At 53.4% G+C, this 70,163-nt stretch overlaps 1 protein-coding gene across 4 annotated transcripts; it reads left to right on the top strand.

Annotated features, from left to right (window-relative positions):
• Nucleotides 1–6,815: 6,815 nt before the first annotated feature.
• Nucleotides 6,816–57,190, top strand: PCDH1 (protocadherin 1). 4 transcript variants are annotated; one of them, XM_090150662.1, is made up of 6 exons: nucleotides 6,851–6,980; nucleotides 12,803–13,617; nucleotides 14,952–17,144; nucleotides 30,987–31,206; nucleotides 51,975–52,016; nucleotides 53,346–53,477. In XM_090150662.1, the coding sequence occupies exons 2-5, from the start codon at nucleotides 12,820–12,822 to the stop codon at nucleotides 51,998–52,000; spliced, it is 3,237 nt and encodes a 1,078-aa protein (XP_090006788.1). In that variant the 5' UTR covers nucleotides 6,851–6,980; nucleotides 12,803–12,819; the 3' UTR covers nucleotides 52,001–52,016; nucleotides 53,346–53,477. The 4 variants fall into 4 exon arrangements, with proteins under 4 accessions (XP_090006787.1, XP_090006788.1, XP_031453826.2 ...); XM_090150661.1 differs by lacking the exon at nucleotides 51,975–52,016 and having other exon boundaries at nucleotides 6,816–6,980; nucleotides 53,346–57,190; XM_031597966.2 differs by lacking the exons at nucleotides 6,851–6,980; nucleotides 51,975–52,016 and adding an exon at nucleotides 8,013–8,164 and having other exon boundaries at nucleotides 53,346–57,189.
• Nucleotides 57,191–70,163: the final 12,973 nt, after the last annotated feature.

The raw sequence follows: 70,163 nt of genomic DNA on the forward strand, positions 1-70,163 counted from the left end.
GTAGGGCAGGTCTCCCAGGCACTGCTGCCATCGCTCCCAGCTTTTCTCCAGTTCACTCCCTCCTAACTCTGCCCGCTCTGGCTCCAGCAATGTAATCCTCAGACTCAGCAGCATCCCTGATTTATCAGTGCCACTCAGCTCTGGTGCTGGGCTCCCTGCAGGCTGACGTGGTGAGGAATGGGGTCACAACCCCTTTGCACGTGGCCCTTCAACCTGCTCCAAGTCCGAGTGACTGCTGTAATCAAGCCAAGAGATTTAATTTGGTGAGTAAAACCTAATGAGATCAGATTCCCTAAAAAAGCCTTGCTGCAAGCCAGGCCAATGCTCTCCAGTGATTTCCCTTTCTCTGCTAATCTGGCCATTTGCTTGACAACACATACCTGGCACACACGGCCCTCCATCACCCTAGCAGCATTTCTTGCTCTTGCCCCCATTTGCTTTGCCCTCATTTCTCCTGCACTGAGTGGTTGTTTTGGTGAAGCTGGGTTTGCTGGCTGGGAGCAACCATCTCTCACCATGCAGAAATGAGTTCTCTTCCCGCCAGCTCTTACAGCTTCCTGCAGTGTTCCTCACAGCCATCTCCAAACCTCAAGGCTTCAGTGCCTTGCTTTCCAAGAGAGTTTCCTTGCTCCCTGCTGGCCAGCTTTTGGTGCTTTCTCCAGGAGCCTCAGTTGGGCAGATACATTTTGTTATTCAAACCACTCCTCTCATTTGTCTAAGGAAATGAATCGTACTTCTTGCTGCAAAGAGCTCCCAGACACCAAGAAGGCTTTTTCTTCTTATGACAAAGTCCTTGATTGCTGTGGGCCAGGATAAGGGAGCAAGGGTTACATCAGGAGCAGTAACAGGAAGATTGTGTCCTTGTGGTGATACCTGTCCCCAGCAACTCCTACAGAGAGAGGCACCCAGGGCCTTCCCCTCATCACCTGTAGTTCCTGCTCCTCCTGGCTCTCAGCCCATCCCTGCCATCCATCCCAGATCTCAGCAAAGGGAAAAATCCCCAACAATTCTTGAGTGCTTGGAAGCAGACACTCAATTTACCCAGGGCCAGGGCAGCCCATTTCCCATGCCAGGCCACCAGTGACATGCTGCAAGAAGTGACATGGAGCCTTGGTGGCTGCCCCACTCTCCCACCACCTTGCTGATGCCCACGTGGGCTGTGGTGCCTCTCGGGGACCTTTGCACCACACCAGGGGAGCTTTTCTTCTCTTCAGAGGAATGAAAACCTTTCCAAAATCAAAGCATTCGGGTGGCTTTGAAGTGTTTCCTCTGGAGATGAAACAAAGCTGTTTGCCAGCCTGAGCCTTTGCCACTGGAGCTGGAGCTCCTGGTACGTCAATGGGGCTGCTGGACTGGGTCAGCACCCACTCCCACACCCAGGTCCTGGAGATCCCCAGGCTGGGTGCTTTCGTGTGCTCAGCAGGCTTCCAGCATCTCCTCCTGAGGACTGAAATCTCCCCCAGCTGGAAAAGCCTACTGCCACAGAGATTTTCTACTGCATTTCTAACTGGCTGCACGTTAGCAGTGGGGTGGCATAAAAAAGCAACCAGCAGAGAAACAGTAGGGGATAATTCAGTGTTGCAGATGTCCAAAAGAACATTCACCCCTGTGCAAGAAGGTGCTGCACAAACCTATAACTTCCATCAAAACCCACAACGCTCATCTGGAGGGGAAAGCTGAATGCAGGTCCACGTGCAGCCAGGGGAGAAGAGAGTGCTGGGAAGCCAGCACTCATGTAGATTATTTGTTGTTTGATATTTTCCCTTTAATGCTTCTGTCCTAAAATAAATATACAAAAGTTCAGGGCCCCGCAGGTTGTGTCAGTTAGCAGGAGAAACGGATGACTGAGTCAGTTATTGCTTTGGAGCAATCGATGCTATTTGTTTACCAGGATGGGCAAAGTCTGGTCTCTGCAGACACATACTGCTCACAGCTCTGCACAAAACTGCCCCACTGCTGTCTCATTGCCCTCCCCACGCAGCTTCTCAGCCTCCCCAATGGCCTCAAGTGAATGATATAGGCCAGGGGGCTCCTGGACTTTGGGGGTCCTGCGTGTAGCAGGTTTAGGCTCAATAACCTCCAGAGGTCCGTTGCAGATTTGGGCTCAATAAGGAGGTCCCTTCCAGACCCTATGATTCTATGATTCTATGACCCCATGGGGCTGTCCCATCCCCATGTGAAGGTCCCAATGTGAGCACCTCATGTTGCAGACCCACAGAACACCTGATTCAGGTTGGTTCTCTTTCAAAGGTGTGTGTTATCTCTGCATGAGGCCGGATCTGGCCCACTGTGCCCATCTCCACAGCTCAGGGCTCCCACTGCTGGGAAAGATCTTCTTGGTGGGAGGGAGTTGGTTTGATTTTTCCAGCATAGCCCAGCTTGTTTGTCACTTGTTTAGCACTGTTTTTCCCTTGGCGTCTCACTCTGGAGTCTCTGGATTTTGCCCTGGAAGAGTGTTGGCCCCAGGGATATCGCAGAGCAAACAGAGAGCAGAGATAAGGGAGATGACAGCCCCGTGCCGACAGCAAACACAGCGGCTGTGGGGCCGCACACGTCCCTTCTGGTGGGGCACGGAAGAGCACTGACCCTGCCAGCACGGCCTCAGTGCTTCTCCATCCCACCCTGCTGCCCTCAACCTCAACCCCAGCCTCACAGTGCCCCAGGCCATCACCCAAGGCTGGCTGCTCTGACACCCACCCAATGGGCCTGATCAAGCCCTATAGCAATGGCCAGGGCTCCACATTCTCCCATGCCAGGCAGCAGTGAGTCTGAGGGCAGCCTCTCCCTTTCTCCTTCCTCTCCCCCCAGACCACCACTGCAGACAAGTCAGGGCTGCAGCTGGAGGCTGGACTTCAAGGAGGAGACTTGAGCAGAACAAAAGCAGGAAGAGGGTGGAATTCTCCTCGGGGAGGAGGAGCAGACTGCTGCGAGCCCAGAGGAGCAGCAGGGATGTGGAAGCTCCCACTGGGGTCTTGCAAGACTATGTCTGCAGAAATCTGCCCCCCAGAGCTGCCTTCTGCCTCTGTAGGGTCACACCTCTCTCAGGAACCCTGGGAGCAAAGTATTTGATGCTGAGACCTTATTGATCACCGTGATTCCCTGAAAGGAGGTTGTAGTGAGGGGGGAGTCAGCCTCTTCTCAGAGGTAACAGCGATAGGATGAGATGTGATGGCCTCACGTTGTGCCAAGGGAGGTTCAGGTTGGATATTAGGAAACACTTATTCTCAGAAAGAGTGGTAATGCATTGGCACGGGCTGCCCAGGGAGGTGGTGGAGTCACTGTCCCTGGAGGTATTCAATATATGTGTAGATGTGGTTAGTGGGCAATCCTGGTGGTAGGGGGACGGTTGGACATGATGATCGTAGAGGTCTTTTCCAACGTCAGTGATTCTATGAAGAGCACTAAAGTTCCTCTGAAGCCCAAACTCCAAGGCCAGCTCAGGCATTGGGCACCAAGCTAGTCAGCATGGTCTCAGAAAAGAAAACAAACACTTTATGTGCTTTGCTTCCCTGCTGCAGATGCTAGGTGGAGACCACAGGAGCCTTCCTGATCTCCACAGAAGCCCATCTGAACCCTGAAGCAAGAATTCAATTAATCACTGTTTGAATAATTGCAGGGCGTGATGGACAACCTGCCATGGGCTGGAGAGAGCAAGGAGGAGGTGTGAGATTCAGCCCAGGCCCAGGGAGACTGCTTGCCCCAACTCATTCACACAGCAGCCCCCAGCAGCTGGATTAAGTGATTTCTTTTTAAATAAAGAGATCTCATCTGAGTGCAAAATTTTGAGCAATGCTGTGATCCCCTGTGCTCCCTGAGAAAGCTCTTCCAGTGCTCTCAGCACAAACCAGCTGGCTTCCAGCTCAGGGTCTCACCTGTGTCTTCTCTTCAGCCCCTGCTCTTGTTGCAGCTCCGTGTGGAATTTAACGGGTCCTCTCCATGTGGGAGGACACCCTCAGATCATCTGACAATGTCCTTGTTAATTGTGCACCGCATCTTTAGGCTTGGCTGTGGTCAGGCCTGCCATGCTCTCCCAGTCCCTCCCTGCAGTGTGGGTGCAGATGCAGAGCCCTGGACCTGGGCTGGCTGTCAGACACATGCAGGTGGGTACATCAGCTTCATTTTGGGGAAACTGTTCACACTGCCCCCTAAATACCTCTTCTGTAGGCACTCATCTGCTGGGCTGGATGAGGCAGATACCCTGGCAGTGCTTCAGGTGAGCTGGCTTGTTTGGAAACCATTTCCAGCCTGCGTAGACATGCCTGGAGTCCTTGCTTTCCAAGATCTAGCTTGCAGGCTTAGCACCCAGATATATTCCTGTGTTTATCTGTATCCAAATGCACCCCGGGCATTTAACCAGGTGATTCAGCAGGAAACCATCCTCCTTCCTCTCTATCTCATCACTCCTGGTGTCATTTTCAAGCTTTACCAGCAAAGATTTCATATCTTCATCTCCATCATTGATAAAAGTGTTTAATAGCAGTGGACGAAGAGTTGGTCCCTGGGGGGACGTAGGTAAAATCGCTCTACGTGCAGATATCTGCCCATTAACGACTACCTCTGAGATCTGCTGGGGAAGCAGTTTTAATCCATCTAATATGTGCCCTGTTAATTCCTTATAATGCAAGTTTTAATCAAAATGTCAGGTGGAAGTAAGTCAAATGCCTCAGAGAAATCCGGGTGTACTATATCAACACAATTGCCTTTCTCAAGCAGCCCGGTAATCCTGTCAGAAAGAGACAACAGGACTGTATGACAAGCTGCCACCATGCCTGAGACCTGATGGCATCACCACTGGAATCCATGCAGGAGCAAAAAGTCACTGAAGCCAGCCAGCCCCTGGCACTAGAGCACTTCTCCATGCTGCTTCCACATCTCTTCTTCATTTGTGGTGATATTTGGGGGGAAGAAATGAATTCTGGAGGCTGTACCGTGCTCAGCCTCAAGACGTTGGCCCAGTGGTGATAGAGCACAGGGGGAGGATGGGGCTGAGCACTGCAGGGCTCAGGGACTTCCTCGGCATCCAGGATCCTTCTTGGCCGTCACAGCACCAGGGCCAGATCTGCATTTGCAGCAGCCCACAGAAGCTGCCTCTGTTGTCTTATTTTTGTTATTTTTGAGAGGATATTTTAGCGCTGAGCACATTCCCTCCCGTTGCCATGGCAGCCGTGACAGGGGTTATATACCGTGAGAAAAATACCAAAATTAATGAGTGAGCGAAAGTGCAGCCGAGAGAAAAACAAGGTTAAAAAAAAATCATAAGAGTTAAAACAGTAATAAAAAACATCTCGCAGTAATTCGGCACAGAGCATCCCATAGGAACCAGAGACCCTGACCGCATGAGTCGCTCAGCCCTGGCACTGCAGTGTGGTCCAGGGATGCTCCTCTCCCTCAGCATCCCACGTGCACTCCAGATCGGGCCAAAATCGAACCCCGTCCTCCACAGACCCGCAGCCCTTCATTAGGCGGCGGGTGCGAGGAGGAGAAGTTCTTTAATGTGCTCATTTCCGCGCATTTGGCTTCGGAGGAGCTTTTGTTTTTAATTGTAGAAACAAGCGAATTGTCAGAACATCTGTGTTATTAGCATTTGCTGCCCAAATCTGAGCTGCTGCTTCTCCTGCGGAGCCCAGAGCTGATGAGAGGGAACAGAGGAGCCTTTGAACTCCTTGCAGCAGACGGCAGCCAGGTTGCTGCGTGCGTGTGTCGGGGAGGGGGATTTAGTCTCTTGTAAGGTTCATTTGCTCTCCGTGTTTCCCTTTCTTCTCGCTTTCCTGGAGGTTTAGCAGGATGCTTTTCCCTCGCAGGCTTTGTTCTCCCAGCAATGCCCACTGGCACCGCCAAGCAGCTGTCTGTGCACTGCTGGAGAGGGCTGGGTATGGCAGAGCAGCATCACCGGCACCACCGGGCTGCACTTGGGCTGGTGAAATACCTCTGGCCAAGAGTGCAGTGACCATAGTGGAGATTTGATGCTTTATCCTTGGTCAGGATAGGAAGTGGGTACGTTGAAGTACAGGGCAGTGACTTGCATAAATACATGGAACAGGGCAATGCTGGCAATGGGCTCTCCTCCTATCTGGAGGGCTGCAGAAAAGAGCCTGCCCACTTCTTCAGAGCAGGAAGGTCGAGGCAGACAAACCCCCAATTTCCACAGCCTGGAGCTGCCCCTCAAAGCACGGCTGCACCCAGCAAAACCCCTGCCCTGTTTCCCAATAAGGAGCACACTGCGTGCACATCACCTGCCTGCAACGGGAGTGAGCTGGGAACCTTTGGCCACAATGCCCCATGAAGTTTGCTCCCAGCCCCTTTAGAAGCTTGCACACAGCGCTGCCCGGGGTTTGCAGGGTCATTTGCTTCGCTCTTCCCTTCCTCCCACTCTCCTCCCTCTCAGGGCCGCTGGAGCTGAGAACCAAAGCTGTGTCCCCTGGGAACTCTGCTCTGCTCCCTTCCCGAAGCTCCTGCTCCTGCTGTCTCACTCTGACGAACCCCGCAGCCTTTCCTTGCCCGTCCACGGTCGGCTTCTACTTTCCCCAGGCTCTTGCTTTGTATCCTCTGCAAAATTCCCTTCCTGAGAATTAACACCCCCCAAAAAATCTTCATGCACACTGACATGGAGAAAACCACAGGAACAGGGATGGCTCATTGCAGTGCAGCCTCGGTGTCCCCCCTCGGAGAACCTCTCCCCAGCCCCTGCCCGGCGGGGAGAAGCCCTGCCGCGGGCTTAGCTCTGCCTTTTGCGGGGGAAATGCGGGGCTGAGCCTGAGCCAGGGATGCTCGGAGCCGGCCGGCACAGCCTCTAGATGGTGCAGTCTCCGCAGCCGAGCTGAGCATGTGTGCAGCGACGGGAGCTGCGCAACAGGTTGGCGTAGCTCAGCGGGCAGCTGCTCCCATCCTCGCGCTGCGGAGGATCGGGAAGGACTTCCCAGCATCCTGGCTGAAAGATCTCCGTGTTCGTCGGCCCCTACGGCCCCAGACTCTCAGAGCAGGTGGGTGCCAAGCCATAGGGTGCCTGGCCATGTAAGGCACCTGCTCCCATCCCAGCCGCCCCACAAGGCCTTCAGCAAGGCCAGGCTGCAGATCCAGCCCTGATGGGCGCTCAGGGGCAGTGAAGGATGTCATTTCCCTGGGGACTGCGCTGTCCCTAAGCCCCAGCTGCACTTTGAGACTCACACTTGGCACTCATGCTCACCTACAAAATGTGCTGTAGGAATCAGAGGGTGAAGGCATCACCAGGGCAGCCGGCAGCTCGCAGGTGTTCTCTGCTTCCCTGTTCCTGGCACCCGGCAATAAAAGTGTGATTCAGCCAGGTGTGGCAGGAGAGGACCGCTGGATGGAGTCATGCAAAGAGCCATGTGTGTGCACCCGCTGAGGGGCAAACTTAGCATGGGGCGGGGGGGAGGGAGGGGGAGATGCATCTCCAGCCCGGATCCCGTTCCTTACAGGTCCGATTAAAGCGAATGAATGACAAAATCCAAAAAGAAAAGAAAGAATTAAATAGGAGCAGTGGGAAGGGAGCAAAGCGGGACGCACGTCCCACACAAGGAGCGGGGGGTCCCGGGGTGATGAGCTGGAAAAAGGGGTACGGGGAGGGGTGGGGGGATGCTACGGCCCCTGCCAAGGCTGGGAGCGGGGTCGGGAGCGGGCGGCCGTGCTGCCGGTGCCCGGTGGGGCTGAGGCTCGGCTCAGCAGCCGGAGCTCCACCTCCCCGTGGCGGCGGCGGCGACGAGAGGCGGAGGCAGCGGGGATGTGGCGAGGGAGGGGGGGAAGGGGCCGTGCCTGCGCTGCGCTTCCCTTGCACATCCTCACACACACCGAGGAACGGAGGCGGGCACGGACGGAGCTGCCCACCGGGGCTGCCGCCAGCCCTGCCGCCGCCGCTCCGCCGGAGAGCCGCGATCCCGGCCCGGGGAGGAGGGGGGGGTGCTTCCCAAGGGAAAATTTTTAATTTTTTAAAAAATATATATTTTTTGCCCCCCCTCCCCCCCCCCTTTTTTTTTTTTTTTTTTAAGAAAAAAAAAAAAAAGAAATTTTGTTTTTTCATCCGTGGATAACGAACCGGAGGAGCCGGGGGGGTGGGGGGAGCCCGGTCCCGGCGGGGAGGAGGCGATGCAGACGCCGCTGGATCAGCGCTCCAGGAGCCGGCACGGAGCGCAGCGCCGGCCGCATCCAAGTAAGAGCCGCGGCAGGGCCGAGAGCTCCACGCACGACCGGGGCCGTGGCTGTGGTTGTGGGGGGGGGGACGACGACGACACGGGCAGCGGCACCGGGGGCTCAAGGCTGGGCGTTTGGTTTTGCTGCCGGTATCGCTGGGGCCGGCCGGGGCGGGCGCTGCCACTTGTTGTGCCACCCGGAGCCGTGCCCCAGCGTGGGAGCGTGTCCGTGGGGGGGCGCGGGGGTGTTTTTTTTCCCCGTTTGGGTGCGCGTTCGTGAGTGGGTTGTAGGGGCGTGTGCTCCCCCCTTCCTTCCCCCCTACAATCCGAGGGTGTTTGCAGCCGTGGGAAAGCGGTGCGTGGGAGCGGGAGAAGTTGCGGGTGGGCGGCGGGGCCGCGTCCGTTTGTCCGTGCGTGGCAGAGCGGAGCGGGGAGGCGGTGGGCAGGTGCCTGCAGGATGGGTGCACGGCTGTGGCAGCAGCGCTGTGTCCCCGTGTCGCCGGGCGGTGCGCCAGGAGCGGTTCGCGAGTGGAGGAGCGGGGGCTGCGCGTGTGCTTGTGTGTGTGTGAGTGTGTAAGTGAGCGTTTCAGTGGGGTGCGGGTGCGTGCGGCTCGGCAAAGCCGTGCTCGCTACTTGTGTGCGCCGGACAGAGCGCTCCCAGCTGTGTTTTTCACGAGTGTCCGCGCGATGTGCGTGTGAGGTGTGCGTGTGCAATGCGTGCACGGCGCAGAACTGCCGGCTCCCAGCGTTCGGTGCTGCGGAGCCTCAGCCCGGTCCGCCTCCGGTCCTTCCCAGAGCTGCTCCCGCTGCCGGCAGCTCCCTGCGGCCCTGCCGCTGCTCCGGCCCCGCCAGGCGAGAGGGATAGTTGGGCGGTACGTGAGCCCTCAGCATCCCAGAGAGGGATTTTAGGGGCTGGAGAGGAGGATGGAAGCTGCCCCGAGGGACGCTCTGACAGGTCGCTACCTTGCTCCTGCACGAGTTGCAGTGATGTGGAGCAGGAGGAGGATCCCAGGTTTTGCTCTCTTTTCCTTCACCGCTCGTCTCCCGATTAATAATTTTGGGGTAAAAGCTATCCAAGCGGGCGCCGGTCCCCATCGCGGGTGCTCGGGCCCAGCCCGCATCCATCCCGAGCAAACACCGAGCATCCGCAGTGCTCGGAGCAGGAGGAAACCCTGCTCTGGGCACGGGACCGAGAGTCCGACCCAGCAACGCGCTGGGTGCGAGTCGGAGCGTCGGTGGCCGTTTTGGGGACAATATCGTCTTTAATGTCAGCCCTATGCGCGGGGATTGGCATCGGGTGGGATATCGTTTCGGCTTGGAACACGCAGCGGCTCTTGGTGGGGGGATCGGCGCTGGGATGTTCAGCATTTAGAGGGACTTGAGCAGGGCTGGGAGCCGTACAATCAGCCCCCAGCAGGAGAAAGAGGGGGGGGGGGACATCGGCAACCAACCCCATGTGGAGCCGCTGACTATGGAACGAAGCCAAGAGGCTGTGGGAATCGCAGGCTTGTTGGAGCAGTTGCTTGAATTAGCCGTGCTTTATAGCCTCTCCCTCATTAGGGCTTGTCTTTTGGGGGGGAATAAGTGAATTCTGTCGGATTTTGCATGCCACTGTCCTCCGAGAGCTTCCCAGTCATGCATTAAGCAGCGTGACTAACGCCTCTCTCATGTGGTCGGGTCTCTTCTCGCACTCACCCCGCAGGGAGAATTGTGTGTGCCGAGGAATACTTGTTTTGGGAGCGGTTTTTATTTTTAAGCACTCTGTATTCTGCCAGCAGGTCGGAAAAAGGTGGCTGGCACCAGAGAAAAAAGTGTGGGATGGTCCTTAGATCCCATGGGAAAATAGACCGCTGCTGTGCACCGGCCCCTGGGAAGCCTCTGCCTCCTGCACAGACGTGCTTTTCCCCGATGGTGGAGCTTCCTCCTTCTCCTCACGCCCTGCTTGGGGCTCTCACGTCTGCTGTGTGTCGTCCCCACCCCAAGCACCAAGCAGGATTTGTTTCCCTGGCGAACCCAGGTGCCTGGCTCCCATCCTTCTCCTGTAGCCACCTCTTTCTAGGGTGATCGCCCCACTCTGCCTCCAGCTCCCCATTTTGGAGGCTCCCTTCACCTGTGTTAACACAGGGTTCAGGCTCCAGACCTTTATCCCAGAGAACGCCGCATGGGTGCAGGGCACCCTGGGGTGACTCCCTTCCTACCCTGGGCTCCTGGTCCTGGTGAGTCAGGGCTGTGTGACGGCAGAGCCACGGCCCTGCACATGGACTTTTACCTTTAGCTGAAATCCTCACACCTGGGCTTAGGCAGGGTGGATACGTCAGCGCCAGCCGCATGCAAACAGGCGTGGGCAAACAGCCCGTGCTGGGTGCCTCCCCGCCAGGCATCCTCTGGAGCCCTGTTCCTCATGCTCCACGCCCTCAGTGCACAGACATTTCCAAAGCAATGGGATGACGATGTTTGGCGTGGGCTCAGACCCACATCCGCAGGGCACAAATGCCCCCGTGCAGGGTGACATCATGCCAATGCACAGCGATGGGGACAGGGGCACGCGCACACACATCGCTCTGTGCACACGCGTGTGCACGCAGTGCAGCAATGCCAGCTCCGTCCTGGTGCACGCGCTTTGCTGGTGCAGGCATGGGTGTGCTCCTTACAGTGCTTGTGCATACACATACGCGTGTGCCTTTTTCCTACAGATGCGTAGTCACAGTCTGTGGAATATACATGCGTGTGCTTGTGTGCTTGCATGCTCACTGCTGGGTCTTGCTTGCATTGATGCAGAGCCACATTGTGCTCCTGCCCAGCTTCCTGCCTCCATCCCCGGCCATGTGCAGGCTGGGGACGGCTGGCTTTCCTCCTCCCTTCTACCCAGGATGTGCCTGTGGATGGCTGTGCGTGCTCTCAGCGGGTTGGGAGCATCTGTCCTCTGGCACAAAGGGTGTTTGCAGGACCAGTGAGCAGAGTGGAGCTAGGCTTTGGGGCCAGAGCTTCATCTTCAGAAGCAGAGCTGTGTTTCCACCTGCCGAGGGAGAGCTTGAGGCAGGCATTTGTCCATGGGCAAGCAAGGGGATAGAGGAACTGTGAGCAGCTGGCTTGTGGAAAGCAACAGGGCAGCCAGCGCAGGATATTCCACTTGTTGAGGAGACACATGATTCCAAGCGAGCAGGAATTTTGCATTTGGCCATATAGTTGGAGGAGCACCATCCCATCCCATCCCATCCCATCCCATCCCATCCCATCCCATCCCATCCCATCCCATCCCATCCCGTTCCACAAGCTGGGTGCAGAGCATGGAGGGAAGTGATAGGAATGGAAGGAGCGAGTTGCTGCTCAGGTGCTGTGGCAGATGTTGTAGATGCTGATTTTTGGACATACAGTGAAGGCTCTGTGACCGCTCACAGCCAGGGAAGCAGGCGGCATGAAGGCTGGTGGCCAGGTGCAGGTGATGAAGCGTGTGGCTCAGTGCAGAGGGGACAGTCCCTGCAGAGCTGGCACTGGCCCTGCAGTGTCGGCACGCTGGGAGGAGGTTTCCAGTGGCTGGGTGCCTGCAGTGCAGCGTGCAGTGTGCGTCTGCAATGCAGGGGGCAGCGCTCCTGTCACCATTTCTGCAGTCGGTGAGGTGGACATGGACAGCCCTGGGCACCCCCCAGGCACATCTCAGCCAAGAGCAAGAGAGAATGGGAAGGAGCAGGGAATGCTTTTCAGCTGGTGCAGGGTGCGGGGTTGCCTAGAGACCGTGCAGCGAAGGGGAGATGCTGTGCTGCCCGTTGTGTTCAGGGGCCATGAAGGGCTGTAGGGAAGCTCAGGGACTGCAGGATGGATGCTGGGAGCTGCAGTGCAGGGTGGGCAGTGTTCCCCTGGCACGGTGCCAGGCACTGTCCCTTCTTCTGCCCGGGACCACGGGCAGGTGGCAGTGTCCTGCATGCAGTGCAGTGCAAGTGTTGTGCAGGGCTCCTGCATCCCTGCAGTGTTGGGTGGGTGGTGCCTTTGCAGCGCAAAGCTGGCAGCTCAGGGAGGGCAGTGCTGTGCTGTGCCTGCTGTGGCAGTGCGCTGCATCCCTGCAGTGCTGGAGGGGTGGCATCCCTGCAGTGCAAACAGTGCTCCATGTCCTTGCATCCCTGCGATGCCCCATGTCCCTGCAGTGCTGAGGAGCTACATCCCCACATCCCACGCAGGGACCCTACCTGTCCCTTTGCTGCCACAGCCTCATGGTGCTGACAGGGTGCACAGTTCCCCCATGTCCCTGCAATACGTGGCCAGTAGTGTCCCCACAGTGCATGGTGCACAATGCTCCTGTGTCTCTGTGGTGAGAAGCTGTTTCCCAGCCTGGCTGGCTCCCATCGGGTTGCTGGCAGCAGGCTGCGTGCAGTCTGCCCCGTTAGCATGCCTGGCTGGTTGTAATTACAGAGTGTGCGGTGACGAAGAGGGTGGACGGTGGCAGGAGTGGCTTCCTGTGTCTTGCAGGAAGGGCCAGGGTTTCGCTGACAGGGTTGCTCTTTGGGAACTCGCGCTCCAGGGTCAGGCTTCCTGGGCCCTTGCTGGTGGAGGCTGGGACCAGGTGGTCCTGGAATCTCCCTTCTTTTTGAGTCGTGGCTTTGCAGTCCCACGGAGTGCAGCCAGAGCTCAAGCAGCTTAACCCAAGGTATTTTGTGTCATTCCAGCTCCCCTGAGGCACAGGATGAGGACCCTCGCTTCCTGCCTGGCCCTGTGGCTCCTCTGCCAGCTGCCTGCCCTTGCTTGCGGGACGCGTGTGGTCTACAAAGTGCAGGAGGAGCAGCCCCCCAACACACTCATTGGCAGCCTGGCCTCTGACTACGGCTTCCCCGACGTGGGGCACCTCTACAAGCTGGAAGTGGGGGCCCCGTACCTGCGTGTGGATGGCAAAACAGGAGACATCTACACCACAGAGACCTCCATCGACCGGGAGAGTTTGCGTGAATGCCAGCACCTGCTGCCCGGAGAGCCCTGCTACCTGGAGTTCGAAGTGTCCATCACTGACCTGATCCAGAACAACAGCCCGCGCCTGCTGGAGGGGCAGATCGAAGTGCTCGACATCAATGACAACACCCCCAACTTCGCCTCACCTGTCCTCACCCTGACCATCCCTGAGAACACCAATATCGGGGCTCTCTTTTCCATCCCTCCAGCCATGGACCGGGACTCGGGGCCCAACGGCGTTGCCTCCTATGAGCTACTGGCTGGCCCTGAGGCACAGGAACTCTTTGGGCTGCAGGTAGCTGAGGACCAGGAGGAGAAGCAGCCACAGCTGATCGTTATGGGAAACCTGGACCGGGAGCAGTGGGACTCCTATGACCTGACCATCAAGGTGCAGGATGGGGGCAACCCGCCACGGGCCAGCAGTGCATTGCTGCGCATCACCATTGTGGACATGAATGACAATGCACCCAAGTTTGAGAAGGCCCTCTATGAGGCTGAGCTGTCTGAAAACAGCCCCGTGGGGCACTCCGTCATCCAGGTTGGTTTTTTGTTTCCTGATCTTCCCCAGCTCCCCTGTGCTTTAACAGGGACAATCCATGGGCTTTTATATGGCCATGTGCTGCCTTGGGGAAGGAGATCCTAGAAGGGCTGCATGCTGTAGGAGCCCACAGCATCAGGCTGGGATGTCATTTCTGCTAAAACATGGTGGGATGGGATGCCTGGGGAGTTCAGCCAGGGTGGGGAGTAGCAGCAGGGTCTTTAGAGGCATGGTGGCAGGTTTTGGGGAGAGCTGGGACCCACGGTCTGTGGAGGAGACAAGAGTCATGCCAGGCTGGTCTGAACACTGCCTGTGGACATGACATAGACCCTTTCACTGGTTGCATTTCCTCAGCTGCTCCGTGGAAACAGAGAGACAGGGGATGCTGTCTGCAGAACCGGAGTGCTTTCTGCACACAGGACTCTGCACCATCGTGGGCAACCCACAGGCTGGGTCTGGGTGGGTCTTGCTAGGAGGCAACATCGACATGATAGCAGTGACATCTGCTTATCGGCAGCTGCTGTCTTAATAAGGAGAGTGTGGCTGGCTCTCATCTGCTCGCTAATTCTGATGTGAATTTTTAAAAAATCGTTTTTCACCGTTAAGAGAATGGAAGTTGGAAGCAGATAAGGGAGCCGCGAGGCCGGGAGGAGAATGGGCTGAGCCACCACCACTGCCATTGCTCTGCTTTTATCTTTTGGGTAAAATGACTTCCGCCTTTTTTTGTGAGTGGAGGTAAAAGGTGGAATTTACATTTAACAACTTTCATTTTCCATCCAAATCTGCTGAGCAAGATAACGGCAGAGCAGCAAATGGTGCAGAGAACAGGCTGCTCGGAGAGCCGATTAGGGAGGCAAATGTTAGACAAACCTCATCTTCTTTAGAAAGCAAATACTAGGCAGGTTTATGAGAATGCAGAGCGGCTGGCGGACAGGCAAGGGATGGTTGGTGCAAGCTGGGATGGAGCTGTCACAACTGTGTGTGGCCTCACCACTGTTATCTTCCCGGCCACGCGAGCCCCACTTGTTGGCTGCAGGCAGTGGGAAGGGATGGTTTAGTGCAGCAGGGGCTGTCCCTCCCCACTGCTGCCTGGCTCTGGCAGTGCTGCTTCCCAGTGGATTCTCTGCATGCTGGAGCCAGTCGGGAGGGGAACTCAGCCCAACCGGCACAGCCGGTTTCTCTGGAAGAGTGAGGGAAGGCCTCTGTTAGAGAGCCACTCCCAGCCACCCTGCCGGTCTCAGGGTGCCCTGTAGGTCTTAGCCTCAGAAGAGGAAATCCACCCTTTTCCCCCCACTCTGGCCTCTCATTCACCATCTCCTCCCTCCATCCTGCAGGTGAAGGCCAATGACTCGGACCAGGGTGCCAATGCCGAGATTGACTACTCCTTCCACCAAGCATCAGATATGGTGCGCCGGCTGCTGCGCCTGGATCGCAACACAGGGCTCATTACTGTCCAGGGGCCCATTGACCGTGAGGACGTCAGCACCCTCAAGTTCTCCGTCATGGCCAAAGACAAGGGGGCTAACCCCAAGAGTGCCCGCACACAGGTAGTGGTCACCATCAAGGACATGAATGACAACGCGCCCTCTATAGAAATTCGGGGCATTGGGTTGGTCACCCACCAGGATGGCATGGCAAATATCTCGGAGGACGTACCAGTAGAGACAGCAGTGGCTCTGGTACAGGTGTCCGATCGAGATGAGGGTGAGAATGCTGTGGTGACCTGTGTGGTGGCTGGGGACGTCCCCTTCCAGCTGCGGCAGGCTAGTGAAACAGGGAGCGACAGCAAGAAGAAATACTTCCTGCAGACTACCACACCTCTGGACTATGAGTCGGTGAAGGACTACACAATCGAGATTGTGGCAGTGGACTCGGGGAACCCGCCCCTTTCCAGCACCAATTCGCTGAAGGTGCAGGTAGTAGATGTGAATGACAATGCGCCCGTCTTCAGCCAGAGCTTCACCGAGGTGGCCTTCCCTGAGAACAACGAGCCCAATGACCTAGTGATGGAGGTGAGTGCCAGTGATGCAGACAGCGGCTCCAATGCCAAGCTGGTTTACTCACTGGTGACCGACCCATCCTCCAAGGACTCCTTCACCATCGATCCTGACTCTGGAGAGATTCGAGTGAAAGCGGTGCTGGATCGTGAGCAGCGGGAGCGCTACGAGTTCTTGGTGGTGGCAGCAGACAAGGGCAGCCCCAGCCTGAAGGGCACAGCGTCGGTGGCCATCAATGTCATGGATAGGAATGACAACGACCCCAAGTTCATGCTGAGTGGCTACAACTTCTCGGTGATGGAGAACATGCCACCCCTCAGCCCCGTGGGCATGGTGACGGTGATCGATGCTGACAAAGGAGAAAATGCCCGAATCCAGCTGTCTGTAGAGCAAGACAATGGGGATTTTGTCATCCAGAATGGCACTGGCACCATTCTCTCCAGCATCTCTTTTGACCGGGAGCAGCAAAGTACGTACACTTTCCGACTCAAGGCTGTGGACGGTGGGGATCCACCCAGGTCTGCCTACGTAGGGGTAACCATCAATGTCTTGGATGAGAATGATAATGCTCCCTTCATCACCTCACCCTCCAATGCCACCTACAAGCACATTCTGCCCCACACTAGCCCTGGCCAGCAGGTGAGCAAGGTCAAGGCAGAGGACATCGACACCGGCGTCAATGCCGAGCTGACCTACAGCATCACAGGAGGCAACCCCTTTGAGCTCTTCCAGATCTCCCCCCAAAGTGGAGACATCACACTGGAGAAGGAGATCCTGCGCAAGCATCATGGCCTGCACCGCTTGGTTGTGCGTGTCAATGACAAGGGCAAGCCGTCACGGCACGGCACGGCCCTGGTGCACTTCTATGTCAACGAGACTTTGGCCAATCGCACACTGCTGGACACGCTGGTGGGGCACAGCCTGGACACACCACTTGACATAGACATTGCTGGGGACCCCGAGTATGAGCGCAGCAAGCAGAGAAGTAACATTCTCTTTGGAGTCATTGCTGGCATTGTGGCTGTCACCTTGGTCATTGTGCTGGTTGTCCTGGTGCGTTACTGCCGACAGCGGGAGGCCAAGAGTGGCTACCAGGCAGGGAAGAAAGAGACCAAAGACCTGTATGCGCCCAAGCAGGCCAGCAAGAGTGGCAAGAGCAAGAACAAGGTGAAGAAGAGCAAGTCTCCGAAGCCACCCAAACCAACAGAGGATGAGGAGGAGACAGGGCTGCAGAAATCCCTCAAGTTCAACCTGATGAATGACTCTGTCAGTGACAGCCCCCGTATCCACCTGCCCCTCAACTACCCACCGGGCAGCCCGGACCTGGGCCGGCACTACCGCTCCAACTCACCCCTGCCTTCCATCCAGCTGCAGCCCCAGTCTCCCTCTGCCTCCAAGAAGCACCAAGTGGTGCAGGACCTGCCGGCCACCAACACCTTTGTTGGCACCGGGGACAACAACTCAACGGGCTCCGAGCAGTACTCGGACTACAGCTACCGCACCAATCCCCAGAAATACACCAACAAGCAGGTAGGAGAGCTCATCCTGAGGCCGGCAGCGGCCCCCCCGCTGCACCGGGGACCCATCTGGACCGAGGTGTGGGAGTGAGCCTGGACTGCAGGGCGGGGAAGGGACAGGGACAGAAGAGCATTGCAGTCCTTGTCACAGCTCCCGGGGCTGGGACCTGGGTGGTGGTGACACACAGGTTGCTGCATGCCTGTGCCTCTGCATGGGGAGCGCCGGAGGGACACCACCCAGCTGGGTATTCTCTGGGGACTGACAGTCACTGGGGCAATGTGAGCATAGAGCTGTGTCCAGCTCCCTATGCAGAGCATCCCAAAAGCTGGAGTGCAGCACTTGCTGGGCTGCCCGGGAAGGTGGGGTTGGGCAGGGGAGCAAAGCACTGCCTTTTTCCCAGGCTTGGGTTCTGCCTTCCTCAGGGCTTGGGCCTTCTGCCATCACTGGCACAGTGAAAGCATCGGGGCCCAGCCGCTTTCCTCACACGGGGCTCCTCACTGCTGGCATGGGGCTGGGAGGTCGGAGTTGTGGGATGCGGGGTCTCTGCTGTGTGCTGCGGTTAGGTCACTGCTCTGCGTCTGGCCGGGACTTGTGCTGCACATGGGGCTGGGTGTGGGCAGGACCAGGCTGCTGGCTGGTGTGCTTGGAGGTCATGAGAGGACCGCAGGGGTCCAGAGCTTGTGGAACCTTCTCTCCTTGGGCTGTCTGGCCAGTTGGCTTGCACCTCATCTCTGCTTTGGCACCTGTCGAGTCTGTCCTTAGCTCTGTTCTCAGCTCTGTCCTTAGCTACTAGGGAGGGAGATAGGGGATGGGTGGCTTCATCTGTTCCTGGCCCATGGGTGAGGGCCACTCGGTCCATCTCGCGCCGTGCTGTATCCCTGTGCCCCATGGAGAGCCCCAAGTGGCAGGCTGGGCTCCTGCCACAGGGCTGAGCTCTGTTGCCCTGTTGGATTTGACTTCAATAAAGTTTTCTATTTTTGACTGCTTGTGCCTTATTTTCCGTGCTGCCCTTGAAGCTGCTCTGGCTCCCGGCCATTTCCCAGGCAGGCTTCCCACGTTCCTGCTGCCCAGAAACAATGTTCTCATGGGCCAGCCCCTCCATAACCTTCCCCCATCCCCCACTAGCCAACCCAGAGGTCCCAGGGCGCTGACTCCCTGCACGACTTCTCCCATCTTCAGCCTTCCAAGGAGCCTTCTTCCAGGACATGGTTCACCACACATATACCCCAGCATCCCTGTGCCATGCCTTCTCCTGATTCATCCTATCCATCCCCTTGTCCACATGAGACCTCCACCTCTCTGGGCCAGCAGGCGGAGGAGCAGAGCCCCGCCTTGGTAGCATGACCCAAATCCTGCCGCAGTGCTGCAATGAGGACGCGGATGCAGATGGAGCCTGGGTGCGTCAGCAGCGCTGGGGGGGCACCAAAAGCAAGGCGCTCCCACCCCACCACACGAGTATCAGCACTGTGGAGGAAATGTCCTCCCAAGCAGGCTTGCAATGGAGCAAGGTTGCCATGCTCCTCAAAAAGATCGTGGTCCCCCCTTTCTGGCTTTACTCCCTCGTTCTCAAAGTTGTTGGTTCAACTTCGGGTGCAAGGAGGCACTGACTTCACCTCTTCCCCAGGGGCTCCAACCGGCCCCACCAGCCCGCTGGGAAGAGGAGGTCTGGCGCTGGGAAAGATTAGATCAGCTGGGGAAACCAGTGCTTCTGGCTTCCGTGGTTTGAGCCTGGTGCCAGCCTTGGCTCTTCCAGCCTCCTCGTTTATTTTGCTAACAGCGTCAGGTTTTATCTCCAACCGGCCGGGAAGCGTCTGGGCCTCCTGGGCAGGCATAGCTGTGCCCTGCAGGAGGTGCGGTGGCTGCAGAAGAGGAAAGGAGACACAGGCACCCACCTCCAGCAGCAGCCCTGCAAGGATGAGCCGGCCAGGCTGGAGAAGTGGCTTCTCCTCACAGCCCTTTGGGAATCATCTGAAAGCACTTTCCCTTCCCTCCTCGCCCTCAGCAGCTCTTTGATGAACCCTCAGCCAGAACACAACCACATTCAGGTGCCAAAGTATTTTCTTCTGCCTCCCTCCCAGCCCCCATCTGCTGGGGCATTTCTTCTACTTTTTTTCCTCCTTTCTCCTCTCCTGGCTGCACAAACCCAAAGCTGCCCAGGTCACTATGGCCCCCTGTTGCCCACAAAGCCAGCTGGAGTGATGTTGGCTTGGGCACACTGCTGCGAGCTCAGCAGAGGCACCTGCACCTGCCTGCAGGCGAGGCAGTGCAGTGCAGCATTAATTACTCTCTGCAGGTGGGGGGGAATAAGAGGAATATTGTAGCTGTAATGGACAGAAATGAAATTGTCTTGTGGTAGAATTTAGTTGTAAGTCTCCATAAATTGCAGGTTTAGGTGTTAGCAGATGTCTGGGAAAGTCTCCTGCCGTCCTGGGTCATTGGGTTTTGTCAAGGTCGCTCACGTGGAATGAGCTGATAAATGGATCCAGAGCTGAGCTGCAGATGGAGCGGAGGGTTCAGGGGGGACCTGCCCTGTTTTCCCCTGCTCTGGATAGAAGCTGTGCTGGGAGCAGTTCCCAAAATGCAAATCAGCTCCTGATCTCCGGCTCGTTTGGGACTGGCGCAGATTCAGTGTGCCTGGGGATGTAGTGCAGGGCCCTGAGCGCTCATGGGGAGTGTCAAGGAGGGCGAGAAGTGGGATGCTCCCAGTCTGCACCCCCCAGTGCAGGCTGCATGGTGATGGGATGAGCTATGTCTCCTGCAGGAGGAGATGATGTGGAGATTGGTGCCATGTTGTCTTAGGAGAGTAGGCATGGGATCAGATACTACAGTGTCCGAGGAGGAGGTGGCACAGGGGTGGGAACCATGTAGGAGGAGGTGGCACGTGGATGGGTACTGTGTTGTCCCAAGAGGAGGTGGCACAGGGCTGTATGCAGATTGCATTGCATGGCAAGTTGACAGCAAGGTGTAAATGGTGTGGTGACCCCAGTGATTGGAGTGTCTGACAGGTAGGCATGGTGCTTCCCGTCCCCATCCTCCTGAGGAGAGCATCAGATCTCTCCTGCTTGGCAGCCTCTGTCCCCACCGGGTTTTGGGACATCATCCTTTGCTCTCTTGGCGGTTTGCACAGAACTCTCATCTCTTCCTTCATACCTGTGCTCTATGCTCTACCCACAACTTGCTGGCCTTGCAGCCCCAAGGCCCCACTCCTGCCCATTCCTCCTCCCCACCCTGCTTAGCCAGCCATTGGCCCACTCCCCCCTTTTCCCTTTGCCTTTCACTTCCAGGCTTCCACTGCAACATCTGCCCCAATCCATCCCTCTCTCCTGATTGTTCCCTTCCTTCTGCCCTATTCAGGCAGTTTCCTTCCCCTCTCCCATATCTTTCTCCTCCCAAATCCTGAAGGATGTTGAGCCCATGTCCCTACAGCTCGGCAGCTCCTGCAAGTCCCAGCGCAATGAAAGCATTGGCTCTGGCCAAGGCACACTGATTGATATTCCTGGCACCGCTCTGCCCGCTCGGCCAGGCTGTCAGCTGCAGTGCTGCTCCTGGAGCAGCCTGGAGCGGGGCTCAGCCCTGCAGCCTGCTACATCAGGCACCCTGATCCTGGGGGGAGGGAGGAGCACAGCAATTTCTGCAATGCCAGCATGTGTTCCCAGCATTTTCTCATCTCTCTGCAAAGGGGGAGAGGGAAGGATGCAGTGGATGAGACGTGAGATGATGCCTGGGGTGCATCTTTGGGGTGGGATGCAGCAGGGGGAGGAAGAAGGGTGCGGTAAGGAGTGGGTTGGGGTGCTGTGGGAGGTAATGAGGGGGTGTGTGATATAGGGCAGGAAGGGCGGGGTGTTGTGGCACAGATGTACAGACCAAAGCTCTGTCCCTGGGAGCTGTGATGGGAAAGGCAGCCCAGGGGGGCATTCCATGGGGTGACCACTGTGTGCTTGTGGCCCCAGAGCTGGTGTCTGCCCAGAGGCACAGAGGACATTCAGAGGCTGAGCTGACACCTTGCAGGGTGCTCTCTGGGTTGAACCCCTTTCTTATCTTGTTTTGAAAGATGCCTCTGGACTTGAGCCTTAAGCCAAGCCCAAAGAACCTTCATCCCTCCCCAGCCTACTTGCTGTGCATTCCAGTCATACTACAAAACCTGGGCACAGCTCAGCTCCATGGGAGAGCTGTGTTCCTACCCACTGTCCTGCAAGCCAGTCCTTCCTGGCTCCACTTGCACAACCCACACTGTGCTCATGGGAGAAACTGAGATGTTCAGTAGAGATTGCTCCAGACAGAGCTCTTCCCACAGTCTTTGTCTTCCCAGGAGCACACACTGCTCGGCTGGGATGGTTTAACTTAGGATCATAGTATCATCAAATCATTAAGGTTGGAAAAACACCACGAGATCATCAAGTCCAACTATCAACCCATTTGCCATGCCCACTAAACCACATCCCTCAGTGCCACATCTACCCTTTTATTGAACACCTCCAAGGATGATGACTGCCACTTCCCTGGGCAGCCTGTGGCAATACCTCAGCATTATAGCAGAAGGTTGAACTCACTGAGGTCTTTGCCTTCTGCTTCCCTTGCAACAGGCCTTGTTGGATGAAGGCCACTTCCAGCACTTTGTCACCTCCTTGTCATCTCTGGCTCTGCCTCAGTTGTTGCACACTGCTGGTTCCCCAGGTGGGAGCTGTGCATTGCCTCAGTCCTTTAGCTCCTGGCAGGAAGGAGTGGGTGGAAGGAGAGCAGGTTTGTGGCAGTGACCTGTCAGGAGGGCAGGACACATCCTGAATTAGCACATCATCTACACCCATTTGGGCATTCACTTGAGGATCCTGCCCAAAGATGCCAGAGATGCCCCCGCCCCATTAGCAAAACATCCTCATGAGCACCTCTTGGCTTGCAAAATGCCTGAGCTTCTATTAAAACAAGCACAGAGCTGGGCAGGATTCATCAAAGCTGCCTCCAGAGTCATCATTTTGGGAAGGCAGCAAACCACCACTTCTCCCCTGGGATGGACCTTGCTTCACAGCAAAGAATCCAGAGCAGAGTGCCCTGATTCAGCTCCTTGGAGAGATCTCCAAAGGCCCAGGCAACCTGGAAGCCTGCAGCTATTTGGCTCCCACATGGCTCGCTATTCGCATGCTCCAAACTCCCCCATGCTCCTGAGCATCTGCAAAGCTGCTGCCAGGAAGGATCTGACAGATATCAGTCCCTGCTGCGGGGTTTTGTCTTGTCTGAACTCAGGGCTGCAATCCTGCTTTAAATATCTTGCTAATGTGATGTCTGATGTTCCTTTACACTAATCTGTTAATCTTTCTGCTTCTTCATCAAATGAGCTCAAGCCCAATAGAAGGGAAATCGGTATTCCAGATGAAAAAAACCCTTCTTTATTATTCAGGCTGAGTGAGACCTTTTGGGGTGTTGTGACATTGATTTGAGCTGCCTGGAGGGGCCAGAGCTGCTTTTCCTCAGGATTTCAAGAAGATCACAGTTTATTAGAGACCATCAGGTCTCCTTTTTTTTCCCATAGAACAGAGCTCAGGAACCTTCTCTGATATCCAGATTTTTCACTTGTGCCACAATCTGCAAGGTCTGGCGCAGGATTTGACAGCTCACACAGGAACTGAGCACTGGATGAGAGATTAAATTTAGGAGAGCAAATATGCAATTCCTTTAGGAATTCCCATTCATCTGGGAATATTGTTCTAGAAGCAGGATCTGAACAGGCAGGTGAAGCAGAAACTGGTCATAACATCACAGAATTAAGGTTCCATTAAAGTTGGAAAAGACCACTAAGATCAAGTCCAACCATCGACCCATCCCCATCATGCCCACAGAACCATGTCTCCCAGTGCCACATCTACACTTTTCTTGTTCCTTTGAGGTGTTCTTCAAGACCAGACCTCTATAGGGCTATGGTGTCTCAAGGGAACAAAGAGGGGCAAGCACTTGAGACTTTCTTACGTGGCAACAAGAACTCTGAAGTTGTGGCCATGCTGAGGGATCCCGCCATTGGGTGAGACACACATGGTGAGTCTTCCAGCTGACTGCTGAAGGCTTTGGTGGGACTCCCCTTGCTCTTCTTTCCAGTCATGCTGGAGACCACATTGCACCAGGCTTTCTACCTTCCACCTTCTCTCTTCAATGGCTTGCTCCAGAATTCTGCTGCTTTTGATGGGTGGTCAGATGACTCCTGTCAGCCAGCACCTCCATCTCCCTGCATGTGCAGGAAACCAGTTTGTGCCTCATACATGTTGCTGAGCAGGATCCTGATCCTGCACACGTGGGAGCAGCACAGAACAGAGGGCACCACAAGTGTGCTCCCATTCACCTCCAGCCCACACTGTTGGGTGCAGTCTCTGTTCTGCCCCAGATCCCTGTGCAGGGTCACAGTGCTCTTCCACCACCTACATGGCTTCATGCTTTAGCAGAAGATGCCAGACACAAGTGTACTTCAACATGACACTGCTTCAAGTGTACTATCTGTCTCATCTCCTCGATTTCTCCAAATGAAGGTGATATCTCTCACCTAACATCAGTATGTGCAGGCTGGTTGCAGGGCACTGGTGCTCCCAGTGGATCTGTAGATGTCCAGAGCATGCTGACCTATGGAACAGACACAGCTCCTCCACTGACCAGTTAAGCTTCTGCCCCTTGTCTATGGAAAGAGTTGGTTAGAAAGAGGGATCACCATCAAGCTAAAAATTTGTATTTAAAAACAATTCAGGAGGAAATGACAGTCTTTGATTTGTTTTCGTTCAAGTCAGTAGGTAGACAAATAGTAGGTAGGTAGGTTGGTATGTATGTAGGTAGGTAGCTTGGTATGGATGTATGTAGTTAGGCTGATGTGTATGTAGGTAAGTAGGGTGGTAGGTAGGTAGGTAGGTTGACATGTATGCAGGTAGGTAGATTGACATGTATGTAGATAGGCAGGTTGGTATGTAGGTAGGTAGGCAGGTTGGTATGTAGGTAGGTAGGTGGGTGGATAGACAGATAGATAGATTTCCTAATAATTTTCTACAGGCACCATTCTGACTGACATTTTTTTTAATTTAGTTTCGTAACCTCTACTTGGCTTGAATTCTGAAGTGAAAATCACCTTTGCAAGAGCATCACTTTTTCATTTCTCCATGTCAGCAAAGATATCCCCCCTGCCCCAACTTTGAAACAAGACATTCACTTGAAAGAAGATCTGATCTCAGCAAACTGACATTTTCTGCATGCAGAGTCTTCTGTAGAAGCATCCCTTGGTTAGCTCTCTCCAAGGGGCCTATGCCTCCTGCCTGGGACTCACTGCTTTCCCCAGAGCCCTCCATGTGATCCATCAGCTCCACCGGGTGCAATGAGGAGCCGGATTAGTTCATTATTTTCACAGCATTATTTTCCTACTTGGCAGCTGTCAGCTTCCTTGAGGGCTTTGTTCAAGTGTTTCTCCCTGTCCTGGAACCTTTTTCTGCCTGGGATTTTCAGATGGTTTTAATGTGACGATGCGACCTCCTTCTGTGTCCTGAGCAATTTCTGCTCGATACCAACCAGCGTCAAAATGGCTCTATTATCAGCTTGAAGGTGATAGACATTTCAGGACACCATGGTCAGTCCAATTCAGACATTATTCCATAAAGATTATGACCCCTTTAGATTTTATGATTCACCCTTCAGATGATTTATTTCCATATTTTCCTTTCCAGTCTTCTTTTCAACCAAAGAAAAGCCAAATTGCACATCCTTGATGGGCTTGGAGCTCTGATAGGCTGCGAGGTTAGGCAATCTCTGTCCCGAGGCTGTCTAAATGGGTTTCTAATTGCGTTAGATCTTGCTATGAGTTAGATAAATTCGATCTGAGCAGGCAGGTTGGCACCGGGCTTTGGCGGCTTCTTTGAGCAGCATGCAAATTTTGGGAGGCTTCAGGGCACCTATATGGAGACAGTCCACATTTTACCCAGACTTATTCATTAAATAGCGCCTCGGGATTCGATGTCCATTTCAGGATGGCTGTTCTGCTATCATTATTTCAGCAGGACTTGTAACACCTCTCCACTGACTGCAAGGTCAGCACTTGCTAATTGCTGGAGATGGAGCTGTGTGAGCAGTCACGAGGAGGGGCGAGCGGGTGCTTTCCAAATCATGCTTGGTTCTAGGAAGTGTGATCCACATGGATCCCTCCATGTCTTTCCTATTGTCGTGTGTTCATTCTGTGGCCTCATTTGTCTGCAGCAAAGGAGCTGAAGGGATGTCAAGAGCAAACCTCACAACCCTTGCCAAAGGGCTGTTCCGAAAGCAAAGTGGGATATGGGGATGGACTCAAGGATTTGGGGAAGAGCAGTACCATGAGACAGGACCTCATGGACATCAGGTGGAGCAGAACTGGTGGCCCATTGCTAACCAGGAGAGGTGACCCCAGCAAAATAAATGAGAGGAGGTCAGACTGATAGATGAGAACAGCAGAAGTGCTGCCCGCTCCAAGCCCAGCCCACACCCCAGCAGAATCACACGTTGCTGCTGTAAGGCAGCTGGCTGCAATGGCCACAAGCTCAGCTTGGACCTTGTTCTCTCAAGCTAAAGTCTTGCTCTGCACTTGGCAGTTCTCATCTTGCTTTCCTAGAGGCTCCATTTAGTTTCAAAGGGTGTAATATTACCCCCAGCATCCTACTCCAGAGTCTGCATCACATTGCATGGAATTTCCAAACATGACCCTAACAGATTGAATATTTCCCACATGCAGCAAAGCCTCCATACACAAAAAGTTGGAGCTGTATAGTTGTGGGCACCGTCTTCATTATAACAGTAAGCGGGGATGCTGCGCAGCTCCAGGAGCATCATGAATTCATCTGAAGTTGGCCAAGTCCTGTGCCACAATGGCTCCCTTGTCACTTATTTTGATATTCTGGGCACCGTGGTCTGACATGGCTGTCTCTCCGCGGCCCTGTGAGTTGCTGCATTGTGGCAGTGGCCAGGGAAGCAAGCTCCGTTGGCAGCAGGCTCGGAGGCTGCAGGCGTTCAGGGGGCAGCGAAGGGGTTAACGATTCTGACGTTTCCATTGCTTTGGCACTAATCCCACAGGAAAAGGGTGCCTGGGGCGGATTCTAAGGTTCCTTTTGTGCAAGGCGTAATATCTGGCCCTGTGGTCCCTGCTGCAGCATGAGGGTGCGATGGGTGCAGTTTGAGGGGGAGCCAGCGGTGCGATGGGTGCAATTTGAGGGGGAGCCAGCGCAGCACTGCCAAGCCCTGCTCACTTTATAGCCCTGCTCCTGGTTTTGCTGCACGCATTGTCCCTGTTGGGAAGCAGAACCAGCCTGGTGCATGCCCTGCTTCGAGCTGGGGAGATTTACACCCAAGGGAAGAGTTGGGAAGGAGCAGAGGGTGCCCTGGGACTTTCCAGCAGCCATGGGGGTTCTGGGGTGGGGAGGGGGAAGTGGTGGGGAGCAGCAGGATGGGAGAGTCCCTGAGGGGATGAACAGTGAGCACTCATGGTTGCAGCATGAAGAGTGCAGAGAGCAGTGAGAAACAGGAAAGCGATAAATGGGGGGGAGAGGGAAAGTATAATAATTAGTAGAAATGAGTAGTTTTGGACTGTTGAAAATTGACAAGGAAAGCCAAAAAAAAAAAAAAAAAATCATGGGGGGGAATATCAATTTTGACAGGCAGGAAACAATGAGGAACACTTAAAAAAAAAAAAAGTGCTAAGAGGAGGCAGTACCAGAAATCGTCATTTGCAAATTGTTAATTATGCAGAAAAATGCAAAAGTACTCAGTAAGTAGCTCTGGCAATTTTGGTTGAGAGCAAGGCAGGATGTGGCACCTGCCAATGAGCTGGTAGGTGACAAAGGTGTTCGAAATACAGTCTCTGCAACAACACTATTTGGAATAGCGCAATTCTGAATAACACTATCTGGAATGATGCCCTGAGCCAGTGCAGCAGCAAGGGGCATGCTGTGGGCTGGGAGCCCACTGAGGGGACCACAAGTGATGGCAGCCAACGTGGTGACAGGAGGTGGTCAGGCAGTGTCACCAACACAAGTCTGTCCTGGCCACCGCCAGGACCCACAGAGTCTATTTGACAATGTGCGGCTGATGGAGCCTTGTTGAAGATGCCAAGTTGATCATCCCTTCTGTTGTTATCATTATTATTTCAAATTAACACTCTTCATTGTACGTGGGGCACTGTTGGCTAGGTGACGATCTGATTTTGTAGCAGCATAGAGAAGAAAGGCTGGAAAGTCCCGGTGGAAGGGGGTCTTCTGGAGGAGCTTTTGGCAGCATGTCCACACCCGCTGCCATTCAGTGCCTCAATCAGCGAGCTGGAAGTAAATATAAAATCAACGCTGATAAAATGTACGTCTGACACGGAGCTCAGTGGAGTGGGAGATTGCAATGAGGACAGAGCAGTCATGCAGAGCGATCCAGATTGCTTGGTAAAGCGGGCCTGCGGAAACAAAGCGCGTCTTAACACAAAGCTGTGTGGTGAGAAGTAGGGGATGCCCATGTGTGTCCTGCAGAGCATTGCAGTGCAGGAGGAGCTCAGCTGAGCACTCACACTGCTCTGAACCAGGGGTGTGTGTAACCCTGGGGTGAAGGAGCTGTGAGGTGATAGCAGGAACGGAGTATTGAGATGCATCCGACCTTACAGGGATAGAAAGGAAAAAATGGGGTGAGCAAAAAGGAGGGCCATGAAATGAAGTGGCTGGCTCAAAACCCAGCTTGTGGTTGAGGCTTGAGGAAGCCAGCTTGTATAACAGCAGGAGAAGTTTGAGGGGTGCCTCGGTTGCACTGCACAAGCAGCTTCTTGTACCGGGAACGCTGCTGCTGAAAGGCGCATTGACCTCACAGAGAGAGGTCAGACAAAACCCAATTTCTGCAAGCCAGAGCCAGACAAACGGAGCCAGTGTCTTGCCGTGCTGAGTCCAGAACAGGGCTGTGCGGGTGGGGAGCCTCAGCCAGACACAAGCTGCTATTATCTCATCCCAGTGTGGTGGGGACTGTGCAGGGCTGAGGGTCTCTGAGCCCAAAGTGCTGTGTGCATGAGGGAGCAGGGCTGGGAGTGCTGGATTTGCCCCTCTACCAGGTGAATGTGGCACCTGATGGAGGTGTTCTGTAGGAAAAGATGCTGTTGGGGAGCAGATGTTTGGAGAGGGAGGATAGCTGCCATAGGCTGGGTCCAGAGCTGGAGCTAAGCTCTGTGACTCTCAGAGTTGCTCCTGCATGGCACATTCCCCTTTTAAGGATTTCTTGCACTTTGCCAAACCTACCTATCTATTTCTTCTGCTCTGGGAACCTCCATCTTCCTCACTGCAAGTGGAGGCAATTCCATCCTGCTAAATGGTGTGAAGAAGCAGCCCGCTGCTCTCTCTTTGAAGAAAGCATTTGCAGAAGGGATGGTTCAGTCTGGAGAAGAGGAGGCTAGGAGGAGATATTATCACTCCCTGCAGCTCCCTGAAGGGAGGTTGTGGCAAGGTGGAGATTCGCCTCTTCTCCCAGGTGACAGCAATAGGATGAGAGGTGATGTACTTAAGTTGTGCCCAGGGAGGTTCAGGTTGGATATTAGGAACAATTTATTCTCAGAAAGAGTGGTAATGCATTGGCACAGGCTGCCCAGGGAGGTGGCGGAGTCAGTGTTCCTGGAGGTGTTCAGGAAATGTGTAGATGTGGCATATGGCTAGTGGGCATGGTGGGGATGGGTTGATGGTTGGACAATGACCTTGGAGATCTATAAGCTTTATACCTTCAACCTTCTCCTCCCCAGACCTCTATCCTCAGTCTTTCCCTGCTTATCAGGACAATTCCCTATTCCTCTCTGCCTCACTGGGGCTTTTAGTGAGAGCTATTGGTGATAGGTGGACGGTTGGACTGGATGATATTGTAGGTCTTTTCCAATCTTGTTGATTCTATGATTCTATGAATGTGATGTTCCAGACTGAACATGGCACTTCTACAATCCTTCTGAAAGCCTACTGGCACCAAGCACAGTGTGACTTCAAGACAAATATCCTGCTTATGCATCCCAATATAGATGCGTTTTTGTGAGACTTTGACACTGCTGATAGATAGCCAACCCATGATCTGCTGCAGCCCCCAATCCCTCAGCCAGCTTGCTGCTTTCATGGTGATTATTTTTCCCAAGTGTGCAAATGTGACAGATATATTCCACATTTGTCATCCGAGCCGTTAATGAAAATACAGGCTAGCAATGGACGTGGGACAAAACCCAGAGAATTTCATTTGATACATCGTCCCGCCTGTAAGACTTGTCTTCAGTAATTACTTTCTGAATATGACTTTCTAAAGGCTTTGCATCCACCCCGCAGTGAGATGCACCATATTACCAAAGCAGAGAAGTACTACGCTGCACCTACAACATTTCCCTGCATTCCTTATGAGAATATCATCTAAAATAGTGTCAGAAAAGTTCCGAAAGCCAAGATGTAACGTTTACTGCTCCTCCTCCATCCACAAGGCCTGATGTCTTTTCAAAGGGAGAAGTTCAATGCCTTGACATGTTTGTTTGTGACAAACCTACCGTGGCTGTTACTCATTTCCTTGTTATCTTGTAGGTACTTACAAAGAGTTCTTTTATCTGTTTCGGTATTTTTCCAGGAACTGAAATTAAGCTAACTGTTTTATAATTCTCCAGATCTTCTTTTTTCTCATCTTTAAAGACAGGCGCTATTTTAGCTCTCTTCCACTTTTCTGGAGCTTCCCTCAACCTGTAAAAATTCTTAAGAAAAAAAAAAAAAAAAGCAGGAAAAAAAAAAAGACAGAAGCCCTAACAGCTCTGAAGTTCCTTAAATCAGGTCTCTAAGCACCTGGGGTGAATTTAATCAGGTCCAACCAACCTAAAAGCAGCAAGCTCATTTAAATGCTCCCTGTGTGTTCCTTCCCCTGGTTAGGCTTGATTCCTTCCCTGTCCTCCTTGGTGCTGGCTGTGTGGGATGTCTGATTGCCACTCCATCTTGGTAAATACTGCAGTGAAAGTAGAATTTAGCCTGAATGGTGCTGTCTTTCAGTGTGTTGGCTCTTTGCCTCCCCATCATTTCCCAGTCCCATTGAGCAGCTCCTTGCGATGTTGATTTTGTGTGTCATTCTCTCTTGGTGTTTATGTTCTCATCATCCTGGTTTTGCCCTGTGAACTTGCCTTACCCTTTCCACTCCTCACTAATCATGACAAAGAGGGATTTTTTGGAAGGATTTGGAGGAGGCTGATGATGCAGCTTAATGACTCTTTGCAACAGCTCCTCGATAACATGAGGGAGAGCAAGCGTGAAGTAGGGCTTGGCAGTGTTTAACGAGCACACAGAAGGAGCGATCGTGACCTGTGATGGAGCATCTCTTACAATGAAAGATGATGAGCTGGAAGCTGTAAGGTGGGGATGATGTCATCCCTGGCTTTGTGCTGAGCCTTGATCCCATTAGAAAGGCTTTCAGTGGAAATGGGTCTCCAAGAGCACTAAGGGGGCATGCAAAGTGGAGGGCAAGGAGACCGCAAGAAGGCTGGGGTGGAGGCCAGCCCATAATTCAGGACATGGTGCTTATGGGGGCCTTTCAGAGCCTGTAGGCTGAGAACTGTGGCACTGAGGGACATGGTTTAGTGGTATGGCGGTGATGAGTTGACGGTTGGATTGGATGATCTTAGTGTTCTTTTCCAACCTTAGTGATTCTGTGATTCTGTGATATACGAACTGTGTGTCCTCCTCGGTGGCAAAGGAGGCAGGGGCCAGAGGAGATGATGGGCATAGGGACTGCAGGGTCCCTTGAGCAGTGTTCGCTGCTGACCCTCTGCCTTCACTGTAGGGTCAATTCTGATGCCCCCTGCTTTGTGTCAACCACCCAGCAAATGAAAACCTCTTCTCTTCTCTCCTCCCACAGTTACCTCATCGCCGAGTGACATTCTCTGCAGCCAGCCAGGCCCAGGACCTACAGGACCCCTCCCAGCACAGCTACTATGACAGCGGGCTTGAGGAGTCGGAGACTCCCAGCAGCAAATCATCATCGGGGCCCCGCATTGGGCCATTGGCTCTGCCCGAGGACCACTATGAGCGTACCACGCCTGATGGCAGCATTGGAGAGATGGAGCACCCTGAGAATGGTAGGTGCTGACAGCACCCGTGTCTCTGCCCACCCCGGGGACCCTGCACCCAGGGCTCTTTAGACTCTGTGCCTTGGTCAGATAGGCTCCCACGTGCAGCTTGGCAGGGCTGGGAGGCTAAAAGCGAAGGAGCAACAAAGGCATGGTGGGGTGGGGAGAGGTGAGGGGATGCCAGGAGGTGGAAGGACCAGGAGGCAGTTCTAACAGCATGATAGGGGGCCCAAAAGACTGTTCTGAGGATGCAGCATGGACATAAGCACACAGAGGGGCTGCCCATGCTGAGTCTGTGGACAGAAGGTCCTGTGGTGCCTACCCCAAGGCAGAGGGCAGGGGTATTGGGTTGTGCTCATCTCCATGCTGTGCTCTTGGAGATGTGAAGCTTCCCTGGGGAGCAGAGAAGAGGTTTAGCAGCACAGGGAATGCATGGGGCGGAGGACCCAGGAGCAGGGTAATGGTAACTTTGAGGTCTCCAGCAGGGCCCTTCAGGTCACCTCTCGCTTGGGTCCATCCCACAGAGCCCTACCAGAGGCATCTGCCATTCCACCACAGCAAAGCTGGCTTTCCCCTGCCCTGGCACAACTTCACCCCTAGTTGTTGTCCCCATGCTGCCTCCGTGCTGCCTGCTGACTGCCTCAAAGTAGTCCCCGCCCCAAGCTAGCTTCTCTGGCCGGCTTCAGTTGCTTCTTCAGCCTTGGCTCTGGCTGTGCACATAACACCAATTTTCCTCTACCCGCTGTCTTCTATGCTCTTGTACTTAGGGGGAGCTTGCTGGGGGGCTGGCAAGCTGAAAGGAATCTCTTGGAGTAGAGAAAGGTAGTGCTAAGAGTTCTCCTGAAATCTGCTGCTTCTGGGAGAATCCTTGACTTTGGGACAGAGTTGAGAGTGTTCAGAAAATCTCGTAGCTGAAACATACTGGGTTCCCCTCTTACAGCACAGAGGGGGCCCAGGGCAACTTGGGGGCCTGAAAGTCTAGCAGTACATCTTCCCCTTCTTCCCAGATTAGTTCCTGGGATAATGTTGCGCCCAACAAAGCAATGCAAGTTTCTGCCGGGTCTGGCTGGGATCCCAAATCCATTGGATGCTCTGGCAATATGAGACACCCTCCCGCCTGAGGGGGTCGTGCAGTCAGCTTTTTTCCCAAAAGCACAAGCCAGACAACTTGGAAAAGCAGTATGGAAAGGTTTCTGGTGCAGGATGACTGCAGTTGACTTGTCAAGAGCCCTCAAGTACCAGCCAGGTGCATGCAGAATGCACAAAGGTCTTGTGTGAAGGGAGCTGCACGTGGCTGTGCTGCTGGGTACAGCAGAGTGGTGGTGTTGGAGCTGAGAGAGGGGATCTTGAGCTCATGAATGTAACAGATGACTCAGAGAAAGTGAAGGAGGAGCAAGGTGAGAGAGGAGAACCTGGAAGTTCTGCAGTAGGAGATGGAGGGCATTCTGCAGTCCTTGGCATGTTCACTGTCCTCTTGCCAGGATGTTATGGGATGAGGAGACCAAAACAAGGCACAGATCTCTGCTCTCTGGTGACAGGGACAGGACCTGAGGGAACGGCATGGAGCTGCATCAGAGGAAGGTTTGGCTGAGTGTTAGGAAAAGGCTCTGCCCCAGAGAGCAGTGGGCATGGAACAGGCTGCACAGGGCAGTGGGCATGGCTCTGAGCTGCTGGAGCTCAAGGAGCATTTGGATAATGCTCTCAGACATAGGCTTTGGATTTGTGGTTTTGGAGCCCAGGGTTGGACTCAGTGATCCCCTTGGGTCCCTTTCAAATGGAGAAATTCTATGGCTCTATGGTTCTAAGGCCAGGGGACACTGCTCAGAGTAGGGGCTGCTGTGGGGGCAAAGCATCCAGGCACCTTTGGAGACCCTGGCCCTAACCCACTCCACAGATTTGGCATTCCCATTGCATAGGAGCTGTGAGTGCTCACAGCGTAGAACAGAAGTCACCTTGCACCCACAGAACCTCGCAGTTCTTTGGGTGCACATAGGATAATGGTGTGCTGGAGCTCCCGTTCTGTTCACTGCCCCCAGCCCGGCTCCCCTCCCGTGGCAGCTGCTGGGTGTCCTGCTGCCTCCAGCACCCGCCCTGACCTGCATAAAATCCAGTGAGAGCCGAGGCTGTGTCGGGGCACGGCTCTGGGGGATCCACTGGCATTAACTCCATCACCCTGGTGCTCTGCAGATTATCTGGCAATGGCAGTTCAGTGAACTTGTGGGGCTGGGGTGAGGGCTGTGATGCCTTAAGCAGACAATAAGGGGACTCAGGTGCCAGGACACGTTGTTTGGGTATCACAACTTTCTGGTTGCATTGGGTTGGTCCATTGGGGCCATATTTCCTATTGTATTCCAGACCTCTCAGTGGCGTGGGACATGCCTTGTTTGTGCAGGGAAGGGTCATGTCATCCTACAAGAGAGCTATGCAACCACTATGACCCTATGGGGATATTTCACCATGCTTCCATTGCCGCTCAGAGTGCTCCAAGAGACTCTGCTTCGTTCTTGTGGAGCTGGGAAGACGGAGCCATTCTTGACCTTATATTAAACTGAAGAGACTAATTGGATCCCACACACCCTATCTTGCGGCACGAGCGCAAGATTGACACGACTGTGCATTTTCTAGGCTTTCATCTAGTTATAAATATCCAACATAACAGGGCTTCCATTGCTTTCTCCAGGAGATTATCCCTGCAGCCGAACCAATCTGATAAGCAAGTATGCAAGGCTATTTATAGCTCCTCAACTAGAAGACAGATCCATGCCTTTTCTTTGTAGATGGTTCTTCACTTGATTAACACACATATCAGTGTCCTCCTTTTTTGGACACCTTTTACTGTGCAGACTGCAGTAAAACGCTCTATTGCAGGGGCTGAGCCAGGTCCTTTTCAGGAGGAATTACGATCTTACTGATGAAGACTCCTCCAATATCTTGGCACTGACGCACCAGTTCCACAGTCATCCCAGGCATTTGTCATCCCTGGTATTTTACCTAGCTGCCCACTGCTTCCTCCCCAGTGTTTTGCCATGCCGCTATCTGCTCCTGTAAGGTTTCTGAGCTTAATCTCCCACTTGTCCACCAGTTGCCTTCACTGGAGACATCTGTTCCCACCATCCAATTAAGCGAGGCTCTGTTGAAGAGCCTGGGAGTGGTCGTGCTCTACAAAGGGTCTTCCACATTGCAGTGTATGCAGAGGTTGGGTAATGGAAGTGCTGGTATGTCTTTCCCCTCTGGTGAAAATTTAGTGGGATCGCTGTGCCAAGCCGTGCAATTTGGAGAATGTTACATAAAGCCTTTTAGGAAATTAGGAGTTGCTATGTGAAGGCTGTTTCATTCTGCTCCTCTGTGGTATGGAGGTACTCGAGATGACAGTACAGTGGTTAAAATATTCCTGAGCTGCACTCTTCAGCCCACAAAACAGGGGCAAATGTTTAATTTGTTTCATCCCCATTATTTAAAGTGGGGACCCCATGCCACTCTTAATGCATGCCATTACAACCCCACACTGAATATGTAATTAACAACCATCCCATGAGCTTTTGCAATGCACTTAGTGCAGCAGTATCTGTACTTCACAGATGTTAATGAGCCCATCTTACAGCTCCCCTTCCAGGGAGGCAGCCCCACCATGGGTGGGGAATGAAATGGGAAAGGATAATCTGAGTTTTCTGAGCTGCTTGCTGGCTTTGGGTGGATGAACAGGCAATGTTTAGGCATCCAATGCTTGGAGGGACTGCAGGATCCTGATGCCACCAAGCAGCAGCCCAGCTGTGGGCAGAGGGTAAAGCGCCAGATGCCTCTGGGCAGCTGCTGATGCATGAGGCGAGAGCAGTGCATCATTGAGAGGCTGTGACAGGGATGGATGCAAAAACCTCTCACTTGGTTCATAGCTACGGGCTTTTCCAACAAGACCAGCCTTTTTTTCTCAAGGTCTCCTGCCTCCTTTGTACACATCAGCATGACTCTTTAGGGAGTGAGCTGAGGTAGCATTTCACAGGTTTGGCTGCTGGACTTATTAGAGAAAGCTCTCTCAGTCCCAATTTCCCTTTGTTTTGAGGAAGACTGGTGAACTGATGAGCTGCTCCTCCTGGCTTCACAACACATCTGACCATCTTTGTGACATGGGTCATAAAATTCTACCCTGTGCATTGTGTATCTAGCTGGGGCTGAGAGGCAGTTCTCTGGGAGCAGATCCAGCTGTGGTAGCTGGTGAAGACCAGTGTGGTCCATCCCCAGTGGGCCAGCCCAGATGTAAGTCCTCTCTGACCCAATTTCACAAACCTGTATTTGAATTCCACTTGAGCATCCCTAGCTTCCACTTCTTCCCATTTAACTTGATAACGTCAGAAGATGCTCCACTTCATACATGCTTGTAGATCACACGCAAGCAAGTCAATGTTAAAGTTCTCTTTGATAGACTCAAAATCCAAGTGAAGTCTCTTCCCATGAGCAGAGCTGAGTCAGGGTGTTTTGGCAGCCACCTTCCCTCCCACCCTTCCTTGAGCTCCTCCCAGCTGCTGCCATCTGCTCCCAGTGCCATCACAGACCTGCAGCTCTGCTCCTGGGCAGCAGCAACATCTGGCAAGGCTTGGCTGTGCGCGCTGCGTTTTGGCAACCCTTCCAAGGGCTGCCTGGGGGACTTATCCTCCTGCTTCCCTTTGCCGCACTTCTGAATGTAGCTCATGTCCTCCTTCCTTTCCTATCATTTTTGTCTCTGCATGACCTCCTATTTGCCAATACCCTTCTATCAGCGTGGACGTGTCCAGATGATAGCCCACAGCTCGCCAGCAGCATCTGCATCTCCACCAAGCACAGATATGATGTGGCTGCTGACACTTATGCTATAGTCTTGCACCAGTCACGTGTGCCCTTTGCTTGCAAACCAAGCTGCCTGTGGCTAGTACTGGGCTGGGCACAACATCTGCTCTAGGTGGAGGTGGGCAGGCCTGGAGAGCCCTCCCATCACTCCATGCTCCTGGTGATAAAATGACTTTGCAGCACCGGGCAGCTGCTATCTCCCATCTCCTACTTCGTTTCAGCTTGGTCATAAGCTTCTCTTTAAGCTTCTCACTATTATTGTTCTGTTCCTCCCCGCCAGCAGCTGGGACGAAAAAATTATTTTGTCTCCTCCAACACAGATCTGCCAGAATGAAGTCTCTAGATCTAAAAACCTATTCTTCTTTTTTTTGCATTATCTTTAAATGTCCCTTTTGTCTTGCAGAAAGAGTTTCAGGCACATGTTCAGTCTGCGGATTTTTTTTTTTTTCTCAAACATACCCTGCAGCATTTTTGCTTTGTTGCAGAAGAATGCTTTGCCCAGACTCCCCTCCTTGCTGTGGTATTCTGGCTGGTGCTGTGTTGCTCCTGGTCGAGCCCCAGTAACTCTGGCCAGGATACCAGTACAGACCTCTTAAAGAGAAATCTCACCTTGTTGGAGGAAGATGGGGATATGGGTGGACAATAAGGAAACATGGTTCTCTGGCTGGCACTACATGTCAGCATCCCCTCTGACTGCCTGAGATCACTTGTGTTGACTGTTGGCTGGGGTCTGGCTAGTGCTTGGATTCAGCACCAAGAGAAGGTGGTGAGACGTGGTGGGATTTTGTTTTATTAAACTGTAGCCTTCTCTTTTATAACTCATCAGGGCTGGAATTATTTACTGTAGATGTTTCATCATTACTAGTGGTTTACAGATCCTGTTCTTGTTTAGGGTAGGCATAATGATGATCTCTCTGTGATCATAGAATCACAGAATTGTTTGAGTTGGAAGAGACCTTTAAAGGTCATCCATCTCAGCTCCCTGCAATGAGCCCCATCCACCCTGACCTTGAATGTCTCCAAGGATGGGACACCCACTTTATTTCTGGACAGCTTGTTCCAGTGCCTCACCATCTTCCACATCTCATCTACTTCTACAGATTACTTCTGTGTTTCTGAGTGGCCCTCCAGTCCACAGACATTTGCATGTCTTTATATGAAATCCTGAGCTTTTCTGCTTTCCTCACATAATGTCGGTGCATCCCAGAAGACAGGTTCTGATTTTCCTAATAGCTACTGAAGGGCAACGTGAGAAAAGATTCTTATCACGAGAAGCAGCATCTGAGAGTCTGCAAATGGCCATGGATTACACCATCTTGGTTTCAACATGCCATCTCTGTCAGAGACATAATTTCAGACTTGTTCTCACCCTTATTTCCTCCTTTCCCTGTTTTCCAGCAGTGTGTCTGGGCAAAATGTCTCTTACAAAAGTCATTGAGGTCAGGGTTGTTGTGGCATGCCACGTCAGCCATGTCACCTTCCTTAATTGTACTGAGGTGAACAGGGTACAGCTGTTTTTCTGCCTCAGACTCAGTAACAAATGCATGTCTACCAGCTAGAGAGAATGCCTTTAATCCTCCCAAGACCTTCTAACGAGTATGCCACTTGCTTCAGAGGCTGTCCAAAATAGCTTTAATAATTCATTTGACATTCTCTTCTTTGTCTCTCAGGATTATGTGTTGATGTACATGTAAGATTGTCCTGAAGTTCTCCAAAGATCCTTGGCAGATTCCAAATCTCTCCAGAGGCATTATTTATTTGAAGGAGCCACATTTCTCTCTTGGATTCTGGTGGCTTTATTCACTCTTTCTATCCCTGAACTGTGACTGCAGCTTATGAAGAATTTGGATAGAATGATCTCTCCGTGTCAGTGCCCCAGAGGCAGAAACTTCCATATTTCTATAGGAAGATGCCTTCCCTCATAGGATAGATAGGACCCTGTGGCTGTATTTACACCTCCTCCATTTGAAATAGGACTCCTTAAGTTTTTGCTCTTCCTTTCAGCCCCATGCTGGGATGTGGCATCTTCCTTTCCCTCTTGCTGTTTGTGGCAAGGTGATTGGAAAAAACAGAACACCATCTCCCTTCTCTTTTGTTCACGTTCCTCCTGCTCTGAATGTATCAGGTGGAGAAAATGCTGTCAGTTTTCTTAATCTCTATTCTTTCTTTTGTTTGGAAGCATTTTAAAACTTTACATTTTAAAACCAAAAGGTAAAAACAAAGAAGAGTGGCTTTGGAACCACCAAACTTGGCAGTTTCTGCTGTGACTTTTCTCATGGGCTCCTACCACAAAAGGAAGGGAGGAGAGAGCTTTTATCTGAGAATTATAAATGAGCTTTTGAAGGGGAGAAAAATTTTGCTGTCCCAGGCAAAGGAGGATTTCAGTTTCCCAGTGATGCTGAGAACAATGGTAGATTAACCCAACACGTCAAGTTGTGTCAAGCAGGTATTCCTTTATTGCAGTGCACATAAGGGATCGTTCTGCCCAATACCTGCACCTTGGCTCATGTGCAGGTTACATTTATTGGTTGTGCTCATACATATTCATGTTTTTACCCAGAATTTCATGCATACGCTAAATGTTTTTCTCAAACTCACTAATGTTTTCTTAGAACTGATTAACAAAAGACCCTCTCCCTTAGAACATGCACAGTCACCCCTGAGGGTATTCTTGGTGGTCATCTGGGGTCGAGGGAGGAAGGCTGATAATCTTCATCGCTCCTAAATTTTTGGCCCCAGTCTTCAGGAGTGTGCTCAGTAAGGTATTTGCCTCCTATTCAAATATGGTTTCTCTTATATGTCCTAAAAGGGCCCCTCCATCTTCAGTTTGACTTCATTTTCCTTCCTTATCTTTAAAATGCCACGTATGGTTCCTGCAGATACTGATACTTGCAATATTCGAGGTCCTCACTCCATCACCTTTCTGGCAGACGAGAGAAGACTGGAGATGCCATGTAGCTGCCACAGGCAGGACAGGAATCCTTTCCTCACCACTGCATCTTAGCAGGGTTGAAGCCGAGTCTCAGCTCTGTGGCATTAAATCAGAGAGATCTTCACCTTCATAATGTGGTTACAAGCAGAGCTGTAGAGTGCTGTGGTGTGTAGGCTACTGCCTTCAGCCTGCACTGTAATTACATAGGTTTTTTTTTTTTTTTTTTTGCCATTGCCTGGCAATGGCTGCAGATGCCTAAGCATGATTGTCATCAACAGCTATTCTTATCTGCACCATGTCTGAGCACCCTTTCTTTGGTTTGGTACAAAGTCTATTTGCCAAAGAATAGGTCGTCATCCCCAAGCTATTTGTGGGTTCAACTCAAGGTCACTAGACTTGGTTACTGGAAGCAGCTTTCAGACAGAAGGTTGGGCCCCTTCTTCCTTCTGCAGCATTGCTCAGAATGACGGGTTGGGCAAAGAAACTTCAGGCTTAAAAATATGCATTAGAGCAGGGCTTGAGCCCCCAAGCTTGGTCCTGCTGCTGGGCAGTGCTCTGGAACAGTTGCAGCAGCCCAAGTGCCATCCATGGGAAGCAGCAGTTGAGCTGGGACCGTTTTGGTGCCAGTGCCCTGTGTGCTGTTCTCAAGAGTGCCAGCACAGGCAGTGCCCTACTCCACTGTGCTTTGCTCATCTCAGTCCCTGTGTCACATGCTCTGCCATGTCAGCACAGCTGCGTGGCAGCATTCAGACTGGATAGGGGAGCGGGACAGGCTGAAGTTTTGCTGGGTCACTGTTTCTATTTGCCAGACTCCTCCAAGCAATTTTCCCATCCTGACTCCACCAGGAGCAGGACCTGCAGAGGGACCACGAGCAGCCAGAGGTTGGTGTTCAGATCCAGAATGTCTAAGCCAGAATAAGCAACCAAGAGTAAAAGCAATAGACAACTTAGATCCCTCAGCGGTCCCAGACTATTTGTTGTTTTCAAAGAGCTGCTCCCTTAGAAAGCTCCTTTTGAAGTAATTTGACACGTCGTTTCCAGCTCCTCTATGATCTAGCTCGGTTATTTCCCCTTTATCTGCCTCCGAGAGCACCTGAATATCTCTATAAACCTGCCAGTGCCTCCTCCCATGCAAGGGGACATGCATTAGTACGGGATTTAAACTTAATGCCCGAGAAGCTTATGAAGTCTCCCATTTGAGCTTCTCGAGGACTTCACACTGCATCTTTTTCTCATAAAAATAGCATGTGCCTGAGTTTGAAGGATTGGTCAGCTGCAGATACCTCAGATGGAAAATCCCTCTTGTCGGCGTGAGATAGAGGATAAGGGATTCATTCCTGTCCCCAGTGAAATCAATGCGAGCTTTGCTATTGAGACAGGTCAAATGTCAGTCTCAGTTGTTCGCTCTTCCCTAGGATTTTATCCTTTGTGCTCGCACTATCAATGAATCTCTCTTCCTGTCTCCTTTCCACAAGCTCTCATCCATCCTGATTTGAAGTCACCTCCATTAAGTGGTTGTAACGCTAGCTCTTTGCTTTACTTGCAGAGAGGACACTCCATAAATCTAACATTAGTCATGGCATCTGGCGAGAGCTACCAAGGATAGGCCGCTTTGACTCAGAGGTTATCTAACCGTATCAGCCCCCGCATTTGCCTTCCTCTCAGGGAGCCCAGGCTTCCTGGCAGGATCTAGGGCTCGTTTAGTGTGTGCTGATGCAGCCCTGCAATTTGCTCAGGGCTTCCTACAGGAGCAGCAGAGCAATCAGCTCCTTGCTCCCAGGGCTATGTGGTCACACCTGGGCTCCCTCTTCACCTCCTCATCCCTCTCCATGGTCCAAGCAGGACAGCAAGTGCTCTGCAATCAACTGCACATTGGTCCCCTGGTGTTCTTCACGGTGGGTGGGATCCCTGTTCATTGGTAGATGCATTCAGGTGTATCTCCATCAGGAGACTGAGGACAGGCTGTGCAGATGCACTGGGTTATGGGACTTCCTAGGTAACCTGCAGTGGCCTTCAGATGGGCTCCTCATGGAAAGGGAGAGCTGCAGTTCATAGAATCCTAGAACCTTGGAATATACCTGGTTGGAGGGGATTGATAGGGATCATCATGTCTAACTCCTGGTTCCACACTGCACCACCCAAAAGCCAAACTGTATGTCTTAGAATGCTGTCCTGTGGCAGCTCAGGGCTGTGCCCACTGCCCTCGGTGTTTGTTGCATGCCCACTGTCCTCTGGTGCAGAATTCCTTCCTAACACCCCTCCTGACCCACTCCTGATGCAGCTCCTTGCCATTCCCTTGGGTCCTGTTGCTGATGCCCAGGCTCTGGTGGATACCAAGTCCGACCCACTGCCCTGCTGCTGAATACAAAGAACCAAAGTTTGTTCTTGGGCCTTGGAGCCAACAGGCATGGCACAGCTCACATCCTTTGGGCTGAACTCTCTTGGTTGAGGTGACTTCACCCATCCTGCTCACTGGGAAAGGCTCCTCCATGGGGCTCACCCTATGCTGTGCCCAGGCTCTGTCTGGCAGAGATGCTCAGCTCTGGGTAAAGGCAGATCATCTGCAGAAACAACCTTGGTGACGAGGATTGTGCTGGTGACAGTTCTTGGAGCAGCTGGAATTTATACCCAGGGCCATTACTGGAGGATGAGACCTGGCTGAACTGACTGTACTTAAAGCCATTTAGGGGAACAAGCAAAAATGCAGTGTGTCAGGAAGCAGCTTGGCTGGTCTGTGTGTGTGAGAGAGGACGTGTGCCTCTGGTTCAGGCTGTCGGTGGTCATTTACTCGTTCAGGTTGTAAATGGTGAAATGTTCTTATGTGGATGGCCATCAACCCATTGGTGAGGCGGGGTGCTAGGGCTGCACAGACACGAGTTCATAAAAGCAGCAGTTCTCAATCAGTTATATGGCTGTGTCTGCTTTACAACAACCTTGCTCAGAAACGAACAAGCCAGGAGGCAGTGAGAGCAAGGAAAATTAGGATCTGGTCTTCACTCAGGGATGTGTCAGAACAGCATGTTGTGGTGTTTTATGGCTGCTGGGGAGAGAGAAGATGGAGTAAGGAATGTAAAATGACAGAGAGTGAGTAGATGTGATATTTGCCTGATGTATTTTGCTAGTAATTAGTATAATGCCAATTAAATATAAGTAATCTTTTCTTCTGCTGTATAAGTTATTGCTTGAAAATATGCCAGCTAAAACCAAGATATTACACTATGAGAGGTAGGGAGGTCTCTGTTCCTTGAGGATCTCCAGATGAAATTACCCAGACAACAGGGATCTTGACAAAAGCAAGGCTTATTATTATCTAGAAGGAAAATGAATAAAAGCCAAAGAAATTGCGGATTCTGTGTCTGGCTGCTCATTAGCCACACAGGAGGGGCACCCACAGAGACACACCAGGGAGAAAAAGCAAACATCTTGCATTCCTGGAGACAGTGCTTTGCCAGTATTGTTCCCCATTGCCTCCCTCAACCTTGCCATGCTTGGGCTGCTCTCCTCTGGCACTCCCCACTACCCACACGTATTTATCCTCCCCCCAGCACTATTTTCCCTTTGCTGACCCATTCAGTGAGGCTCAACACTTGGGCTGCTTTGCCCCTTGGTTCCCTGGGACGTCAGCCTCCTTAATGATGATTAATAGCTTCCTTCAAAGGGTCAGTTGCTGATCTTAGACATCTCGAATCACAGATGCTTCTGAGGTCTCTACCTGGCTGGTTTGGAGCTTCTCTTTCGAGCAGGTTTGCTGCTGTTTCTCTCAAAGCTGTACATTCATTTTCTACTGAGCTATAAGGAGCAGAACTGCTACTATTATCTCCTTTTGAAAAACAACCTGTACAAATCTCTCCCTTGCACAGATTCTGGAAGTTTTCATGCATCTCTGTTGGACCGTGAAATCAAAATCTCCTCCTGATAGTCCAACTGTTTGCTCACGCTGTGCTCTGAGGGTGATGGAATCCGCAAATCCCTTCGGCCACTGTGCCTCAAATGCAAAATGAGGCTGTGTCCTCCCTACCCCGCCAGGTATAGGCTCTGTGTTCATTAAAACACACAGCATATCTGCTCAGCATCTCCAGGACTCCCTCCAGGGTGCAGACCTGGCTGCACCCAAGCTGCAACACTTGGGATCTGCAACATCCAGTGGTAGTGGGGGTTGGTGCTCCCCCTCCAGTGACATTACCCTTCACATTCCCACTATACTACAAGAGTGTCATCCCAGTAACAAACATAGGGCTCAGCAGTGCTCATCAGCATCTGGTGGATATTCTTTTTGCCCATGTCTTCCCGCACAGAGCCCAGCCTGCTCTATTCCCCACTCCTACCCCTCCCTTTTCTCAGAGATGTGCCAATGCCCTCCTGTGCATGCTCACGTTTGCAAGCTGCAGTGGCACTGACAGCTCCCATTTTTACATGAGCAGAAGGCACCTCCCCATGCACATCCCTGAGCCGCATCCCTCAGTCCCTCCGCTAGCAGGACGGCAAGCAATGTGATCCACAAACGTCACCCACCTGGCCTCATTCCTTGGCACGTGCACAGGGCGTGTGCTGCTCCTGCTGTGTGCCAGTCACCAACCCCCTCCCATTCGGCTTCCACTGCGGATTTCCACCCTGTGAGCATGTGGATGTTGGAGGAGCGACCAATGTATGATTTTGGTGAGCGGATCCTCAGCACAGTTCAGAGGCATGGTCTCCCCTGCATGGGTTGCCCTTGTCCTTCTGCAGCCTGACATCCTCCTCTAGAGTCAGGTCATTCATCCTGTGTTTTTCATGAAGGTCTTGGACTTGATGATCCCCGGAGGTCCATTCCAATCCCTACAATTCTGTGATCTGTATGCAATTGAGCATGCTCAACCTGCTCCTTTCCCCTTCCAAACCTTGATTCCTTTTCTCTGTAGGAGGCACTTCAGAGAGCCCCCAGCCCCCAGCTGTTTCAGGGCAATATCCCATAACTGCATTGGGTTTCACATTGGGTGCTCTGAGGCTGGTGGTGGAACCCAGCCCGGTGTGCACCAGACCTCCTCGCAGGGCACCCCAGGCAGGATCCACGCAAAGGCAACAAGGCTTGTGCACACTGACCTGTACCACCAACCCTAATCTCAGTTCCTTGGGCTCATCCTTACCCAGGGCTGCTCCTCCTCATTCCCAATCCCATGTCTCCCACTGGGCAGTGGGTTGTCCGCCAGCAGCCCCCTGGCTGAGGCAAACCCCTCACACCAAGTTGTGCTTCTATCTGTCACTCAACACCTAGGTGACTCCTGAAGCCTTGAGTAGCACTTTGAGTGCAGCTCCCACCCTCCCCTTCCCCCCCCTCCCCACAAGAACAATTTCCCCTGATTCATTGTCCTGCTAGCAAAAGATTATTAAATTGTTGATGGAGCTTAACAAAGGTTTTGTTCAAAGGCAGACTCATGAATGCCAGTTCTTTTCTCCTTGACACAAGAGCTGCAATAATGCCGCACAATGAACAGCAGCCACGCAGGAGTGGGAGCAGTGCTCATAATGCCACGTGTCCCCAAGTCCCCATGCTCCCCCAGGATGCTCTCCACACCACCCACATGCAAACCTCCAGGTGAGGTCCAAAACCTACAGCCAGTTCACACTGTTTATTTGTTTTTCTCATGTGAACCATTATTGGGATGCCAGGAGGATGGAGGAGCTGGGAGGTGGGTGCACGGTGCTGGCACAAGGCTGGCATTGCTGCTCCCGTCCCCCACCTTCTCCCACTGCAGCTTCCACATCCCGCAGCGGGGATCATTAGAGAGGCTGCGCAGCCTCAGGCTGCTTGACATTTAGCATTATTCAGGCTTATTTTCTATTGCTTATCACTTCAGCAGATTTCTAACACTAAAGCTTAAATTTTCCATGCTGGGTTTCCCTCAGGTTCATTTCTTTTTCTTTTCTTTTTTTTTCTTAAGTTTTAGTGAAGGTGTTCCAGCTGTTTTGTGAGAACAAGGCATGCTGTCTCGGCCCTGCTAACAAACCGCTTATAAGAATTCCCTTTCAAGACACATTAGCTTAAATACGCTTCAGAAGAGAGGTGTGGAATTTGGCACAGCAGCTGCCAGCATCGGCTGGGGGTTGTTTGTCCCCAAAGGGCCAAAACTTTTCAGTGCATGGCTGTCAGTGCATGGCCCCACGGAGCTGCACCCACGCACCATTCTGTGTCCTCTGAGCAGCATCGTGCTCCAGCACTGCCCTTGTGCAAACTCAGTCCCCCTAGCAACCCTGGCACAGGAGCTCTGGGTACATCCCCCTGGTGCAATCCCCTTTCCCAGCACTTCAGGTGTCCTCAGATTGTTTTTGGGGTGCTGTGGGACATAGGACACTCCTGGCTGATGGCAGGGTTTGGCTCCAAGGGACTCTTCTCCCCAGTGTTGGCCTTCCCCGGGTATATTCCCTGCCCTCATCCCGCTCCCTGCAGAGACTGCCTCAAGCTCCACTGCCCTCCCTGATGAGCTGCTGCCAGGAAGGGAAGCATGGCTGCAGCTTTAATTAAATGATAAGGGCAGAGCCCCGGAAGTGTGGAGATAAGTGCAGTGGTGTCTGCCACCACACTTGCCTGGGCTCTTACTAATTAGCTCAGAGAAGCTTTGTAGAGGATGGTTAACCCTTGGAGGGAGGCAGATGCAGCCTGAGGCTTGGGATGCTGCAAGTCACACAGGGGCTAAGGGGACCCCTCCATGTGCCAGAACACCTTTCCCAGGCTTAGGTGCGAGGTGGAGCTCTAGGGTCAGCCACGCAGGTTCCTTCTGTAAGAAGCATTTGGTGCTTTAATGCATCCCATGCCAGGTTGCTGTGCTCATTCCTTCCTGGGGACAGTGGCAAGGGTGCAGGAGCCATGGGAGAGTTCTCCAGTCCCCCTCAGAAGCTGTGGGAGAGCAGGAAGGAGATGGGGTAAGAGGCTGTTTATGGGAAGATGTCAGCAACCCATAACAATGAGGACCAGGAGATCAGAGGACTAGATGCCCCAAGGACCCTGACCTCTGCTCTCCTTCTAATCACCCAAGCTGGGGCTGGTGAGCAATCATTTTGGGGGCCATAGAAGGGCTTCTCTTCTGTGGGCACTCCATCACTCAGGCAGGCAGCTGGGACTCTGCTCCTCCTGAGCACCCCATCCCATTGTCTGCATGTGTCCTTGCATTCCCAGAGAGCCCAAGTGGGACAGGAGGACAGCCAGACCACAGACCCAGGCTGGGACCCCTATGGGAACATCTGGGAGGAATACTATGTGCAGGAGGTGTTGGCAAAGGCCAAGTGGGAATGGTGCACGCAGTGATAGTCGGTATTTGGGCAGCAGGAATGCGCATCAGAGGCATGCATGCGCTAAGAGCCCCTGGGGATGGCAGGTGTTGTTCCCTGCGTGTTTACATAACCATCATTAGCCCTCGCAAGAGAGGATGCAAAAGCCAGAAGGGGAGGAACAGGCAGCCTGCAACGACAGGGGCAGATGAACCAGCTGGGGACATCTCATCCCACCTCCCAAAGGTACTGCAGCAGCTGGTGCTCACCTGACCAGTGACCCAGCCAGGTGATATGGGGGCACTTGGGGAAGTGGGGGAGGACTTTGGCTATGGCACTGTTTGATTTGGGTACTGCAGGGCTCCCTGACCCTCCTGGAGGTTATTTAGTGGGTATCTGTTGTTTGCAGGTGTTGCGAGAAGTTCTCGGTTGGCAAAAGGACAGTTGGGGCAATATAGGCAGTAAGGCTTCGTATCATAAGTAGACTTGACACTGTTCTTTATCATAGAATGATGACAGTTGTACGCAGAGATCATGTAGTCCAACCCCAACCCATCCCCACCATGCCCATTAACCACATCCCTCAATGCCACATCTACACATCTCCTGAACATTCCCAGGGATGGTGACTTTAATTGCAAGGAAACAGTTTTTCATGGTGGGCATCTGCTGCTTACCAAATATTTTGAAAAGCGTCAGTGAAATCTGTCCAGATAGCTCATTTCCAAGTGGAGGTAGGGAAGGAAATGGCTGTTTTTTCTCACTGGTAAAGGAATCCCACTGCCCCCCAGCCCCACGCTTTGAAGATGCAATTTGCTGTGATCTCCTGACCCCTTCATTGTGCCTTCTTTGCTTTCTGCAGCCCATAGGGTGGAGTACCAATGGCAGAGCCTCTCCCCCCAGCCCAAACCTGGTGCACCACCGAGGTGTCCTCATCCTCTTTACAGGAGGACCCCACAAAAGAGAAACGTTTTCCACCAGACAGTGCCTCTGGTCTGCATCACAAAGCAGATTTGTAAGAAGTGAATTAAAACTGCGGGGGCAATCCTAATTTTGGCATTTCCTAACCTTTGAACCCCATAATCCTATTAAGGTAGTTCTTAACGTAATTATTCTGTAATTTAATGTTATAATTCTGCTTTTTATAGTCCCACAAAGGTTGAAGCCCTGTGGTGCCAGGGCAGGAGATCATCCAAGCAGCACCGCAAGCACAGACTGTGTGACAGGGGATGAGATTTTCTTCCCTGGGTATTACAAGGATCGCAGATGGCGATTTTGGAGGTCTTCTCCTGAGCTGCAGCTGTCGGTTTGGATGTTCCCAGTGCCGGTGGTGCGAATCGCACCCTGTTGCCGTGGCAATGTCTGTGGGCTGTGGGCTGCAGGCACAGCAGCAGTGGGAGGTGGCCCTGAAGCTCCAGCAGCAAAGGGAGGGGATGGGAGATGCGCCCCAGGTGCGGAGTGGTGACAGAAAGGTTCAGCATTCTGCTACCTGTGCTGGTGATGCTAGGGCTGGTGGGTGCATCTGTCCCCATTAGTGACACACTGGTTCTGCTGTGATACCCTTGACGGGATCTGGGAAGTCATTTACTTCAGCTCTGCAGCTCGTATGTGCTGCTGTAAATACACTCCAGGGGCCACAGTTTGTTCTGTGTATGCATCTGGGTGCTGACAAGCCATTGTGTTCAGAGAAAGCTGTCTGCACTGGTGTTTAGCCACCATCATTCAGCATTCGGGCAGTACTGCAGGGTCTGGGGGAGACGGCTGTGTGCCATCTAGCTGCTAACTTGGGTGCCTAGGAGAAACCCATCTATGTGCTGGCATCAGAGCTGCACCTCTCTCAGTATTTATTGAGAGCACTGGTGTTGTTTGCTATGGCCTGGGAGCATTAGGTGTGGTGTTGAGCTGCAGCAACCACCGGATGGGCACCACCGGGTCACTCTCGGATACCAGGAGCCATCTGTTTGCGTGTGCCACAATGGTGTTAAGTTTGGAAAGCCATCTGCCTGGGTGATGTCGTGCTAGAATCGGTCCCCAAAGCCGTCTGTCTGGGTGTTGTAGTGCGAGGAATGGTCCTGCAAACCGTCTGCCCGGGTGCTGTGGGGACAGCATTAGCTCAGTCCAGGAAAATAGGGGCTGACGTGGTCGGTGCGGAGCGCTCTGCTGCTGCTCTCAGCTTCTGATATTTCTCTGCTCATCGATCTTTGGAGCATCGCTGTGGAAACGGGCACAGCTCCAGCAGCTTTCCCTGAGGCCTGGAAAGTGAAATCAGGATTGTGCTGGTGCTGCCCAGAGGCAGAGGGCTTCTGGTGGTGGCCATGTGCTGTGTGGGAACTGGGGACCAGGAGGGATGGGTGTGGGCAGCAGGAGGGGAGTGTGATGCTTCAGCCCCCCATATCTAGAGGATGAGCATCCAATTGTCATGCTCCCATAAAGGAGGTCTGGGGTCTGCACTTTGCAGCAGAGCAGCTCAGGGCTCTGCAGCCACCTCCCAGATCCCAAAAGCCCTTTGAAGATGAAGGGGCAATGGAAGGAGCCCTCAAGTTCCCTGCATCAAAGGGATCACATGCAGAGCCAAATAGGGCAGGAAGCAGGGGATGGGCTGCTGAGCACTTGCTGCTCCAGTGGTGCAAGGGGAAGGCACAGAGAAGGCTGAGATGAGAGTGGGAAGGGACCCATACAAAGATATGAAGATATGGGGCTGCTGGTGTATAAAAACAGGATTTCTGGGTGCACTATCCAACTAGATGCACTGAGAGGAAGCAAGGAAGCGGGAGCAGAGCATGAAGCAGCAGTGCCTGGAGCAAGCAGCACTGCAGGAGAGAGGTACCTGGAGGGAACAGTGCTGTGAAACATGGTACCTGCAGGACGTGGCAGTGCCTGGAGGGAGGAAAGCCACAGGGGGTACCTGAAGGAGTGGCAGCACAGAACATGGCACCTGAAGGACGTGGCGCTGTGGGGGATCGGTACCTATAGGCAGCAGCACGGTGGGGAATGGTGCTCACTGGGAACGGCGCCGTGGGGGGACGGCACCTGGAGAGAGCATCGCCACGGGGCACAGCACCTGTGGGGAGCAGTGCTGTGGGGAGCCACGCTGCTGGGGAGCGGTACCTGGAGAGAGAGGGAGAGAATAGCAGCTGGTAGCGGGATGGCAGTGTGAAATGGGGAGATGGGGAGAGCGCTGTGGATGGTGGTGCCAATGGGTGTGAGAACTTCAGGTGGAAAACTCCAGGAAGTGATGGTGAAGCAGGGGAATGGTGCTGGTATTAGGGAGCTGTTGGGAGGAGCAACACCAGGGATCAGGAGATCCCAGGGGATGGGGGCAGGGAGGATGGTGCTGTTGGAGTGGGATACCATGGAAGGTCATCACTGTAAGGGATGTCCCAGCAGTAGTCAGCGGAGCCCTGAGGGCTTGGTGCTAGAGGAGCAATGTTTTCATGTGTCTGCACCAAGGAACAGAGATGGTAAAGCTGCCAAAGTCCTGCTTAGCCAAAAAAAAAAGCTGTGTGGAAAGAATTCTTGGGGCAGGTGCAGTGCTGTTGGGCTCTGAGCAGGAGTGGCTGGCTGAGTTAGATGCTGATGTTCTCTGTACCATCAGGTGGGGAAGATGACTCTTTGCAATGTCACGCTTCAGGAATGCATCCTGCTTTGCCTCCAAGCTGCTTCCCGCATCTCTGCAGCCCTGAACCTCCCTGCTCCCTCCTTGCATGCTATGCTTCCTTCTTCTTCCTCCAGGCTTCTTTGCACCCTGTGCTGTGTCCTGCTGTCTCATATCCTCAGTCTCATGTTCCTCCCTCCCAGAGCTGTTCCTCTGCATCCTATCACCCCCAAATTCACACCCACGTGTGTTGCAGCACCCCTGTTCCCCCAGCCCCACACAGCACACTCTCGGTCATGATGTCTGATTTGAATGGAAGAAGCAAACCAGACCATGCACACTGGAGATGGTGGCACGAAACCATGCTCCAGACTGACTCTCAGCATGTGTTGAAGATACTTGGCTTATGGTGGGTGAGGGACCCCCGGCCCATCTACTGCAGGAGATGGAAGTGCTGCTGAGTGATGCTGCCTGCTTTTGTCTCCTCTCTAATGGTGCTCAAGTGCACTGCTGAAATCTCCCACGAAGAGCAATAAAACTACTAGAAGAGCCCTTGCGAGCGGGAAACAGAAAGATAATTAGCAGAGGCACCAATATGTGCCTCTTCCCGAAGGAGACGGCCCAGCACAGCCTCCTGCACAAAGAGCAGAGGTGCCCTGGATGCTGCAGAGCAGGGCTGCTGGAGGGAGTTTCCCCTCCTCCAGCTGGGGCCAGGACCCAGGCGCATCTATGAATGCATCTCCCATAAAGGCCCTTTTCATCTGAAAAGTTCAAAGGGATGCGACTTTTACTGCCCCGGCTCATTCCTATGCAATGAGGCCGAGCAGCCCCCAGGCAGCCAGAGACAGCCAAGCAATAGAAAGGGAGAAGCCAGCGGGTGCAGACGCCCAAACAAGCACGCATCCCTCCAGGCATGGAGATGCTGATAGTGGGATAGGCTGACCCTCTGGGGTGCAGTGAGCAGGCTGTGGGAAATGGTGTCTGCCTGGACACCACAGCCAGAACTGGCCTTTTGTGGGCAGAATTCTCACTGCTGCTTACCCCTAAAGAGTTGTGCTTGCCCGTGGTGGTACATTGAACTCCAGCCCACCGGCATGTGCTGAGAATTAGGCCATGGGGTCGTGTTTGCAGTAAATTGTGGCTATTCAGGAATTGCACCCTGCCCGTTCCCGGGCTCTGGAAGCAGAGCTGGTTGTGCTTGCGGCACATAATGCACTCCTTTAGCGGGAGAGCACTGATGCCAGCATCTCACTGCAAGAGACAGCACTGGAAAATGGCTTTCGTGCCAGAAATAAACAATGGGAAAAGCAGAATAAAAGATCCTGAACACCGAGTTCCTGCTTGACCCTGTGATTTCTCAGCTGCTATTGGCACGAGGAAATCTCCATGGCTTTGTTTGATGGAGAGGTGGCATTATTTCTGTCCCATGGCAGACCACCTTCCCTTGGAGCTGGAGCATCCCATGACATGAATGAGCAGCACCAAGCCCTTCAGGAAGTGGGAATGGTGAGGACTTGTCCCACTTGTGTACTGGAAAAGGAGATGAGAGGTGTTGCTTGTTGTGCAGAATTGAAAGACAGCACAACATGGCCTTGGTCCAACAAACCAGTGGTCATCCTGTTAGTACTGAGAGGTGAAAACAGGGTTTGATTATTTCTATCTGCAGCTCAGAGAAATAAATGAGGCAGCTCTGCACTTACCCAGGGAGTAGGAAAACATTTGGTCCATGGCTCTGAGAACAATCCCAAAGACCATAGGCAAGCACAGCTCTCACAGTGACACCTGTGGGCTCTTTGTCTCCTCCGATGCTTGGTCCCTGGCTTTTGCACCCTGCAGCATGAGCATGGCTATTCCCTGTGCATGGGTTCTTCCATGTGTGCCCATCCACAGTGCCAAGTGCCCACATAAACCCACCCCAGTGGGCTGTGTCCATGTATGTGCACATCACTGCAAGCCAGGTGGCCTCGAGCTCTGTGAGTCAGCTGGGAGGTGAGGATGAGGATGGAAAAACACAGCAGTGACCAAACAGCTCTGGGAGGCTGAAGCCTGAAAGAAGTGGGTGCCATGAGGACATTTTGGGGCTGGCTGCAATGCAATGGGGAGGGGAGCAGGAGGATCCTAGGGTGGGTGTTTGGAGGTTGGGGCTGTGCACTGATGTGACCCTCTCGTCCTTTTTCTGCTCCTCATTAGAGTCCCCTGAGCGGAGCAGGCTGTGAAGGGGTCTGCACAGAGGTATGTCCTTGGGGCTGCTGCCAGGATATCACAGCCAACGTGTGCACTAGGGGATGGGAGAGTTTGGGTTGCAGTGGGTGTTGTTTTAGGGCAAGACATTTTCCCACACTAGTTTGTTGCTTACTATGCCTCTCTTCCATGCCCATTCTGGTGGCTCTCATGTTTGACCCTTTTTACCCATTCCCAGCATCATATGGAGCCTTCTCCCACAGAGATCTCAGTTTTGCTGGTGCATGAAAGCTGTGCAGGGTGACTTGGGATCACCCATGATCTTAAACCCCGAATTGGTGGCAGGAGGGACATGTTGGCAGAGGCAAAGCCTCAGCATAGCATGAAAGGCTCCAATTTGCTTCTTGTCAGGGCTGTGGGTCCCTTCAACCCAGCAGCAATATGAGCCCTGACCTACCAGCAGGTGCCAGAGGCAGTGATGTGTCCCAGGCAGTGGCAGGGAGCTGTGTTATGCCCAAGTGGGGCAGATAGCGAGAGATGGCTCATGCCTGGAACAGATCTTGTAGGTATGCTATAGGAGTGGTGGGAATTCCAAGCCAGGGCCTCTGAAGACTCTTGGCAAGAGCAACGAGACCTGGAAGTCTCTGGCACAGTGGACACACGGCAATGACTTGGTGCTGTTGATGGCCAGAACTTCCCACAAGCAGATCTGATGCTTTCATATACCTGCAGATCTGGAAAGATGTTTGGTACACAGAGAGGTTTGGATGCTTCTGGGACAGGGATTCATGGGTGTCTGACCTCTCTGGGGGTTGGTGTTGGATTGCCTAGTTGTGTTTTGCTGAGGTCTCAGATTGGCCAGACTGAGAGACTGGAAGATGGCTGAGGACCTCTAGCTAGGCTTGGAAAGGAACCTCCAGTGGGTCCTTGGAACACCTGGTGATGAGCAAGGCTGGTGCTCAGGAAATCTGGATGTACTCATGGCAGTGAAAAGCCCAGCAAGTTTGGGGCACTTCTTTAAGGACTCCTGATGTGCATGGCATGGGGTGTCCGATGGGACTGGACTGAGATGTTCATGACTTCTAGTGTGGGCTCAGTGAGCTCTGCTGCATTATGATCCAAGCTGCACCCACTGCAGGGTGCTTGTCCCCAGGGACATGGCTGTTGGGAATTTTGAGTTCTCTGCTTACATTTTTCATGTCCATGTGTTCACCTGTCCCCTTCCTCCCGGCATCTGCTCCTCTTCCCAAGGGAGAACCAGAGTTCCTACCTGGTCACCTCTGGGGAGTGGTCCCTACCGTGGAGGTTGTACTCCAGCTTCATCCCACAACCCACTGGGTTTGTCCATGCCTAATGATGCTCTTGCTTGCCTCTCCGCAGATCTCCGTCCCCTGCCTGATGTAGCCATGACTGGGACCTGTACCCGGGAGTGCACGGAGTTCGGCCACTCCGACACCTGCTGGATGCCCGGCCAATCCTCCCCCAGCCGCAGGCCCAAGAATGCCCTCAAACTCTCCACTTTTGTGCCTTACCAAGACAGAGGGAGTCAAGAGCAAGTCGGGAATGGCAGCCCCAGACTCTCAGAAGAGCGCAGCACCAAAATGGCCAACCTCCGCCTGCTCCCCACGTACAGTGCCTTCTCCAATAGTAGCCATGAGACCTGCAAGGACTCCCCCTTGGAGGAAATTCCTCTCACCCAGACCTCGGACTTCCAGCCAGCCACCACCCCCTCATCCCAGACCACCAAGAGGGAGATCTACCTGTGAGGCTGGCCCGAGGGGCCAGGAGCAGACATGCTTCTAAGGCCAGCATCCTGGAGGAACATTTGAAACTTGGTTGCTTTATGGGCTCCTGCAGCCAGTTCTGCTCCGGGTGGTGGTGGAGGTGCCCAGGGTCTTTGAGGACAGCGGGCAGGGCGAGGCAGGGATGGAAGGAGCGCCTTTAAAACCCATTCCTTGGGGCGGGTGGGAAGGGTGAAGGCATCTGACTCCCAATTTCCCAGCACTTGCAGGTGCATGTCTCCGAACTGCGTGGTCGGGGAGGCTGGGCAGGCTCCTGGTGCGGAGGGCATGGCTGGAGAGGAGGGCTGACGTACCAAAGGTCCACGTAGAGCTGGTGGAGTCCCTGGGGCATAAGACAAGGGTGTCCCCGCACACAGGGAGCGAGCTGCCTGGCTCTTTGTTGTAGACTCCTGTAAATACGAACCTTAGGAATGACATTCAAGTCCTGCCTGATTGAAACTTTTTATTGTCCTTGAAACAAAAGACGTTTAAACAAACACACACCCACACACACAAACCCAATCCACAGGGAGCAAGTTACAGATTTCAATGGTTTGCTGTGTGGAAGAGCCCGCGGGAGCGCAGCGTCCAGCCCACACTCATGTTCTATATTGTAAATAGAGTTATGACCAGTCCCTGAAACAGCAGCTGGGGAGCTGGAGGAGAGGGCAGCCCTAGCCGGACTGTAGGGACTCAGCTATTTGTCAGTCTGGATCTCTTCTGGAACGTTGTCACTGTGCCCACAATCTGCAGGGTCCCTAGGGACTGCCCGGTGCCATAGGCAAGGGCTGTGCCGGGGGGGTCTCTGGTGTCCCAGTGCCCGATGGCCGGAGGAGGGATGGGGACATCCCCAGGCAAGGGACCGGCTGGGTCCGGAGAAGCCCTCAGTCCCACTCTGCTGGCAGGGGGTCGTCGTCAGCTGCAGCACCTCAACCCCTCGCCTGGTGCCTCCGCTGGGAAAGGGGCTGCTGGTGGTGCCTGCTGTGCCATGCCTTCGACCTCCATCCTGTCCGCCTGTAAGCCACCATTGCCTTCGTCAGGAGGAGCGTTGTCTCAGGGTCACGCCGGGGGCTGCCGAGCCCCTGCCTGCTGGAGTCCCACCGCCCTTAGGCCCCAGGGCCACTCTCACGGGCTCCAGCTTTCTCTTCCATTGCCCAGTTCCTGCTGCCCCAGCCCCCTCTCAGGGGTGACACCGTGCAGGCAGTGGGGACGGCGCTCCTGGAGGTGTGCACACTGCAGAGGGGATGCCCAGGTGCCCTTCTGAGCATCTCTGCCTGCTTTTTGGGGGCACCCTGGCAGAAGGAGTCTGGGGGACTCACACCTCATTCCCGGGTCATCCTCCCTGGTTCCTTCCTCCTTGCTGGGATGTGGAGACAGGCTGTGCTGCACCCTTGTTCTTCCCATACTCGCACATCGCATCGGTCGTCTTCATCTCTGGGATCTTCCTTAGGGAGCGAGGCCAGTGGTAGCTGCAGGATGCTTTCCCCTGGTCTGCACATGGGGAGAGCCTGGGGCTCTTCTTGTCAACAGCCTGACCAGCACAGGGTGCCCACAGGACCCTCTGCCCACCTGCCCCCAGCAGCCCCTCTGAGCAGCTCCTCTCCCTTTGCTTTGGCGGTGCCAACTCCTGGTGCCCTGCATGGACACGGTGACCTAGCCGTGCTCCCCACCTGCCCCAGCACCTTGGGGTGTCAATGGGGGGCAGGACCCCCCTCGCGGCCCCTGCTGCTGCTCCTTACCCAGCGTGGGGTGGGTGTGTGGCGCCGGGGGATGTCCCGCTGGTGGTGCCCGCTCTGCCGGCGGGGCCTCGTTCTCCTGGCCTGGCTGCCTGAGCAGGTCATGCTCCTGAACTTGTTTTTAATTGTAGCTCTGTAGTTTCAGGGCCTAACTGGGCAGAATGTGCAATTTGGCCGCGCTGGCCAAGATCTCTGACTCCACTGCCAACTCGACTGCTCACACCTCCCCATGGCTCTGACCGTGTCCGGTGCCTCTCCTGGGGACCCCCCTGGCAGAGTCAGATCTGAGGGGTGCTTGTCCAAGAGCAGCTTTCCCAGGCTACTGCCTGTGGATGGGCTCCCTTCCTTCTACTCGGGGTCACCAGAAGGATCCTGATGCTCCAAGCCCTGTGGCTGGGGTGGCTGTCTTGTCTCCTGGAGCACCTGGCGATGTTCTCAGTGCAAGCGTGTTGCAAACTGGGGAGAAGTGTAGAGGAGATGGGTCCCCAGGGAACTCAGAGGGGTGGAAGGGATGGGCATTGCGGGAATGGGGCTATTGGGATTGGAACCGCTGGGATGGGTTCTGTGGGTTTGGGTACTATGGGGGTGGATATTATGTGGATGGGCATCATGGGGATGAGTGCCATCAGGATGGGAGCCATAAAGATAGGTGCCATTGAGATGGGAGCCATAGGGATGGGTGCTATGCGGATGGGAACAATTGGGATGGGTTCTGTGGAGATGGGTACCACTGGGATGAGTGCCATTGGGAAGAAGATACAGGGGATTGTATCCTTTGGGGATGCTCGGAGGGGGTTGGTGGGGCTGGGTTTTTGAATGCAAGCACAGTGAGGAGAGGGGATGGGTGTCTTGGAGGGGGTAAGGGTGGGGTATAGTGAGGAAAAGGAAGGACAGAGTGAATGGGTCCTCCATAGGGTGCCAAGGCTGGCAATGGGTCCCTGGGGAGGAGAAAACCCTGGACATTTGTACTATGAGAAGGGACAATGGGGATGAAAGTTGGTATCACTGGGGACCAGTCCTGAGGGTGGGGAAAAAGAAGAGGTGCTGTTGGTAAGAAGCTCATTTGCACAATTATAAGCCAGAAGGATAAAGCCTCCATGCACGTGGGGGGATACTCCCCACGAGCTCCAGTCTAGACAAGCACAGGGAAGAGGAGAGGGTGGGATGCCTCTGTAGGGGGCTGACTGCATCTCACACTGCACTAGGACAAGCCAGGGGTAAAACCAAAGGTGGGAGCCAGGGAGCAGGCGGGCTGCGTGGGAAGGATCTAAGCGACCCCTTTGTAGCTCTTCAGTGTTGGTTCTATTTATACGAGATTTCATTTCCTTGCTTGTGATGCCTTGTTTTTTGTACAGTTTTATGTACATGCAGGTGTAGCTTTTCTAAAGGAGAAATCCTATGGCAGAGTAAAGTACCCAACTATTTTTCAGATGGTGACCTATGTCTAAGGCAATGCCTCTTGCTAAGGTTGTATTGCTCTCAATGTGTAATGCATTTCCCTGTGCGGGGAAGGCTTTCGGCCTTGGGCTTGGTTTTCCCCGGGCGCTGTGAGCACAATTGATTCCCTTGTAACTCTTTCTGTTCAGAGCAGTAAGCATGACACCGTCGTGATCCCCTTTCCGTTCTCTCCTGTTCTGTTTGTTTGCTGAGCTGTCAGATGACCAACTCCATTGTAATTAGCCCTTCCTAAAGCTTTACAATAAAAGTGTGAAAACCCGGGTGCTGTGCCTGGCGTCTCCTTCCCACATCTTGCATCCCACAGCAGAAAGCACACACAGGCAGCAAGGAGCTTCCACCACTGCTCATCCGAGCCCATTTCCTACTCCTCACCCTCTCCTCTACCACACAGCATTTTCTATAGGTTCTTTAGCTCTGTTGATAACATCTGGGCCATCTCACAGCAGGAATGGTGGCTGGGTTTCCTTGCCTGCCCCTGTGCAGATCTCCATGAGGCTCATTGCAGAGAGCACACACGGGTGCCATACATAGCTATTACCTGAGTTGCAGGGCTGGGGTTTTCCATGGCACCAGGACCCAGCTTAGGAGCCATTGATGGTGACCCTGGGATGGAAGAGCTTCCAAATGGAGATGATTGTTTGCAGAGCAGGGATCTCTAGACCCCTCTTCTACCATCACCACCCACTCTGAGCTCTCCTATTGACATGCACTGGGGATCTGGTGCCTCTCACCCAAAGGGGCCACGGCCAAGCTGTGCTTGGGATAGGGTGGAGGGGTGGGGGTCGTGGCACCTGGGCCACATTTCCAGGTGTTGGGCATCCAGATGTTGGGTGGTGCCAGAACCCCACAGCTAGCACAGGGGCAGGCAGCAAGAAAACCCCCAGGATTGTCAGCACATACCCACACCCAGGTTAAAAGGGACCACCACACGGCACTTTCTAAGCTGTCCCCATCCCAGGTGGGCATCTCTGTCCCCCTGGCTTTGCACTGTGCCATTGCTCCTCATGTTCCCTTCTCCTTCCATTAAGCTCAGGCTGTGCAGCCCCCTGGTCACCCCACTTTGTGCCTCCTTTCCCTTTTCTTTCAACATAGAATCTCCTGCAGTCCCTCCTATCTTCTCTTTCCTTACCACACCCCCGCCTCTCTCCCTGCACCCATCCACGCAGCAAACCTTCCTCACCCCCTCAGCACAGCCCTGAGCATCCACCCCGCTACAGCTGCTCTGGAAACTGTTTGGTTTCCATGGCAGCCACTATCGATCAGCGATCAGCGGGGTGGGAGGGGATGCTGCTGGGAGGATGCTGCTGCTGCCCTGCATGCCTGGGGCTGGAACACAGGGCTCCATATCGCCTGCAGAGTGGGTTTGGAGAGCCCAGACAGCCCCATATTGGGAGGGTTGATCCCAGAGTGGTCTCATATGGCTGGGAATCACGAGGATCCAAAATGGAGTTGAGTGACGCAGTCACGGTGTCTTTGTTGGGTCCACAAGCATTGCTCCAGGCTAAGGAGGGAAGGAAGTGGGAGAGGACCCCCTGCCTGCTGCCTGGTGGCCTCTCTTGTCTGGGGACATCCAAAAAAGGGGCAGTGCTGTCAGACTGGGACAACATGGGAAGGGGACCATGTGCTGCATGAGCTTTGGTCTGACCCAGGTTCTCCAGCACATCTGCTCCAAAAGGCTCCTCGCCTCACTGCTCTGCAGGGCCAGGGTGTGCTCTGGGAAGGTGCCAGGCCAGGAACTTGTGTTTTGATGGAAATCTCTATTCTGCCATCCCCTGAGGGCCCCACCTTGCAGCTTCAACTGTGCAGCGCTGACAGATTCATCCCCAGTGCTCACAAGGTAGCACAGATGAGGTCTGGGATCTTTCTGGCTTTGCCTGAGTGCAGCAGCACCATCTTCGTAATGGAGACTGCCTCTCCCAGGGCTCTCTCCCAGCAGGGCTCTGCTTAGTAAAATCATTGTGAAGTTTAAATCGATGTTGTCAGTAAGCAGAGGAGATTGTGTTTACTTGGTTCCCTGACTCAGTTCTTCCCTTCTGGCATTCCTGCAAGCCTGAAACGGGGAATTGGGTGAAAATCGCAGAACTGCCTCATCCATTTTCTCTGAACCTTTAAAGAAATACAGTGATACTGGGGTAGCAGACCCAGCGGGAGGGTGAAGGCAGTCAGCAGAGCTCTGCACAGACCTGGATGAGGTGGCCAGATGAGATTTCCCATTGTGGTGACTTGCTGGGGTGAGTGATGGGCTGGCAGAGCACTTGCTCCAGCTGTGGCTGCAGATGTACAGCAATAGGGGAGTCTGGTGTAGTTGGCAGCAACTGAGGAACTGTTCCCATCCCTCTGGCAGGGGGTTTGGTGTATGCCATGATGTCCACATGTTCCTGAGGGACCACAGTGCAGAATTGGCCATGGGGAGGGCTGTGATGGCCTTCACCCCCATAACCCAAGAGCGAGGAAGAGGATCAGGAGCTGGGGCAGCTCAAATACTCCTCCTCTGTCGGCTGCAGGGAGGGGGTGGCCACTGTGCTCATCCTTCCATCTACCACCATAAAGAGGATGAGTAGGGCCACAAATCCCATCCCTACCTGTGTTGGCACAGCCCCAGTGACAATGGCTGGGTGTTGTGCTGCAGAGAAGCCCCTGTAATCGCCTCCAGGATGATTGGGATTTGTAAGCAGTGGGGGGTGGACGGGCCCTACCTCCACCGATGATGGAGGGGATTTAGAAGATTTGAGGCAGTGCAGCCCCTCAGCAGGATGCTCTCGAGCTGGATCCCCAGCAGAGCATGCAGCTCTGCTTATTCCCTGAGGCAGACTGACAGTGAGAGAGCTGGGGTGCCAGTGAGAGAGCAGGAGCTTGTGCTCCCTGAGAGAAAGGAACTGGCACCCTCCATTAATGGGGGAGAAGAGCAGCCACACACTCGACTTCCAGCAGCTCTACCAGCTCTGCACCCCATGTGCCTTTCCCATCTGCACCCTTTCCTGTGTTGCAGATCCTGCAGCTGCTGGATTTCCCCATCACCACAGCAGGAGTTGCAGGCACTGTGTTTCCACCCCTCCAGGAGTGCACCCTACCCTCTCCCCCATCTGCCCATGCAGCAGAACCACTCTTAACAATGGGGCTTGGAGCAAACAACCCTAATGGGATCAGTGCAAATGGAGCTGCTCTCTGCTCCAAGTTCCTTCGCCAAGCAGATTTCTCCATTCTCACCTATCAGCTCCAGCTCTAGCACTGCTCACACAGGGCAGCTCCCCCTTCTCATTGTCCTGGTGCAGCAGCTACTGGAGTTCCTCAATCCTCTCTCTCCACCCTGATCTCATTACAGGCAGCCGCTGGCTGTTGCAGAGCCCACTTTTACTCTGTGAAGCAGCCCCAAATCCATAAATCACCAGGTTGGCCTCTGGAGGAAAGAAGGTTTTTTTTCTTCTCTTTTCAGGAGGCTTTAAAGGAGAGGTTTGCAGTGTTAGGGTGGACTCCAAAGCCCTCCTCCTGCCTCTCTTGTCACAGCTGCAGCACTGCAGGGATGCTCAAGAGCCCCGTGATGCCTTTCAGCTGATTTTCCCTTCTCCAGCCCTACTAAATAATCCCCGCTCAGAGGAAGGCTTCTTTCCAGGCTCAGGATGGTTAGTCCAAGACCACACAAACCCAGGACAGTCCTTCATCTCATTGTTCATCAGGAAATGGCTAATAAAGGTCACCTTACCGTGCCCGCACTCTAAACACCTCATCCCGACGTGCATCCCGTGCAACCACTTCTACTTCTCCTCTCTGCAGCAAAAATCAAAGCAAGCAAAAAGCCATTTGCAGGGAACAAATGGCTGCAAGCATTCAGCTACAAGCTGGGAAGGTGAGAAGTGTTGGGATTAGAAGGAAAGGACTGGAGATCCTGCAGATGTCTGACCTGGGGCTGAAGCTCTCCATCACATCACACATGGGAAGGTGCTGGTGGCACCACATCCCTGTGTTACTGCTGCAGCCACCTCCAGGTGCAGCTGGGATGCTCGGTGGTACCTCTCAAAGCCCACCAGATGGGCTGGCACCTTTCCTCTTTGCCCAGTGGAGGAGGTCTGCCATGGCACAGATCCCTCACCAAATGCTTACCCAAACTGCTCTCTGCACCACCTGCTCCCAAATGGAATGAGGAGGGTGGGAAGAGCTGCTGTTTCCAAAGAGGAGCATGCAGAGGAGAAGCCATCTTCCCCTGCTTCACAACCTGCTAAACTGTACTCATAGCTTCAACTTGCAGGAGATAAAAGGAAAATTAAATGCATTTTGTTGTTCCAGAGCTCTGCGTCCATCCCAAGGCGATGCTGGTATATACTCCACCAATGAAGGCTGAGCACATCACAGACAGCATTCAAACACTTTGCTGATGTCACCCCTCAATCTCCCTTTGGGACAGGGTGACATTCCAAATTAGGGTCAGCATCCCACCTTCCCAAGCCAAAAGAAGGAGGACAGGGTTGCACCCCACCATGGGGCTGAGCTTGGTGACTCAGCCCTGCCCTGCCTAGGACTGCACACAGGGGGTTTTCCAGAGCTGGACACAGGTGGTAGAAAGGGGACACTTCTCTGGGAGCATCTTCTGCTCCCCTACCAGCAGTCATGCAATCAATACTCAGCAGAGAGAGCACTGCCCTGCAGAGGCAGCTCAGAGTGGTGAGCACAGCTCAAAGCAGGAAGGGGTCCCAGCAAGGCAGTGCTGTGTTGTGCATGGGGACATATATTTGTGGGGGGCTCAGGGCACATCCCTATGTGTCCCTGCATGCACTAACTGAGCTGACACACAGCCACAGGCAGGTGTGTGTGTTGTGTTTGGCCGGGGGTGCCTATTATTCTTTATTAGTTTTCCTGTCTGTCTGACATATTCTTTATCACTCCATCTCAATCTTTCACTCGCCCTCCTCTCCTCCCTCAATCATCCTCGATTAGTTTTTCTGTCGGCCTCCCCCTCCCATATCCCTCATCAGGCACTCGTCCTCTCCCTCCCCCACTCCTCCTCTCCCCCCATCTCCCCTCTGTGCCATTTCCCTCCCTCCTATCTCCTCTTCCCCAGCAGCCCGGAGCCCTCTTGGCTCTTTTCCAGGAGCTGGTGGCTGCTCCTCTGTGCGCTCCAGCTCCATCCCCTTTGCTGCCCCAATTGTGGGCACTGGGGATTTTCCTTGCTGCCAGCAGCAGCCTGGGGATGCTGAGAGCCTCCGGTCCCCCCGCAGCACGGATGCGGCTCTGCTGTTGAATTGGTTGCAAATTAAGTCCCTGGCTGGAAGCAGTTCAGGATCCAATATCTCCTTCTATAGGGAATGGGTCCCCTTGGATGTTGCCTGCTTCCTCCGTTCCTCCTCCATCCATCTCTCTGCATCCTCCAGCAAAGGAAGCTCTCAACCCCGGCCCTGTCCCTCTCCTGGGCTGGCAGTGGCCATCCCCAAACAGGCTGATGCTGCAGGGCTGTGAGTATGAAGGCAGCTTGCCAGTCACCAGAAGAGGTCCTGGCAGACAGCCCCGGGCCAATTCACAGCCTTGATTGCCTCTTATCCCTCTCTGTGCCTCCATCTGCATGCACCTACAATCACCAAGCAGGAGTTTGGGAGCTCAGAAAAGGGTATGCTGCAGGGAAGAATGGGGCTGCATGGCCAGGAGTGATGGAAACCACATGGAGAGATGTGGATGACCCATCCCTGGAGGCAGTCAAGGCCTGGTTGATTGGGGTCCTGTGCAGCCTCATCTGGAGTTGGCAACTCTGCCCACAGCAGGGGGTTGAAATTGGATGATCCTTAAAATCCTTTCTAACCAAAGCCATTCTACAATGCGAAATGCATCAAGGCACAGGGGAGCACGTGATGGGGTCAGCATAGCAGCGATGGACATTCTCAGAGTGCTTTTGGATGAGGGCAGGGTTTGGGAGGACACATACCCTCCATCTCCCAGTAGAGGATGCACAGAGATTTTGCCACATTTCCCTACCTTTGGAGGTCAGAAGGAGAAAATCGGGTGTGCAGGAGGGCTCAGATGACAGACCCAGGCACCTGAAGCTGGTGATGCACACAGGCTGATGGCAGCTCAACATGGACATTGCCATGGGTATAAGAAGTGTGTTTGGGTACGGGCATGGGTGTGGGTGTGGATGTGGGTATGGACATGGGCATGGAAGAGACCTTCCTCTGAGCCTACAGGATGACCATTCCTGTACCATTCAACCCCATGCTTTGTTCACTCTGCACTGCAGGGAAGCCCTTCCACAACACAGCAACTCCTCTTGCAATGAGATGCTGTGCCACTGCCCAGCCCTGCAGCTGCTCCCCTCCTGCCCACAGCAGCACAAGAGCCCATTTTTGGGCTAGCAATGACTGCTCAGCAGTCAGGAAGCAGCATCAACTGCGAGGCCTCACTAGCACTCATCAAAGCCCGGCAGCCCTGGCCATTGCATCTTGGTAGAGGGGTGCTGCAGGAGGCGATCGGCCCCGCGCTGCATCCGATGCGGATGCTGATGGATGTGACAGGAGTGGGGGTTGCCAGGAGACAGCATCCTCCTCCTCGGGCGCTGCACAGCCAACACGGCTCCGCGCCGGTGACGTGATGCTCCTGCGGCACCGCTCATTGCCGGGCTGTGCTGTCTCTCCCAGCCAGACACAGTGGGGAAAAAAGCTTCGCAGGCATCCTGCAGCCTTCCCCAGACTGCACCCCTCTTTGGGTGCAGCCAGCAGATGCTCGTGCAGAGCAACCTCATGGCACTGAAGTGTTCCCACTCCCAGCTCCATGTGTCCCCATGCACGGGGACCATCACGGATTTTGCCTGCATGCAAATAGTGCGGACCTTCTCTCTTTGCTCAGATATGGGGGATGGGGGGATGGGGAGGTGGATGGCCACTCGCCCACACCGAGGTTGGTTGAATAAATATCTGGCTACAAATTATCTGCTGATCTAATAAAAAAGATATTACCTACCTCTACAAACCTAGTTTCAAATTATTCCTTCTGCTCTGCTCAGTAGCCTACTGGGAGATCACTGGCAGGTTAATTTGCTATTGAACGGGTCCCAACTGGAATTAGCACTTCAGCCTGCCTCTGCTCTCGCCTGACGGTTAATGAAAGCCGCTGTTATTCACTCCTGGCGCTGGACTTTATGTGCTGCACCGTGTTTCATGGGTGTGAAAGAGCTGACCGGGGTATTTTCGTTGGGCTGGTGAGGTATTCAACGCTCGCAAGACCCAGAAGGTGCTGAGATAGAAAATAAACTGCCATTTGTATGCTTTTACATGAGAACTTGGCGTGTTCTTAACAAAAGTGGCCTTTATCTGGGGACTGTCATTTTGATTATTTTATATCCGTGCAGTGCCCCAGAGGTGTGCACGGAAAATGAAAGCAGATAAAGAGCTTGAGCCAGGCAGTGCTGTGCCGGTGGCGGGAGTGAAGCAGCATGGGCACTGCAGGGCTCTGGCGCAGGTGGGGGCCCTCATTGTGCACCTGAAGCTGTGCCCTCAGTGCCACCAGGATGAGGGTGGCCCCTGGGCAAGGGGAGACAGCTGTGAACTTTCTGCGGGAGGTTGTTCCCTGTATCTCCTAGCCCAGCACATACACCACCAGGCACTGCATCTCGCAGGATTCATGCTGGATGGGCTGAGCCAGATCCTGGCCCCCCTTGTTGCTCGCTGCCACCCCAAGCCTCCTCCGTAATTTCTTCCTCCCTTTACGTTTGTACCCTTCGGGCACTCAGAGACAGCAATCCGGCTGCTGCCTGTGTGATGGATGGCCCAGGCCAGATGGATTGAGTTCATTTAATCTCTTCCTGAATCGCATCCTTCAGTTCCTTCAGCCGTTCCCCTGTGTCTCCTAGCACAGTGACACCAGCACCCTGGGACCCACTCTGTTCCTGACACTTTCACCCCAGGCTCTGCTTCTGCAAGGGTCCATTCATTGTCACCGTGTTTGCTCTCTGCAAAATTTGGGCTGAAATCTGTGCTCTGGGCCAAAGCCCAGAGATGTTTCTGGTAACTGCAGAGCAAGATCTCAAGCTGTAAGGAGGAGGGACCGAGCTGGGCTGGCTCTTCTGGTCCTGCAGGAACCGTGGGTGCAGGTCATGAGACATTGTGTCCAGCAGACCTAGAATTCTATGTTTTCATCCCAGAATTGGTTGTTGCTGGCACTTTTTTTTTGATCTGCTGCTCTAGCTGATTAGGATCTCCATTTGGCTACATGCCCCAGCACCAGGGGCAGAGCAGCTAGATGAACATGGGAACAAATCCATTCCTGAGCACCATGCAGAGCTCCTTGCTTGCTGGGGAGACAGATGAGGATGGGCTGTGGGGCAGAAGTGGGCACACAGCATCCCAGCATCACACTTTTGTTCCTTTCCAGAAGTCTCCCTGGCCATCAGCCCTATTGTTGGACTGAAGATGGAGCCGTGAAGTTATCGCTGCTGGGATCGCTGCCTATTCATGCAGGCTGGTATACTTCCCTTTTCCAAATCCTCTGGTAATTTCCTGCTTTTCTGTAACTTCAACAACTCTATTGTCAGACGCCGCTTTATTTCATAAGCTCAGTCCCACCCGCTCTGCACTGAGTGCCCCCAGCCCCACTGATCCGTGCGGGTTCACACTGCCTGCACTCAGGAATCACACACGACAAGTCGTTCTTTGTTTCCTTATTGTTTGAGGGTGCTTCTTAGATTATTTTACTTTATTTTGGTGAAAGGCTGGTTTCAGAGCACCGTGCAGCACTTCAGCCATTTGAGAGTCATCATTAATTTAATCTTCTTCCTAATTTATTAATAGCCCTTACTTTCTTTCTTGTATTTGAGGTTCCCCTGGTATGGTTCCTAAAAGCCATCTTTCTCCCTTTTACCTCTCTGGCAGTTTCATCATTCTGCCCCTCCTCTTGCAGTCACCCCAGGCCTATCATATCCCACCCCATAGACTACGAGGGGCTTCTCAGCCTGCTGCAAGTGGGGACCTACAAAGCCACCTGCCCCATGTCATTCAGTGTCAGAGCCCCCAAGACCCTCCCTGCTGCTTACAGAGCCTCAGCATCACCTTCCTGCTGTTGCCCATGCTGCCAAGGCAGCCCTGGACTCAGAGGAGATGGGTTGTGCTCCATGGGCAGGACCCGGAGCTGCCAGCACACAATGGCCACACTTAATAAATGGAGCAAACTGATGAGCAAACAGCACTTCAGGAGCAGGAGAAAAGTGTCGAGCTTAAGCTGTGACAGCAAATATATTAGGCTTAATCCATCCCTGGATGAAGTCCCCTGTGTGGCCAGGGTCACAGTGGCTGCAGATCCTTCTGAAATGCTGCAAAAGAGGGACCCAAGAGGTTCTGGCACATGGTGAGCTATTGCCAAAATTGCCAGGAGAAGGATGGGTGGCATTTGCTGAGGGTGGGCTCGATGGGGACAGCACCACTGGGGACATGGGCAGCCCACTGCATAGCACTGCCCCACTGCTGCCTGCACCCACATCATACTACTCTTCACCCCTCCTGGGTTGTGCTCCTGCACCCCAACCCAGTCCCAGCACTGGGGACCCACAGCCCAGCACTGCAGGGTGAGCTACAGAGCTGCGCTGCCACAGCACATGCTGAGAATGTCATTGCTTTTCTTTTCTCCTTCATTTGCAAATGAAACAGACCCGTCAAATTCTGATTTTTTTATATGTATATTTTTTTGGAGAAACGGAGTTCTGGAAGGATTTCCTTTGGATCAGAGCGAATGTTCAGTGTCAGAAAAGCCGAAATATTCCATTGCAATTTGGGCTTTTTCAAACAGAAGTAGACAGAACTCTGAAATTAAATTTGTTCCTAAATGTCATTTTAAACAAAGACAGAAATTCTTTAGCTTGGAAATGTTGAAACAGACATTTGGATAGCACCGGTATAGTTAATCTTATTAAAATAAAATAAGATGCGAATAGACACATTTTATTTTATTTTATTTTATTTTATTTATTTATTTTTTTCCTATTGATTTGATCAAAGCCAAAGGGAAAAAAAAAAAAAAAGCCAAATTTTGCTGTTTTTGCCATTTTGCACCTTGTGCTCCAAGCAGATGATGGGACCCTCACACTTTGCTGGGGGTACCTGCGGCTGCTCCACCCCACTGCAGCCCCTTTGAGATGCACCCAGAGCATCACCTGAGGGTGCAGCAGCTCTGTATGGGCATCACATGATGTGCTGCTAGAGCATCCCAAAAATCCATCCCCACTCCCAAGAAATATGAAACGTCTTTTTTGGGGGCAGTTCATTTTAGCGCAAAATCGAGTTAGGAGGAAAAAAAAAAAAATCATATAACAGGCTGGAAACTGTCAGAGCACAAATTGTGTTCCAGGCTTGCTTGAAATGGGCAAAATGGAGTCTGGCTGGCAGCAGCTGGGGCTCCTCCACCCTGTTATTTGCTAGGGATTGTTTCTGAGCTCTCCCCGTGCTGCAGCTGCCCTCCTTCCTGCTGCACATGTCCCTGTGCGTGGCAGCTCCTCGCCTCCGCTGTACCCACTGCTGTGCTGTGCAGGTCCCTGCCTGCCCCATCTGGACCTCCCCTTGGCCACCTGGGTCATCTTCCCCACACAAATCCCCACATCTCCAACCTTCCTCCTCCAGGCTCCCCATCTTTTTTATCTGTTCAGCTACTTGGAATACCAATACTCAAAGTATTAGCCAACGCATTCAACGTCACGGATATTCCACCCAAATCTCTAGGAGCTGCCCACCATGGAGCACTTCGATAAATTGAAGAAACATGAGCTCCTAATCCCAAATTGCCCCATGGAAAGGAAAAAAAAAAAAAAGGAGAGGGGTGAGCATGGGTCTCCTGGTAGGGATCCCTCAGGGCTCAGCACCCTCCTTCCCAGCAGTGGCGGTGCAGGCAGTGCAGGGCCCTCCTGGCTGTGTTCCCTCAGAGCTCAGCTCTGGCTGCAGCGTGGAGCCCGGCCAGCGCCAGCGTGGCAGAGCGTCCATTCATCTCTTCAGATGGATAAAAGCAGAAATCAGCGGCGCTTGGACTGGAATGCCCCGTGGTTGCCTGACAGCAGAAGCCAAGCTCCGATACGGTCACACAAGCAGCGAGCAGACAATGAGAAGATCTAATTATAGAGAGGAGGAAAAGCAGCCATCTAACCAAGCAAGATTTCTTATTTCTATCGGCAGGCTCAGAGTGGGAGGAAGAAGGACAAAGGAAACAGGAAAACGCTGCTCTGGGCTGACTCACAGCTCACTTGACCCCAAGGAAAAAATGTCCCCGTCTGCTGGAGTGAGCACACACCGTGATGACAGGCAGGTGTCACAGCAGTGCAGTGCATGTCCCAGCACCGCTGACCCTGCTCTGTGCCAGCAGCCTTGGCGAGTTCAGCGCTGTGTTGGCACCTTGTATGGCATCAGTTTGTATTTCGTTCCTTGGAAAGCGTGGGCTCTGTGGGCTGTAAGGGCCCTATCATGCCCATCCCTGGGTGCTGCACCCCATGGAGGCAGCCCTGTGCCATGGGGTGCAAGTGATGGGGAGACCCCTGATGGGATAGGGCTCAGCAGTCACCTCGGGTTTTCTCTCAGTGTTGTGCAAATCCTGGGAGCGAAGTGGAGCCCCAGGCTGGCTGCAAAGCCTGCTATCTCCCTGAGTTGTGCTTTATTTTTGGCCAAGGACAGTGGTAGTTTGGGTTCACGCTTATTGCTCACAAATACAGGAGTGGGGCTGTGTGTTCATGGATTGTTCAGAGGAGGGGTGGGACACTTTCAGGGGGAAATGAAAGGCTCATGATTGTCTCCAGGAGCTCAGCAGCTGTCCTCTGCATGGCAAAAACATCCTCCTCACTGAACTGCTGTGGGGTTCTCATGTTATACCCCCCCAGCACTCAGCATGGGGTGCCCAGTTGCCACATCACCCTGGGACACCTGGCATTCCCCGGCACCGGCCTGACACAGCCGCAGCTTCCTCCAGGAGCTGACATCCACACAGCCTTGTGCTGGGGAGCTGCTGCTGCTGCCAGCGCTGAGGATCTGCTCCAAGAGGAGTGATGAAGTGGAAGCAGAAACAGCTGGCATCAGCGCGCAGCGTGTGCGCCCTGCCAGCATGGCTGAGTGTCCTGAGCTGTCGGGTCGGATGGAGAAGTGTCACCTCAGCCCCATCATGACCCATCAGGAGGGAAGGCAGAGTGTCAGCAGCAGCATGTGCAGCTCCCTGCAGCTGCCCAGAGCTGTGTGCACTGGGGAGGCCCAAAGAACCAGAGGGAGGTTTGCAGTAAGGCATCCAGCAGTAGAGTCAAGACATGGATACATGACCCTGGAAAAGGTTTGGCCACCGTTACGTAGGGATGGGACCACTGTGTTACATAGATCTGTTTGCCCTATGTGGCTTGGCACAGGAGAAGAGTGCATGACAGGTGCCATATTTGGATGGATAGCTTTTCCACCAGCTTGGTGCCAATGCTCCAAGGGTGCAGTGATACACAGGGTGATGATATTGCTGTCACCCTGCTGCATCAACTAGCTGTCATGTAGATCTGCAGAAGCATTTCTCTGTACTCGGCACTGGTGGGGCTATACCTTGAGTGCTGTGTTCAGTGTTGGGTTGCTTGTTACAGGAAAGACATCAGGGCCCTGGAGTGTGTCCAGAGAAGAACACATGTGAGGAATTCCTGTGAGGAATCTGGAGCACATGTCTTATGGTGAATGGCTGAAAGAGCTAGGATGGCTCAGTCTGGAGTAGAGGAGGCACACGGGAGACCTCATTGCTCTCTATATAGGAGGTTATAGTGAGGTGGGGGGTTGATCTCTGCTCCTGGGTAATAGTGGTAATGGATGAGAGACGATGACCTTATGTTGCACCAGAGGGAGGTTCTGGTTGAATATTTGGAAGCATTTCTTATCCAAAAGAGTGTTGATGCAGTGGTACAGGCTGCCCAGGGAGATGGTGGAATCACTGACCCTGGAGGTGTTCAAGAACTGTGGAGAAATGACACCAAGGGACGTGGTTAATGGGCATGGTGAGGATGGGTCAACAGCTGGACTGGATGACTTTAGAAGTCTTTTCCAACCTTAATGATTCTATGATTCTATAATCTACAGCAGTTCCACATGCTTGCAAGTCTGGATGTCTCACTGGGGTCAGTAGAACTGTGAGGTCCCAGAGGGCTCCAGCATCTACCCCACATTACAAAACTCACAGCACAGCCTGCTCAGTACAGGTTGACCACAGCAGGTTGCACCAGCACTGCATCATCCAGAGGTCCTCCATTTCTTAATCCCATA

This window comes from Phasianus colchicus, chromosome 15 (genome assembly GCF_987193195.1).
Source record: "Phasianus colchicus chromosome 15, bPhaCol1.hap1.1, whole genome shotgun sequence".
NCBI lineage: Eukaryota > Metazoa > Chordata > Aves > Galliformes > Phasianidae > Phasianus > Phasianus colchicus.

Bases quoted from the DNA above. Each gene is read 5' to 3' on its own strand.
- PCDH1 (XM_090150661.1), top strand. From the start codon at position 6,824: ATGTGTGCAGCGACGGGAGCTGCGCAACAGGTTGGCGTAGCTCAGCGG. The intron at 6,981-12,802 runs GTGGGTGCCAAG...GTGTCATTCCAG, and splicing joins GCCCCAGACTCTCAGAGCAG to CTCCCCTGAGGCACAGGATG. The intron at 17,145-30,986 runs GTAGGAGAGCTC...CTCCTCCCACAG, and splicing joins AGAAATACACCAACAAGCAG to TTACCTCATCGCCGAGTGAC.